We start from the raw sequence: 71,523 nt of genomic DNA, 5'->3' as shown, positions 1-71,523 counted from the left end.
GGTTTGCACAGTGGCTAATCAGCTACCTCTGGGAAACTTACAAGCAGGACACGAGCGCAACAGCACCCTCCCACCCATGTTCCCCAGCAACTGGTGTACATAGGCTCACTGCCTCTGATCCTGGAGGTAGCATATAGCCATCAGGACTAGTAGCCATTGATAGCCTTCTCCTCCAATCCCCTTTTTAAAGCCATCCAAATTAGTGGCCATCGCTACAGCTTCTGGTAGTGAATTCCACAGTTTGGCTGTGCACTTGATTGTCAGTGCATGAGGATGGCAAAAATGAATGTTTGTTAGGTTGGGAAATGGGTTGTTTTTGTCAGAAGCCATTTGATCTTATATGTGCAGAACCCAGTGCAAAATTGGCTATGAAGTGCAGGCATTTGGCTTTCATTAACTTTTCCACCCCTCCCCCTGCAAGATTCATGGTTCATCGTTTCGGAAAATACAGGTAATCACCCTGATCCAGTGAGGGTTGATCGTCCATGCGGGTTAAGAGCAGCTTTCTCTGACCTCATTTGCACAGCTTGTTGGGGGAAGGGGAATCCCAGTCTGGAGATCCAGGTGTGCATTGAGCATCCTGCTTCAAAGAGCTATGTGTTCAGCAGAAAGCTGTGCATCACCCAATTAAAGAAATCTTAATTGATCAATTGCAATACTTTTAATTGGTTAATGAATTGATTAATTTGCATATGAGTAAAAACAGCTATAAGTGTGATGCAAAAGGTGTTTTTAGGTTTTGTTTCTAGATTATGCATATGTGTGTAATAACAAATATGTCAGAAGAGGCATTCCCTCCTATGGGAAACAGAGACTAAGGTCTTCTTCACATCTAGCTTTTATCATGAGATCGAGATTGCTCACTCATGGAAGTTTGCAGGCCCTTTAGATGACATCATGAACCTCCAGGGTGTCTCCTGCCCTAAATGACCTTTATACTGTTTTTAAGTAGATCTGAGATAATGAGCTATCAAATTACCCTGCTTGCGTTTCTCTTGAGTTCCCTCCATGAAAAAGGAAAAGCCGCAAGAAGAGGAGCTGGACCAATGAAACGTATGGAAGACTCAGATAAAGGGAGAGAAGGAGGTGATCCTGCATTTAAAACAGAAGCAGAAAGCCCCGTTTTAAATGCGGGATTTTAGGCTGGTGTGGAGATGCTCCAAGGGGATGCCTCTTCTAAGATGGTGCTTGCCATCTGCAGTCTTTATAAGCCCTTGTATTTAAAATAATATCTGTTTTAATCTACTTTTAATCAAGGCACCTTTTTAGTTGATCAAGTTTTGACAGTTTATTAATTTGTCTGTTTAATCCATTTAAGTATGCAGCCCTAAGCAAGAGTATATGCAGGAAACTCCTTTTAAAATGAATTATTATTTCCATTTGTTGAAGTTTTGGGGAGGGGCCAAAGCTCAGTGGTTGGGCCCCTGCTTTGCACTCAGAAGGTCCCAGGTTCGATCCCCAGCTTCTCCAGGTAGAACTAGGGAAGAATCCTGCCTGAAACCCTGGAGAGCTGCTGCTGCCAGTCAGTGTCAACAGTACTGGGCTACATAGACTGATGGTCTGAGACAGTATAAGGCAGCTTTCTATGTTCCTATGATATTTTTCATTTGTACATTACTTTTGCATTTCTTGAAACTTATTATTCATTCTTACGTTACTTTGATCAAAGTATGATCTGTGCAGTTTGAATTGACTTTGGAACGTCCTTCATTTTCCAACCTGACCACACTCAGAGTGGCCTGTTTTTGAAGTCTCTAAATCTAACTGTGGGAAAACAAGGGCTCTTCCCTGGCAACCCTTTAGCTTGAAGCCAAGCCGGTGTGTGAGCCATGCCCTCAGACCTCCACTCAAGGGTCACGTCCAGATTCCCACAGCAATCAGCTGCCTGTAGCATATCTTTAGAGCTGGGATGTTTATGGAACTGGTTTTTCTGTCACCTTTGTGGGACAAAAGTTTGTTTGTGGAACTCTTACACAGAGTCATCATGCGCTGTTGCAAGGGTCACGAGCTCCCACGTTTCAGGGAATGTCCTTTCCCTTTGCTACTGTGGCATGTCACTCTTCCCTCTCCTTTCTAGTTTTACCACATTCCTTCAGCACACAAAGACTCTTGTTCTGGACACTGTCAGCTGAAAGGGCCTCCCCGCAAACCCAGCCCAGGTGCCATTGCTACCATACGCTTGTGCAGTTCCTGTTTATTCAGCAGGGACACCTTCCTGGCAGATTGCACCCCACAACTCGAATCTGTGTATCTCCCACTCTGCGACCCTTACTTCATTTATTTATGGTATGATTTGTGCCCCACTCCCTTTCAGACAGAGATGTCCAAAACAGCTAACATCAATTGAACACAAAACAAACAACAAACAATAAAATGTTAAGCAAATGTATTAAAACAGAAAGATCAGAGCAGCGGGTAGAAAACATAAGCAAACGAATACCCAACAGATTCAGACAGAAATAAACATCTAAAAACTATCCAAAAGAAATTGAAGCAGCAGAAATATCACAGAATCATAGAATCATAGAATAGTAGGGCTGGAAGGGGCCTTCAAGACCATCATGTCCACCCCCCTGCTCAATGCAGGAATGCAAGTCAGAGCATCCCTGACAGATGGCTGTCCAGCCTCGTCTTGAACGCCTCCAGCGTGGGAGAGCCCACCGCCTCCCCAGGTAATTGGTTCCATTGTCATATTGCTCTAACAGTCTGGAGGTTTTTCCTGAGGTTCAGCTGGAATCTGGCTTCCTGTCACTTGAGCCCGTGATTCCGTGTCTTGCATTCTGGGATGATCGAGAAGAGATCCTGGCCTTCCTCTCTGGGACAGCCTTTCAAGTACTTGAAGAGTGCTATCATATCTCCCCTCAGTCTTCTCTTCTCCAGGCTAAACGTGCCCAGTTCTTTCAGTCTCTCCTCCTTTGTTTCCAGTCCTCTGATCATCTTTGTTGCCCTCCTCTGAACCCTCTCCAGCTTGTCTGCATCCTTCTTAAAGTGTGGTGCCCAGAACTGGACACAGTACTCCAGCTGAGGCCTCACCAGTGCTGAGTAGAGTGGAACTAGTACATCCCAGGCTTTGGAAGCTATGCTTCTATTAATGCAGCCCAAAAGAGCATTTGCCTTTTTTGTAGCCACATCACATTGTTGGCTCATATTCAGCTTGAGATCAACAACAATTCCAAGATCCTTCTTGCTTGTAGTGTTGTTGAGCCATGTATTCCCCATCTTGTAACTGTGCATTTGGTTTCTTCTTCCTAGGTGCAGAACTTGGCATTTGTCCCTATTAAATGTCATTCTGTTGTTTTCTGCCCAGCGCTCCAGCCTATCCAGATCACTTTGAATTGTGTTTCTGTCTTCCAAAGTATTAGCTATCCCTCCCAATTTTGTGTCCTCTGCAAATTTGATCAGCATTCCCTGCACCTCCTCCTCCAAGTCATTAATAAAAGTGTCGAAGAGCACTGGGCCCAGGACTGAGCTCTGCAGTACCCCACTCGTTACCTCTCCCCAGTTTGAGAAGTTCCCATTGATAAGCACCCTTTGAGTCCGATTCTGTAGCCAACTGTGGATCCACCGGATCATTGTTCCATCTAGCCCACTTTGAGCTAGTTTGCTCACCAGGAGATCATGGGGCACTTTGTCGAAAGTTTTGCTGAAGTCAAGGTATATGATGTCTACAGCATTCCCGCAGTCCACAAGGGAGGTAGGTTACTTGAACAAAAAATGAGATGAAATTCGTCTGACAGGACTTGTTTTTGACAAATCCATGTTGGCTTCGAGTAATCACGGCATTGTTTTCAAGGTGCTTACAGATGGATTGCTTGATCATCTGCTCCAGAATTCTCCCAGGGATTGATGTCAGACTGACTGGTCTGTAGTTCCCAGATTCCCCCTTTTTACCCTTTTTGAAGATAGGGACCACATTAGCCCTCCTCCAGTCATCTGGCACTTCCCCCGTCCTCCATGATTTCTCAAAGAGAATAGACAGTGGTTCTGAGAGTTCTTCTGCCAGTTCCTTTATGACTCTAGGATGCAGTTCATCTGGCCCTGGAGATTTGAACTCATTCAAAGTAATTAGGTGTTCCTCGACCGTATGCCTATCGATCTCAAGCTGCAATCCTGCCCCTTCAGCCTGTACTTCGCCTTTGCCAGGGGGGTCATAGACCCTCTTTTGGGAGAAGACTGAGCCAAAGTAGGAATTGAGCACCTCTGCCTTTTCTTTGTCATCTGTTATCATTTTGCCATCCTTATTTAAGAGGTGAACCACCATTTCTTTCCTCTGTCTTTTACTATGCACGTATCTGAAGAAAGCCTTTTATTGCTTTTAGCATCCCTTGCTAACCTCAGCTCGTTCTCAGCTTTAGCCTTCCTGACGCCATCCCTGCAATTCTGTGCTACCTGCCTGGACTCTGCCTTTGTTGCTTGGCTTTCTTTCCACTTCCTATATGTGTGCTTTTTTGTTTTCAGGTCATCTCTAAGCTTTTTGTGGAGACACATTGGCTTTTTCTGTTGTCTTCCACCTTTTCTTCTTGTTGGAATTGTTTGTAATTGTGCCTTGAGAATTTCCTTTTTAAAATACTCCCACCCATCTTGGACTCCTGTTCTCGTTAGTGTCGCTTGCCATGGGACCTTACTGATCATTGTTCAGAGTTTATTAAAATCGGCTTTCCTAAAATCCAGGGTACACGTTTGGCTACAATTGGCTTTTGCTTCCCTTAGAACCAAGAACTCAAGTATAACATGGTCGTTTTCCCCCAGAGTTCCTGTATCTGCTACTTTATCCACTAAGTCATCTCTGTTGGTTAGGATCAAGTCAAGGATAGCCGATCCTCTAGTTCCTTCATCTACTTTCTGTAGGAGGAAGTTATCCGCCACACAAGTCAGGAATTTCCTGGAGGGGCCATATTTTGCAGAATTTGTCTCCCAGCAAATATTGGGGAAATTGAAGTCCCCCATTACTACTACATCAAGCTTCCTTAAAACTTTGGTGATTTGCTTTTCAAACGTTTCATCCTCGTCTTCTCCTTGACTGGGTGGCTGGTAGTAGACTCCGATCACCAGGCTCCTTTTATTCTTTGCCCCATTTATTTTGATCCAGATGCTCTCGGTGGGGCTACCAAGCTCCTCCTCCTGTATTTCTGTGCAGAGATATGTATTTTCCACATACAGTGCAACCCCACCTCCCTTTCTGTTCCTCCTGTTCTTTTTGAACAAGTAATATCCTTCAATTGCTATATTCCAGCCATGAGCTGGACGAATAACCAAACGAATAACCAACAGAGATCCAGACAGAAATAAACATCTAAAAACTATCCAAAAGAAATCGAAGCAGCAGAAATATCAATGGCACCCATCATCTGCCATATGAGGCAGGCATTCCTCTGGTAAGGTTGCTTCGGTGTAGCCCACAAACCGCCTAATGAGGAGCAAGGCCATAGGAGAGCTGCTGCCTCCATACTAGAAAGGTACAACTTTGGAGAGCCCCTTGAACGTTGTGTTTCTTCGTCCTTAAGCACATGAACTCTAGTGCCGTGGACAGAAGGAGAAATACACAAATTTGTAAGGCATTGTCACAAACTCTCCGTTTGTAGTATAATCTAAGGTGGAATTGCTGGTTGCCTTGCTTTTGGTAAACAACAACACTGTCTGATCCTTCGCATGGACGTGGCATAAGACTAGGATGGCACCGCCTGTGACTTCTTGGCTAAAAGACCTCTCTTTCCAACTAGCTTACTGGTGGATGCTGAGGTCACAGAGCACTCTCTTCATGGTGGGCCAGGCTCCTGACCCGCCGTCATCAGCAGGGAGGTTATTTAGATAAAGGGGGTAGGGTGTAGCAAGGGTGATATTATTTTTGTGCTACCTTTCAGTATAAATATTCTCAGAGTGTCTTCACGCCAAAAATAAAAACAAATCTCACAACAAGATAAGAAAATTAAAAACCATAAAATTGGGAGCAATAAAATAATAGTTTAACCATTAAAAGCCTGGGGGTTGGGGTGTGTCTTTTGCCCCAGGAAAAAAAAGTAGGCACCAGGCATGTCTCCCTGGAACAAGCATCCCATAAACAAGGTGCCGCCACTGAGAAGGCTCTGTTCCCAGTCACCACCTGCAGAACTTCTTTTACCGCGGAGGCACCTGGAGAGGGCCTCCAATTGTGATCTCACTCTCAACACACAGGCAGGCTGATGCGAAGGCAAGTCTCCTTCAAGTACTCTGGTCCGAACTTGCACAAGGCAAGGTAAAGGTAAGCACCAGCACATTGAATTTCCAGTGCTTATGACAATTGCAACCAGCCTCTCCCTGCCCCGTCCAGTCTGACCTCTCACTGCAGGAGCTCCTAGCAGTTTCTCGCTGCTGTATGTCTGAGGTTCACAGGTGGGCTTTATATGGAAAGCAAATCATAGGGATGCAATGGCAAAATCACTATATTTGCTCCGTCTGCGTGTGCTGGAAAGGCCTGTTGTCTAGTTAAAAAGAGAACAAGTGAGGTAAGACGAACGGGAGAGGCCCTGCTTGGATTTTTCACACACTGTGCTTGTCCTGAAGATAGATCCCACCAGAAATAGTCTCCACGGTAATAACAAGGCCACTTTGGCCTCTGTATTGCTTGAGCTCTTTTAGGCTGTTGTGATACGTTGCTCCCCTCGCCGCAGGGGTTGCCGGGACAAAATGCTTTATTTGTGTGGGGTGCATCTCTGAAGCCTGCATGCTGCTCATAGCGGCACGGGAGGCTGCTGCATACTGGGTCAGATCACTGGTCCACCTAGCCCAGCGTTGTTGATGCTGACAGCCATCATGGCTCTCCAGGGCTTCAGACTGGAGGTCTTTCCCAGCTGTGTTACCTTACCTGGAGATGCTGCTGGGGATTGAATCTGGGACCTTCTGCATACAAAGTATGTGGGCTGCCACAGAGCAGCATTCCAGCACTGCAGAACCAATACAGTCTGAAACTTGCCTTCAGTCATGAGCGCTAGTCGTGCTTTTTTAAAAACGATTAAAGGAAATCGGGGTTCTAAAGATGCTACATTTTTGTCAGATACCATGTCCTTTCATGTGATTTTGTCATTTGACAAAATGAGATGGAATGCTTATTTTTACAGCCCATTTTGGAAAAGAATTTTAATGCATTTTAAAGGACACAAGCCAGAAATGCTTAGGACGTTCCTTACACTGGCTGCTTTAAGATGTCTTGAGTGACTGTTGAATTTCCATCATGCACCGAAAAGTATGTTTTCAAAATAGAACCTGACAGCTGGCTACGTGCCCTGCCCTGCCCAACCCAACTTTAATTTTACGTATGGCATGGTGTCCTGCACGGAGAGATGGAACGGAAGCAATTTCAATGCCCTGGGGCCTGGACATTCAGGGACTGGCTGTAAGGTGATTAAAAGCACAATCCTATGCATATCCCCCTTATTCCAATGAGGCCTCCTCTCAGGTAAGTAGGCATAGGATTGTGGCCTAAAATAGATTGTTATGGCTGCAAACCAATACACACTTACCTGGGAGTAAATCCCACTGAACTCTATGCAACTTACTTCTGAGTAGACATGCATAGAGACGCTCAGTGTTAAAAACCCTCCATGCTTTCTTGTGGAACTAGTAGCTAGCATTACAGTCTGCTGGGATTTTGCGTTAGCCATGGGATAAGAAAGAAGCGGGGAAATGTTTGTATTTAGTTGGCCATTCTGTTAACAGAACGCCAGGGCCAGATTTGTTCCAAAAAGTGACCTGAATGGAGGTAGTGTAGGCATGCTGGCCTTGATGGGAACGAGTAGGTGGGAAGAAAACCAGGCTTGTACGGTTTGGCTTCGTGCTTTAGGAAGAACCAAGAGACAGGCGGCATTCTTGGTGTCTTGGAGCGACAGCGCTTTCCCATTGACTTAAATATAGCATGAGGCCCTTCTTTCTTAGACCTGAGAGGGGCTCCTCTGTTTCGGCAGCTCCTCCCTCCTCCCTCCATGCTAGCACATAGTGCATCTGTGTGCACATGAGCTGCAGCGGTGGTGTCTCTTTTTCAGTGTGGCTCAGCTGTTTGCAAGGGGAACATGACAACCATCCCCAGTCAGCAGTGGTGTAGTGTAGCCAGGACTTGCAGGTTTGACGTGCGGGAACTTTTGGACGAGCAGGGACGATTACGTCATCTGCCACTCCCTCTCAGGATTCCCTGTTCTCTCCGAACTAAGCTGCAAGCCTCACGGTAACTGGGGGTAAAATGGATTTTCCCAGCAACAACATACAGCTGTCAAACTAGAAGTGGTCACTGTGTTTGGGAGCGAAAAAGGGAGTGATGTCCACTTCTCTATGAAAACCAGGTGCTGCTGGCTCAGGGAGGGATGCAGTAGAAGGAGGGGATCCCAAAGGGTCAGGATAACACTTTAAATCCTGGGGACCACCTGGTTTAGGGGTGATACTGAGCACTTTGACAGGTGGGGAAAGTGCTCAAGACCACCCATTTACCTGAATGATCCTCAGGATTTAAAGTGTTCGCCTGACCCCTGGGGGTGCCCCCCTTCTAGTCCACCCCACCCCAAGTCAGCAGCACCCCCTTTTCATATAAAAGTGCATTCCACCCCTTTTTCGCTCATTTTCTCTTAGCTGCAGCTAAGTTTGACAGTTGTCAAAGGAGCTGTCAAAGGTTCCTGCCAGCTAATGGAAACAGGAGGGGGGGGGGGGAGAGATGTGTAGATCTGCTTGAAAAATACTAGCTATGACAAAGAGTGTCTTTTTCAAGAAGATCTACATGTCTCCCCCTTTTGTTTGTCAAATAACAGGTGATAAAAAGTTGAGAGGAACTGCAGAAAAAAACAAAGGACAGGATAAACATTCAACACAAGATCTACGTTGATGTACTGGATAGAAATGATAACATTACATTCAATGAAAACACAAGTAACATCTTTGAGGGACTGGGGTTTTTCTGGTCTATCTTTTGCTCTAGAAAGTATCCAACCTCTGTTGTCATCCTGGCTTATGCAGTGGACTGGTATGTCTGGATTTAAGAGGATTCTAATCTCTGTCCTCAGTACTAAATCTAGCTAAATGTGTACTAAATTTGATCCAAGGAGTATAGTAGGACCTGTCTTCAGATCTGATATATCTGACAGGGGACCCCAGTGGAATATCTCCATCTCTCATGTTCTTTTGCATAGCTTAACTGGTGCTAACAATTCCAGGCCAGGATAGAACTTGTTTTGTGTAGGCCTAGAATAGATAGCCATGAAGCTGATTGTGGTGGCAGTGGCTGGGAGGTGATGAGAAAGAGGAGGCAGCCAATGACATTCAGTCTGTTTCTCCCACAAGACCACTGATCATGTGGGTACAACCTTGGGAGATTAGTGGGATCATAACACTTCCTTGCCCAGGTTTCCACAATATCTGGCAGGTCCATTATTGCTTAGTATTAAGGAGAAGACAAGCAGTGTCTTCAAAATGTGCTCACCTGCTCTTTGGAGGTATTTTGACAAAAATCTACATCCAGAATGTATGCCTGCTTATTTATGAAGCTTTAGGACTGATCTGGGCAGAGGAAAAGATCTAAAGCAGATCGGAGAGCCAGTGTGGTGTAGTGGCAAGAGTGCTGGACTAGGAGCTGGGAGATCCGGGTTCTAGTCCCCACTTGGCCATGGAAGCTCACTGGGTGACTTTGGGCCAGTCACAGACTCTCAGCCCAACCCACCTCACAGGGTTGTTGTTGTGAGGATAAAATGGAGAGGAGGAGGATAATGTAAGCTGCCTTGGGTTCCTTGCAAGAGGAAAAAAGGCGGGGTATAAATGCAACAAACAAACAAACAAATAAATAAATAAAGGGGTTCTGTGAATGCATGGGCCCTTTACAAGTGTTGACCCAGAGCTTAATGTGGCTTTCACTGGACATCCCTGCAGCTTGAAGGAGTATCCAGAAGCGTTTCAAAAATAAGCAGAAAAGGGGGAAACCTAATTCTGAAGTCAACATGCCTTTGCCTTTTTATAGCCTGCAGCAAAATAAGGGCGGGTCTTGAAAGGCAGAACAAGTCATTCATTTAAGGTTTGGGGCTTCTGGCAACTGTCATTACTGAAGTGTTCTTTGGTTAAAAATGTGCTTCAATGACAGGCTTGTGTGGATCACCTGGAACTCTTGAGGCAAGGAGGGATTCTGGCACCTGATTGTGATGGGGCATTTTAGGTTGCCAGGAAGCATCCCAGGCTGGCCGACGTGCTCTTGAGCACAAATACAGATTCAAGTCTGTATTAGACTTGATACCATTCAAGAAACAACACTCCATGAATAGCACAGCCACATTCCGTATATTCCTGCAAGCAACATGAATGGTACTAACTGCTGGCCACAGCCTGAAGCAGAGTTAAGGACACCCATCTTTTCAAAATGAGCTTGTCTGCACTTAACAGTATCGCATTGTGCCATTGTGTCTATCTGATATCTTCTGCTGAGTCCATTGTCAGAAAAATGCTCCTTCATAGGCTCCAAATGGCCCTGTTTTTTGGGCCCTGTTCCTGGTAAATTACTTCTCTGATTTTGTCCCTGTATTTCCCTTATGAGAAATCCAGTTAAAAAACAACCACAACAACACACGATAGTGTGAGTTGCTAGAATTTTAATCCTTTGAGGTTCACCTCCATACCCCTGGTCTGTAGAAGTTAAACCACCACATGGGTGGGTGGATGCATCTTGTCTCCGGTGCATATCTATGTAAATGAATGCACATGAACACTGAGACATTGAGTGATGCGCAGCCTGCTATTTCACACGCTGCAACTGTGGAAGTATATTTTGAACTGTGGTCACATATTATCAGACAATTACTTTTTTTGTGGAATGTCTTTAACCAAAAGAACAAACACCCTCTTTTAAACTGGTGGAGGAGAAGCTACTGCAGAACAAATGAACACAGCATGCAACAGACAGAGTAGCACCTTCAGCCCTGCGGCATGGGGGTTTGTAGTCACGGACGCCAAACCTTTAAGTACGTAGCAATGCCCCTGAGAGGCAGGGAGAGGCAGGCAGCAACCCTTGGCATGACAATTGGGGTGGTACAAGTGCTTCCTTATTTGCATTTGCTAAAACGTTGTAGGGGATGCTCTTTTAGGACAGCCAAGTCTTTGGTACAAGTGTTCTGTGACAAAGCAAACTAAGGTGGATTCTTGCTCATAACGTCGAGGCTTGGAGAACTCCATGGCATCGACTCCAGGAGAGAGAGTCCCCATCCTCGTCTTCTCTTTCTGATGCATGCTGCTCCCACAGCCCACTGGTCTATCACATGGGTCACCAGAGATGCATCAGTGCATGAGAGGTAACTTCCATATCTGTTGCACATGCCCTTCTGGCATTTGGGCAAAAGGCTGGTGTGTCCTGGCCCAGCAAATGTGTTTCTAGCTGAGCACACCTGGGGAACTTTCAAACAAGGGTGCACACAACTCAAATCACTATGAAAAACATTTTGATATTTTTACTAACTGAAGGCGGCGCATTGCTGTATTAAGCACAGGGTAGCATTTCCACACTTTTCTGGAGAATTCTGGCCTCCAGCTAGCCCCCTCTTTCCATCCTCACCCCACAGGTCTTTTTGCATCCCATATTGCCTCTTTTTTCACTTTGCACCAAATGGCACTCTCTTCTCTCTGCACCTTCTGTGTTACTCCCCTCCTTCTCCATCTCTCAGGTCTTTCTGTATCCCTGTCTCTTATTCCCCCACTTTTGAACCCATCCATCTCTATTTTTGCTCTGCTTCCATCTCTCCACTTCCCACTGCCTGACCTCTACTCTGTCTCACTGAGCTCGGTGGCAACAGCACGCAAGGCTGTTGCTGTCCCAGCAACTCACACCAGCAAAGGTGTCTCAGACACAGGCGGGCCGTGCAGCATAGTGAGCTAGCTGCCAGAGGCAGGAAAAAGTGGTACCAACTTTATCATGCACCTCAGAATCCAAATAGAGGAGGAACAACACTGACATAGTCAGGCAGGCATCCTCCCATCCCACCCCCACTTTTGATGGGCTGGAGCAGGCCTCAGATGTTCCCTCAAAGATGTGGGAAAGGGCTGTAAATGACAGGCATTTGGGGCTGGGCTTGCAGTGGCCCGCAGACATTACGTTGAGCAGGCCAGCTTTAGAATTAGCGATGCCAAGTGTTTCCAGTACAATACAGGGAACAGCTGGCTGATGAGTTGGTTAAACAAAGGCTGCTGCAAAGGCAGCCCAGGCTGGCGGCCTCTGCGGTTTACAAGAAACACATGGCTGCAGAAATAGCACCGTCTGTATGATTATTTTGGCAACAGACAGCCCTGTTTAGGGTAGAGGAAAAGTGACAGTGTGTGTATACAGTTGCAACTCAGACAACCCGATGGCTGGTGTGTGTTTTTCAAGCCAAATGCAATGTAATTAAGTGCCAGAAATGCAAGCGACCTGCTGCTTGGGTCCGTTGGGCACTCGGTGATTCTGCCGGTGTCATCCTTGGCCCTTGAATACTTCAGCAGCCGCAAGGCAGGGATACGAGCGCAGCTGTCCCAGGGCATCTTTTGAGTGCCCTGTCTGGCAGCAAAGCAGGAGACAGACAGATTGGCACCCTTCACCGGGGCTTTCTCAGGTGTGAGCCGTGCCCAAATGAACCAGAGTGGGCAAAAGTGTGGCAGTCAGGGTCGTGCCTCCCGCCCCTTCCCTGGAGTGCTCCCATCCAATGAGGCTTGTGGGGCGAGGGGGAGGACCCTTGGGACTGTGCACCTCAGGCACCGAAATGTCTCGGGCTGGCCTTGCCAGGCCCGTCTCAGGCCTGCTGTCCTGCAAGGAGCCCAGTGCAGCCAGGAAGACCTGGCGTCAGCGAGGAGCTCTGTGCGGCCCGGGTCCTCATGAGTGCTCTGGAGCCTTCTCTGCCCCCTCTGATGGCTCGGACCATGCCACTGCAGCGTCAGCCACAGTCGCTAGTCCACTAGAGCCACTGTCCCCAACTTGGCGCCTGCATGGTGTGATGGACTGCAACTCCTATCATCCAGTGCAAGAGTGGCCATTGGTCATGCTGGCTGGGGATTATGGGAGTGTCAGCCAACACACCTGGAGGGTGCCAGGCTGAGGAAGGCTGCTCTGGACTGTGCCTCTCCCCCCCCACCCCAAAGCTGATTGTTCTTGGAACAGGGGTAGGCAACCTGGTGCCTTCCCGATGTTTTGGACTGCAACTCCCATCAGCCTTGGCCAGCATAGCCAATGAGGAGGGATTATGGGACTGAGCCATGGCTCAGTGGTAGAGCCCCTGCTTTGCATGCAGAAGGTTGCAGGTGCGATCCCCGGCATCTCCACGTAGGGCAGGAAAAACTGCTGCCTGGAGTCCTGGAGAGCTGTGGCCGCCAGTCAGCATCGACCATACTGGGCTAGATGGACCCAGGGTCTGACTCAGCATAAGGCACCTTCCTGTGTTCTTATCTAGTCCAAAGCCTCTAGAAGGCATCAGTGTGAGTCCCCACTGTGAATCTCACCTCTGTTGTGAGCTCATGAGTGGCCTTGGGCAAGCCATTCTCTCTCTCTCTCACTGCACCTTTCCCCCTACCAATTGGCAACATGGGAGATAATAAGACTGACTGGGGTTGTTGTAAGTATTATTATAGCTCAGTTGTGCAAGAGATGTGCTCTGGGCCATTGAAAGCATTATGCAAATGCACAGTATTCCAAAGCGACGACTCTCACTGTATGTATGTATGTATGTATGTATGTATTTAATTTCTACACCACCCAATAGCCGAAGCTCTCCGGACAGTTCACAGTGAAGAATATAATATCTACTTGTTGATGACACACAACTCTACTGAGTTGATATGAGTGATGCAGCATCACAGACCTGACACAACACAGGCAGAGCATTTTATATTACCACACAGGGCTCTTCGCTGGGATGAGTTCACACATTCAGTCATCATGTGTTGAGTGATCAGGTGTGGAGGAATCAGCTGAGGAGCAGGTAGGGCTGGAACAGCAAAATTACCAGCACTCCCACCTCCCTCCCAGGCATCTCCTCTCCTTCCGCAATAGCATGGCAGGATCATCTTCCTTGGCTGGATGCGCCCGATCTTGTCTGATCTCGGAAGCTAAGCAGGGTCAGCCCTGGCGAGTCCTTGGATGGGAGACCGCCTGGGAATCAGGCTTCCTGCATTGAGCAGGGGATGGACTGGATGGCCTTGTGGGTCCCCTCGAGCCCTATGATTCTATGAGGCCTCCATCCCTGCCCCCAAATGGCTTAGCACAGCCTTCCCCAGCCTGCCCATGGCTGTGCTGGTTGGGGAAGGGAAAGGCAGACTTAACATCATCACAACATGTGGAAATATCCTCCTGGTGTGTAACAGCTGATGATCAGAATAGGACACCTGTATGTGTTCTAGTCTTGGTATTCCAAAGCCAAAAATGCCAAAGTGAGAAATGACTTCCTAATCATTTCTTCAATGCTTGCCACAAAAACATGTAGAAATAACAATATAGATTTTATTATTGGCGAAGTACAGGCTGAAGGGGCAGGATTGCAGCTTGAGATCGACAGGCATATGGTCAAGGAACACCTCATTACTTTGAATGAGTTCAAATCTCCAGGGCCAGATGAACTGCATCCTAGAGTCATAAAGGAACTGGCAGAAGAGCTCTCAGAACCGCTGTCTATTCTCTTTGAGAAATCATGGAGGACCGGGGAAGTGCCAGATGACTGGAGGAGGGCTAACGTTGTCCCTATCTTCAAAAAGGGTAAAAAGGAGGAACCTGGGAACTACAGACCAGTCAGTCTGACATCAATCCCTGGGAAAATTCTGGAGCAGATCATAAAGCAATCCATCTGGAAGCACCTTGACAACAATGCAGTGATTACTCGAAGCCAACATGGATTTGTCAAAAACAAGTCCTGCCAGACAAATCTGATCTCATTTTTTGATCAAGTCACCTCCCTTGTAGACCGTGGGAATGCTGTAGACATCATATACCTCGACTTCAGCAAAGCTTTCGACAAAGTGCCCCATGATATCCTGATGAGCAAACTAGCTCGAAGTGGGCTAGATGAAACAACGATCATGTGGATCCACAGTTGGCTACAGAATCGGACCCAAAGAGTGCTTATCAATGGGACCTTCTCAAGCTGGGGAGAGGTAACGAGTGGGGTACCGCAGGGCTCAGTCCTGGGCCCAGTGCTCTTCAATATTTTTATTAATGACTTGGAGGAGGAGGTGCAGGGAATGCTGATCAAATTTGCAGATGACACAAAATTGGGAGGGATAGCTAATACTTTGGAAGACAGAAACAAAATTCAAAGTGATCTGGATAGACTGGAGTGCTGGGCAGAAAACAACAGAATGGCATTTAATAGGGACAAATGCCAAGTTCTGCACCTAGGAAAAAGAAACCAAATGCACAGTTACAAGATGGGGGATACGTGGCTCAACCACACTACGAGCGAGAAGGATCTTGGAATTGTCGTCGATCACAAGCTGAATATGAGCCAACAATGTGATGTGGCTGCAAAAAAGGCAAATGCTATTTTGGGCTGCATTCATAGAAGCATCGCTTCCAAATCCCGGGAAGTACTAGTTCCCCTCTACTCAGCACTGGTTAGGCCTCATCTGGAGTACTGTGTCCAGTTCTGGGCACCACACTTTAAGAAGGATGCAGACAAGCTGGAGAGGGTTCAAAGGAGGGCAACAAAGATGATCAGGGGACTGGAAACAAAGCCCTATGAAGAGAGACTGAAAGAACTGGGCATGTTTAGCCTTGAGAAGAGAAGACTGAGGGGAGATATGATAGCGCTCTTCAAGTACTTGAAAGGTTGTCACAGAGAAGAAGGCCAGGATCTCTTCTTGATCATCCCAGAGTGCAGGACACGGAATAATGGGCTCAAGTTACAGGAAGCCAGATTCCGACTGAACATCAGGAAAAACTTCCTGAGTGTCAGAGCAATACGGCAATGGAACCAATTACCTGGGGAGGTGGTGGGCTCTCCCACACTGGAGGCCTTCAAGACGAGGCTGGACAGCCATTTGTCAGGGATGCTCTGACTTGGATTCCTGCATTGAGCAGGGGGTTGGACTCGATGGCCTTGTAGGCCCCTTCCAACCCTACTATTCTATGATTCTATGATTCTATTATTATTATTATTATTATTATTATTATTATATTTATACCCTGCCTTTTCCCCAGTACTGGGACACAAGGCGGCTTACAAAAATTAAAGCATATGTAATTAAAACATATGAAAACATACAAAGGTTAAAATATAAATTAAACAACAATATAATTAAAATTATATTAAAACATTAAAACAACATTTTAAAACAGCATTTTAGCAGCTTACTCCCAGGTTCCAACTATGTCCCAAAGACCTGCTGGAACAAGAATGTTTTAGTCTGCCTCCAGAAACACATCAAGGAGGGAGCCATCCTAGCCTCCCTGGGAAGGGTGTTCCACAGCTGTGGGGCAGCCACCGAGAAGGCCTTCTCCCGGGTTCCCACCAAACATGCCAGTGACAGTGGTGGGACTGAGAGAAGGGCCTCCCCAGAAGATCTCAGGACACGGGCAGGTTCATAAGGGAGGATACAGTCTTTCAGATAACCTGGACCAGAGCCGTATAGGGCTTTATAGGTCATAGCCAGCACTTTGAATTGAGCCCGGAAACAGACTGGAAGCCAGTGAAGCTGTTTTAACAAGGGAGTGCTCCTTGTAACCAGCCCCAGTCAACAGCCTGGCAGCAGCTCTTTGGACCAGCTACAGTTTCCAAACACTCTTCATAGGCAGCCCCATGTAGAGTGCGTTGCTGTAATCCAACCGGGATGTAACTAAGGCATGTGTCACTGTGGCCAGATCAGACATCTCCAGGAACGGGCACAGTTGGCGCACTAGTTTTAACTGTGCAAAAGCACTCCTGGCCACCACTGAAACCTGAGCATCCAGGCTTAGGGCTGAATCCAGGAGCACCCCCAAACTGCAAACCTGAGTCTTCAGGGGGAATGTAACCCCATCCAACACAGGCTGAATCCCTACTCCCTGATCTGCCTTTTGCCTGACCAGGAGCACCTCTGTCTTGTCTGGATTAAGTTTCAATTTGTTCTCCCTCATCCAGTCCATTACTGATGCCAAACAATGGTTAAGGACAGAAACAGCTTCCTTGGAATCTGGTGGAAAGGAGTAGTAGAGCTGGGCGTCATCAGAGTATTGGTGGCACCGAACTCCAAAACTCCGGACAACCTCTCCCAGCGGTTTCATGTAGATATTAAATAGCATGGGGGACAGAACAGAACCCTGAGGGACCCCACAAGCTAATGGCCACAAAGTCGACCAGGCATCCCCCAACACCACCTTCTGAGTTCGCCCCCCTAGGAAGGAATGGAGCCACTATAAAACAGTACCTCCAAGTCCCATCCCAGCGAGGCGTCCCAGAAGAATACCATGGGCGAAGGTATCGAACACCACTGAGAGGTCCAGCAGAACTAACAGGGACACACTCCCCCTGACCAGTTCCTGGCATAGGTCATCCACCAAGGTGACCAAAGCTGTCTCCATCCCATACCTAGGCCTGAAACCAGATTGAAATGGATCAAGATAATCCGTTTCATCCAGGAACCCCTGGACCAAATTAATAATTACGCTCCATCATGAATGTTAAAAATGGGTGTGTAGTGTACATTTTGACCACTGGGTAGGGATGAAAGAATCCCTGGGTAGGGATGGAAGAATCCAGGGATATTCGAGCTCGCCAGACTTCTCTGAACTTCGCTTCAAAGATTGGTTCAACTCACTCCCATTTTCATTTGTGACCTGTTTTCGGTTTGAACAGGAAAATGCACAAATGTTCTGCATATTTTTCACCCCTAGCCCCATTGACTAATGCAATAAAAATCCGTATTTTTTGAAAAATGTAAATTTCAAAGTGCATGTTAAAAAAACACATTTTTCAAATGCAATCACAAGTTCAGAATGTGTGAACTTTAAAAAAAACAACAGTGCTTCTGTTCATTTGGGGTTGTGAATGGGGCAAGTTTGGATGAGTTGCGAACTGAAACAAAATTCTGGTACATCCTGACCACCAGCAGATGTCTGGAATAAGTTGTGTCCTGGTGCCCCCTGTTGTTCAGCAATTGAAATATCATGAGAAAAAGGGTTCTCTGGAGACCCCTGAATGCCCATAGCCACTACAACAGAGTTTGCTTGAAAGTGTTCCAAATTAAACTGCTGGAAGGAACAAAGCGCATCGTTGAACTATGGAATTCGCTACCACGAGACATAGTGATGGCCACCAATTTGGTTGGCTTTAAAAGGGGGTTAGACAAATTCCTGGAAAAAGCTACTAGTCCTGATGGTTCTATGCTACCTCCAGTACCAGAGGCAGTGAGCCTATGTACACCAGTTGCTGGGGAACATGGGCAGGAGGGTGCTGTTGCTCTCATGCCCTGCTTGTGGGTTCCTGGTCGACAGCTGGTTGGCCACTGTGTGAACAGAATGCGGGACTAGATGGGCCCTTGGCCTGATCCAGAAGGATCTCCTTATGTTCTGAAAGGCTCTTCTCAATGCTGTTACTTCACAAGGCCTCTTCCCTCACTGCAATTGTATTTGTTCTACACACACACACACACACACACACACACAGCACCTTTCAGTAAAAAGCTGCCCCAGGCAGTTAGCTGAAAAGGGCTAGAACCATGGCCCAGGGGCGGAGCGCCTGCTCTGCATGCAGAAGCTCCCAGGTTGAATCTCAGGCAGCAGCTCCAGCCAGGGCTGAGAAACCTTGGAGATCCACTGCCAGTCGGCGTGAACCAGCTTTCCCCAACCTGGTGCCCTCCAGATGTTTTGGATGACAACTCCCAGCATTCCTGACCATCAACCATGCTGGCTGGGGCTGACGGGAGTTGAGGTCCAAACCACCCAGAGGTCGCCTGGGTGGGGTAGGCTGGCATAGACGATATTGTGCTGGGCAGGCCAGTGGTTTGATTCAGCACAAGGCCGCTTCCTATGTTCCTGTGAAAGCCATCCAAGGCCAGCTTGACCACAGGAGCAGCCCAAATGGTTCTTCAGGGCAACAGTCACTGTAGCGCTGCCAAGGAAGTGGCAAGGCCACAACCCTCGGAGGCCCCCAGCTTCCTGGGTGACGTTGCCAGGCATTTTTGGTGGTGGAAATATACTGAGCCTGAGAAGCTGCTTTACGCTGAATAGGGCCCATTGGTCTCTCTAGCCCAGACATGTCTTTTCTGACTGGCTGCGACTTCCCAAGGCTTCCGGCTTGGCGGTTTGAGATCCTCTTTAACTGGAGGTGCCGGGGCCCTGTACCTGCAGCCTTCTATGTGCAAAGCAGGAGCTCTGCCACTGAGCTGTAGCCCCAAAGCTCAGGCCACACCAGCCTCGATGACATAGAAAGTCAAACCCCAGAAACCACTCTCAGCTCTGAACGTGTACTGCGGGAACGATGAACTAGTTCAGAGGGCAGATATCCCAAGTGGTAATGTAGCAATGGATGGATGTAATCACTTGCTAACTACGGTGATGTTTGCTGTGTTCCACCAAGTGGGCAGGAGAATTTTATTACTTCCCTGTTTCTTTAGATTTCCAATCAGCTGTGGAAGTGTGATGAAATTCTCAAGAAGCAGACAGAAATCTCAAAAGGAAAAGGTTATTAAGTTGCCCAATAAACTTTTGAGTACCTCAGTAAACTTTTTCTTGACACCTGTTTGAGGTTAATCTCTTCTTTGGGGTTATTTGGTGATACCCTATTTTCTCTCTCTTTCAGATAAAATTATCCTCAACAGCTTACCAAGGGCTTCTTCACACAGAGCTTTTATCTTGCTATTGGGATTGGTTACTCACGGAAGTTTGTGGGCCCTTTAGATGACGTTGTCAACCTCCAGGGCGTCTCCTGCACTAAATGACTTTTATTCCATTTTTTAAAAGATCTGAGTTAAAGAGCTATCAAATTACTGTGCTTGAATTCCACTTCAGTTCCCTTGTGAAAAAGGAAAAGCTGCAGTAAGAGGAGTTGGACCACAGCGCCATCGAGCAGCTGCATAATGAAACATATGGAAGACTCAGATAAGGGGGGAAAGGTGGGGGAAAACAGGGGCAGGGAAGGAGGCAAAAGGTGGCCATCGTGATCCTGCATTTAAAACAGGAGCAGAAAGCCCCATTTTAAATGCGGGATTTTAGGCTGGTGTAGAGATGCTCCAAGACACCCCAGGGCTGGTTCTGAGTATGAGAAATGTGTTGGCTGAATTAGTCCTTGGGTTTCTGACTGAGAGTTTGCCTTATCACAAGGGAGTGGATTTGGAGTACTATTAAGGACAGCAGAAGATCTGAGACATGGACACAATCCACTGGGAAGTTCTCCCATGCAAGCCCAAGTCATGTGAACAGCACAATAGTTATGGTAGCAAGTGCTGCCTTAAGGTGTTGTGATGTGCAGCAACTCAGATGGCTTGAAAAGGGGGTTAGACAAGGCTATCAATGGCTCCTTGTCATGGAGGTCCATGTGGGCCCTTCATGTTCAGCAGTAGTATGACACTGAGTACCAGTTGCTGGGAGCAACAACAGGAGAAGGCTGTTGCTTCTAATCCATTTGTACATTTTCAGATAGGTGTCCACAAGACCTAATTGTTCCCTAAAAAATCTGAGCCCGGGGACTTTGAAGGCCTGACTCCTCCGGTGGAATCCCGTCCCCCACCCATCTCCTCATCACAGTTCCTGGGGTTGGTCCCTCCTCCAGAGAGAGGTGTGGGTGGGGGGCTTTTCTGTCCTGAAACAGCATCTTTGGAATAACCTCCTAAGAACATTTGTTAACATTCAGATGCAGGCAAAAGCATTTGTTTGCAATTTAGGAACATTGATTGATTGAACATTTATGAATCTTTATGAATCAACAACACTACAAGCGAGAAGGATCGTAGAATTGCTGTAGATCACAAACTGAATATGAGCCAACAATGTGATATGGCTGCAAAAAGGCAAATGCTCTTTTGGGCTGCATTAACAGAAGCATAGCTTCCAAATCCTGGGAAGCACTAGTTCCCCTCTACTCAGCACTGGTTAGGCCTCATCTGGAGTACTGTGTCCAGTTCTGGGCACCACACTTGAAGAAGGATGCAGACAAACTGGAGAGGGTTCAGAGGAGGGCAACAAAGATGGTCAGGGGACTGGAAACAAAGTCCTATGAGGAGAGGCTGAAAGAACTGGGCCTGTTTAGCCTTGAGAAGAGAAGACTGAGGGGAGACAGGATGTTGTTGTTCAGTCGTGTCTGACTCTTCGTGACCCCATGGACCATAGCACGCCAGGCCTTCCTGTCCTGCGCTCTCTCCCGGAGCGTGCTCAAGTTCATATTCATTGCATCCGTGATGCTATCTAGCCATCTCATCCTCTGCCGTTCCCTTCTCCTTTTGCCTTCAGTCTTTCCCAGCATCAGGGTCTTTTCCAGGAAGTTTTCTCTTCGCATTAGGTGGCCAAAATATTGGAGCTTCAGCTTCATTATCTGTCCTTCCAATGAGAACTCAGGGTTGATTTCCTTTAGGATGGACTGATTTGACCTCCTTGCAGTCCAGGGGACTCGTAAGAGTCTTCTTGAAAGGCTGTCCCAGAGAGGAAGGCCAGGATCTCTTCTCGATCATCCCAGAGTGCAGGACACGGAATCATGGGCTCAAGTTACAGGAAGCCAGATTCCGGCTGAACCTCAGGAAAAACGTCCTGACTGTTAGAGCAATACGACAGTGGAACCAATTCCCTGGGGAGGCGGTGGGCTCTCCCACACTGGAGGCGTTCAAGAGGAGGCTGGACAGCCCCCTGTCAGGGATGCTCTGACTTGGATTCCTGCACTGAGCAGGGGGTTGGACTCGATGGTCTTGTTGGCCCCTTCCAACCCTACTATTCTATGATTCTTGTTATCACCCCTTCGCCCCCCCAGTAGGTATTGATTATTGTCGTATTTTTGTTTATTGTTTTGTTTATTGTGAGGACTTTGTCCTAAAAGGCAGAATATAAGTATCTAAAATAAATACATACATAAAATGTCATTGTTAGCCGCTTTGGGCTTCCTTTTGGAAGGGTACAGACATAAAATGAAATGTTTTGTGTCCTCCGCTGATTCCTCTTTAATCAGTTTGTTCTAGCTGATGTTTTTTTTCTACTGCATTTTTCTTATTCTGGTAATTTTAATGGTGATTTTAGAAAATGTGTTGCATTGGTTTTATGTTGGAATTTGTATAATGATTGTTTTGCTGTAAGTTGCTTTCTTCAGCGTTTTTGAGGAAATGTATTAATAATTGTAATATTTATAATAAATATTTTATTTAGAATTACTTTTAGGCCACCTTTAAGGCTAATACTTGTGCAAAGTCTGCTTGCAACGCCTTAAACAAGAAGCCACCCGGCACCTCAGGATTAGCATAGTTCATCTCGATGCGCATGCACGCCACCTAAGGTCCTGCAAAGGGGCCTTGCAGGGGAGGCCCTGCGAGCAAAGGGCCCGTTTCCTGCTCCGTCCGCCTAGCGGGCAAAGGAGGAACAATTGCCGGTGCCGCCGCCAGGCTGAACCAATCAAGCAGGGGAGGAAAACCCGGAGACTGGAAAAAAAAAGAGGAAGCGGGGCTGCCGCTCTGCCGCTCGCCCCGTTGGAACGCCCCCAGAGATAAGGGGTAAAAAGCCAAGTGTGGCGCGCCACCACATTTCCGGTTTCCTTTCAAACCATCTTATGCGGGGCGGCAGCAACACGCAACCCCCCCCCCCCAGCAAGCGCAGGGCCGCTCTACCCAGTCTCTTCCGCCCCCCACATACACTTCGATGCTTCCCTCATCTTTTCGCCGAGGCTTCCCCTTTCGACCCCCTCACGCTCCTCAACCGCGAGCCGGAAGTGCCTGGTTCGCCATGCGCTGTGACTCTTTCTCTCCGCAAACAGACTGAGGAGCGGGAGTTCGGAAAGCCCGGCCGCGTGGATCGCCAAGGCCGGGATTGGGAATGAGAAGAGGCGGGACGAGGAACTCCGCCCGTCTTGCGAGGAACAGGGGGGCGACGCGGGGCGGGGGGGGGGCTACTCCCTCGCGCGGACGCCGGCCGGCGCAGGCGTAGTAGCGCCGCCGCGCGCGCTCAGGAGGACGCGGGGCGCAGGCGCGCTTCTCTCGGCCGCGCTTCCTCAGTCGGCCCGGCCCGGCCCGGCCTCGCCTCGCGTCCCGCCTCCGCCATGGAGTGCCCTCACCTCGGCTCCAGCGTCTGCTTGGCGCCGGACTCGGCCAGGTTCCCTCCGGGCTCGCCCTCGTCGTGGTGCTGCAGCGGTGAGTGGGGCGGGGGGAGGAGGGCCCCCGCTTCACGCCCCCCCGCGCGGCTCCTTTGTTCCTGGGCCGGCCCGGGACCCTCCCCTGCCCCCTCCCACATGCGCTCTCGCGGCTTCCCCTCGCCCGCCTTTATTTAAGCCCCCGCCCCCGCCCTTATTGGCGCCGCGCTCTCCCCACTAGGCCTCCCGGCCGCCGCGCCATCTCCCGCAACGCAGCGTCTCCTTGTCGCGCTGCGCTCGCGCCCCCCCCCCCGCCCGCGGCTTCCCTTCCCCTTTATTGCTCTCCGCTGCGGCTGTACGGGCGGGGGGCTCCCTCGCCGTTTCCCCCCGTTTGACTCTCCCCCGGTCCTTACTGGGTTATGAGATTTATTGCCCGCTTTTCACTGCAGAATCCTAAAGAGGGGCTTTGCGCGGCCGTACAACATGCGCCTCGCGCCTCCCCCCTCTCTTTCTCCCTCCCCACGTTAGCTTTGCGCCCCCCCTTCTTGCCCGCGGAAAGCTACACTCGTTTCTCCTCCGTTGGGCCTGCGCCCCCCTCCTGCCGCTTACGCCCTCTCGCTGGCCCCCACTTGCTCCCCTCGCCCCCCCGCGGGGCTTGCTCCCCTGTTCTTGCACTTTACCAGCTAGCTCTGTTGCAGGGGGCTTGCTTCGCTGCTGCCCCCGCTAGCTCAGGGTTGCTTTTTGGCTCATCACATCACCTCCTTATGGGACAACCCCGCCACCCCCGTTTATAAGGTTTTCTTCCTCTGCTGCACACTCCCCCACTTCAGATGGGATGGGGGTGAGGTTGCTTTCAGTATAATTTTCTACTCCAAATTCTTCGCTAAGTTTCCATTTCTTTAGTGGCCTTTTCTTCCCCATGTTCCACTGAGGCCAGCTGTTGGGGGCAAGTGGAGTAGGGTGCAGAAAGGGGGGGCAAGTGGAGTAGGGTGCAGAAAGGGGGGGCAAGTGGAGTAGGGTGCAGAAAGGGGGGGCAAGTGGAGCGTGATGTCTTAGTATTTCTCTTCCCCAGAAAGATTTCAGCCCCTTCCTCACTGGGGACCTTGCCCCTAGCTGGAGGTGTTGCAGGGACCAAGTGTTCTGCTGTATTTCAAGGTGCGACATCCACAGCGCCTCCAAATTTCTGCATCGGATCTTCTTGCCTTCTTTCTCCCCTATGTTTTTTGCAGGGCCCATTCTCCCCCTCTTAGTCTGTGGACTTGGGAATGTTTGGCCTGTGCAGTTCTGCTGAGCTTTGTCTAGCTTTTGGGGAGAAGGGAGTCTAGCAGGCTTGATCCTGACCATGTGCCTGGCAGGCAAGACATTGTCTCTCTCAAGGGCTCAGAGAAGGGGTGGGGTGGGGGTGAGGTTGCTTTCATCTTGGAAAGAATGTAGGAATCTCTTACTAGCTGCTTTGTTCCAGTGAGAGAGCAGCAATGAAGGAAAGGGAACCTTTCTAAAGAGGCTATGCGTGTTTAATATGCTGGAAGGCGCTGCTTGTATTTTTGAGTTTAGGCCATGTCTGTGTGCTGGGCCAGAACATGCTGGAGGGTAGATACAGTGCAATAAAACGTGTGTGTGGGGGGGTCCCCAGCAGGAAATGCTGGGTAATGTCAATCCTCTGTGTGTACACAGGGCCTCAATCAATATTTACATAATTAAGATGTATGTTAAGGTGCAAAACGTAAGACTTTCCATGTCAGGCCCTTCGTTGATGTAATGCTAGGAATAAACATGAGATACTTGCATTAAGTTTTTAGTGCACTTGTGGAAGTGGAACAGCTCGCTCAGATGTCTTCCCTCGAAGGCTTGCACATTTTCAAGGGGAAGTAAATTTGTAATAGAATATTTTTGCTGCGTTTATGTTTAATTTGATAGTGGCTGCACCTTGTTGTTTCCTCTGTTTCTCTAAGGAGCCTCACTTAGAGGTCTAATGAAAAGCACCTCTTTAGAATTTGCAAGGTTAATAAGGGTTAACCCTCACTCATAACTCATTGGGAGTTTTGCAGTTCAATGAGATGTGGATTACATCCATTGTGACTTCACCCAGAGAGAGAACCTTGCTAATGATGGTGTTTTCTGATGTTTCCTTCTGTGAAGGAAAAATGGTTGCTCTTAAGTGTGGTGTGTGTGCGTGTTGAGGGCTGTTAGCTTTCTTGAATCTCCTTTGTAACTCCCTCCTGGAGCTAAGGTGTGGTGGGTGTTGCTGTTGCTGCTTTTGGTAAAACCAGTTATTTTAGTCTGTAAAATATGCAGCATTGATGGAGAATTTATTTTACGGTATGATATTATAAGATAATTAATAGTCATGTCAATGCAAACACTCTTTAAAAAATCTGCTTGAAGAAATATGTTTACAAACTTGGCCATAAGGGGTGGATCTGCTGGCTCGGGGTTATCAAACGGAAAGTAAAGCTGTCAGGCGAGATCATATGTCACGAAGGTTCCTTCTCCTCAAGGAAGGCCAGGAAGATAAAATTACCAAAGTTGAAATGTAATAAAGTATTAGTGTAGCTTTGCAGATAATAAATACATACTGTGAGCTGTCCATATTAGAGTGGTGGAGAAGCTACTTGCCCATGTGGAGTTGTTACCTGTCCTGTACAAGTGCCTCTCTACAAGGCTGATATCCAAATAAACTTTCTTACTGGGAAGTTTGAGGGAGTCTGCCACACAATTGGATTAATTAGGAAGAAATTGTAATTGCATGCCCAGGGACTGGCTTTTGAGTTACATTTTTGCTGCACCAGAGACAGTGACTAGCAATTTTCTTTGTCTGTTGAATATGTGGAAACCATAGGTGTTCTTAGATGAACAAAGGATTTCTTGCTGCGTTCAGAGTTTTCCCATAATCTTCTTATTTTTGGTAAAGCTCTCCTTCAGATGTTTAAGCTTTCCTTCTCACTGCCACCTTCCCCTCCTCCCAGAATCCTCCTCCTCCATCCCCAGTCTGTAATTTTCAGCTTTCCCACTGTCTTTCCTGTCCTATAAAATGTCAGCCATGATTGTAATGTTGTGGAAAGGCCAGGAGGTTGTAATGTTCTGCAATATGTTCTGATTTCCCATAAACTCCTGTGTGTGTGTGTGTGTGTGTGTGCGCGCGCGCGCGCGCGCCTCTTGTAGTCCTTTGGGAATACCCTACTGAATAGAGTTCAAGAGAGGAGAGTGGAAGTTCTTGTTCTTTGTTTAATATACTACAGACTTGCAAAGGTAAGAAGTGTGGGAATTTTGTTCCTGGCTTTTCGTATTTAAAGTTTCATATTGCATATTTAAAGTTTACAAGACACAAGTGATAAATAATGTATTATTCTGGACATGTCTGTAAACAAATTTCAATAAAACAAGATTTCTGTCTCTGTGGGATTGTGAGACTCATGTGGACACTGGCCTCAGTACTGCCTGCTGGGCATGCAGTTTATCTGCTTCAGCAACTCTGTCATAATGACCTGGCTCGAACCTCACAATAATAGTGTACAAGTGACGTGATTTGTTGTTGGGTTATTTCTCGGGCTTGTCTGTCTCGGTTCACACGTGGTTTGTTTTGCCACTCTTGCTTGCAGCAACACACTGCTTGTAAACAGTAAGCATGGCGTGTGAACCCTTCCAATGAGTAGACAAATGTGCCTTCGTTCCTGGGGACTCTGGTGATGCTGCACTTTGTGCTCATCGTTGTGTTTAGACTAAAGCCGTTATTAAACCATTGGTCTCTGAATTCTCTCCACTAATGGAGAGCACATCAGCACTGTCATGCTTATTGGGGATCCAGGTTTTAACTCCACTCTTTAACCTAGATGTCACCCCTCTCAGCCCCTTCTACTTTTTTCAGCACCTGTTCCTTTAAATTATGACAGTTTATACTTCGAATATCTTTGTTTAACCAAGGTGGTCCATTAGCATAGCTAGGAAATTGGACTTGGATCTGGGTTCAAATGTCACCTTCTGCCATTGGCTTGTTGTGTGATATTTCTTCACCATTTCAACTTAAGTTTCCCAATTATTTCTTATGTATTAATACTTATATACCACTTAATATAATAGAGTCTGTATTGCAGTCTTCTGTTTTGCATTTCTATTTTAATTATTTTATTCTTTTTGGCAGTCACTCTTGGAGTTGAAGGGCAGGATAAAATACTTAAAATGAATTAAATTAAATTAAATTAATAATATGGAAATAATAGTAACCTGCCGCATAATATGATTGTGAAGGTAAATCCAATTGAGAGTAAAGCACTAAAACATACTTGGAGTACGCAAACTCACTGATTTCTCCTTAATCAGACTTCGTCTTTGTACCTTTCAAAATCAACAAGGGGACATTCAGATTTGTTCATATCATCATGAACTGTGTTGAGGCACAGCTAATCTGGACTTCAGCACTATATTGATAGGTTTTGTGACACAGAAGAGTAAACAGTAACTATGGAGTTATAGGAGCAATTACTGTTTGTTCTTATATTTTTATCAGCTATTCTTATTAAACATATTTTAGAATGGCACAATGTCTTAGGTGACTTTCTTTTGATTTATGCCATGTTGCATTAAGATGGTGGGAAATGTATTAGAGAACCAAAACCAGTTAGTTATTCAGCTGTTCCAGTTAACAGTTAAGAAAACAGCATTTTACTAGGGCCTCAAATAATGAGCACATTTCTAAGTGTTACACTGTAAGGAAAGGAAAGGAAAGGTTCCTCCTGTGCAAGCGCCGGGTCATTACTGACCCCTAGAGGGACGCCGCTTGCGCTGGGGTTTCTTGACAGACTATAGCGGGGTGGTTTGCCATTGCCTTCCCCAGTCGTGACCACCTTTCCCCCAGCAAGCTGGGTACTCATTTTACCGACCTCGGAAGGATGGAAGGCGTAGTCGACCTGAGCCAGCTACCCGAGACCCGGCTTCTGCTGGGATCGAACTCAGGTCATGGGGAGAGTTTCATTTGCAATACTGCCGCCTCCCACTCTGCGCCACACGAGGCTCTGTATAACATGTTTAATATTTCAATTAATTTTATAAGATACTTCATAAAAAATCTTACGTAAGAATCCCAGTTTGAATAAAATATGTGGTTTGGTAGTCCCCCCCCCCCAGCATGCAACTTATTTGGGTTCATCTGACCTAAATCATAATTTCAGAGACTGTAATAATTTTATATTACCAGCAGCCAGCAGATTGCAGTGGGTAGTGTTAGATCCCCCCCAAAAAAAGTATGTTTGAAGATTTGAAGATACTGTTAACTGAGTACAGGATAGAAATTGTATGCAATCCTCATGTTCATCTTTACAAGGAATGCTGCGAGATGAAATGTGCTCTCATGTGCATTGAGATTGTGGGTGCTCAGCAGATGCAAGGCTGTTTTCTGAAAGCCCTTCACTCTCCCATAATGCTTAGGATATTTACCATGTGATGCATGTGACACCATGGTGTGAGCCTCTCCCTCCTCACCTGTTGCCACTTGTGGTTCAGAGAAATGCACAGCATATCATCACATCACTGCTGAAAGTCCCTGAACACTAACGGGGGAAGGAAAAGACACGGGGCTGTGTTCCATCGGTAGCCCACCTTTAAGTCATGCAAGCGTCTTGGTGAGGAAAGGAACCTCTTGCAAAAACTATACCAGTCTCCTGTAGATTGGTCTATGCCCCCCTGGATGGTATCCTACTATGTGGTGACCAAGCTATGTAAAACTACCGAAGAAATTGGTTGGCGATTTGTTCACTTCTTGCAGCAACTCATAGTCTTGCAATGTGGCATTAAGGAGACTAGCTGGGCCAAAACAAATGAACTCCACATTTTCCCTGGGTAGGATTTTTAGAGTGAAATTTCACAACTCTTAATGAAATCTCCTTTCTTTGTTTCTTAAGAAAAGGAATTTTCTTTCTCAAAGATTTTCTCTGTTGTGTTGAGAAGTTACATCATATTCCTCACAATTTGTGTGGATTTTTTTTTAACCATCTCTTTTTACTGTTATATAAATGTCAAGGTCTTGAGTTGTTTTGTTTTTGCCAAGCTGGGAAAATGTTTAACAGATGGTTTTAATTTGTCTTTTGCTGGCTGTGATGTCCATTCATATGGCCTAGGAATTATCTGTCTTGCAATGTGATCTGCCTCATTCTGAGCTGCCTAGCTGGCCTTTGTCAAGTGACAAACCTTTCACAAGTGAAAACATGACCCAGAGTTTGTCAGAGGACCATTGTGAAATATTTCAGAGGGGGTCTTTAATGAAGTAAGTAGTTTCAGACAGTTTGAATTCCTAAACCTCCCTTACTGGCTGAAGGACATTTAATGCTTCAATTTTTATCTTCCCAGACTTGTTTCTTGGTGGCAGTCACAGCTTTATAAATGCAGAACAGTAGTAATGGAATCATGCCATCTTTTGTATCCAGTTGGCAACTGAAAAGCTAGAATCATCAGCTGAAAGTGGTCTTCTATCTTGGAGTGTGTTGGCCTTTATTGGATGCAAAAAAAATCAAGTCAATACGTGAGTGCAAAGAAATCTTACTGTGGAAACTAGTACTAAAAAGCCCAAAGTATGTTGAGCTGAATCCATCTCCTTATCAGTGGAAGATTTTTGAAATCAATTCCTTCAATGTAAGCTCTCAATAAACAAAAAAAAAGTCTGAACCTTTTCAGTGATATGTATTTTATTCAGTGTGAACTGTGGTGGTTCAATGCAGCCTGCTTGTTCTGGCTGCATGTTGGCCTTAATTGGTCAGCTCAACACCCATCAACATTTCTTTAGGGTACAATTTATGTTCAGCATCACAACAGTCTTACTTGATCAAGAATAAAACTTAGGGCATCTTCAGATATAGCTAAAGATAGATAGCATGCCAGTAAGACATCGGCCTATCCCAGCTCAGGGTCAGGTAGGCAGTTGGGGCACACAGACCCCTGATGTGTGCTTTAAGATCCCACAAAGAAAGGACTACAGAGGAGAGAGAAACACATGGGAAATAATGGTTTGTTCTCTTTTTGCTCAGGATTATCTGCTCAAAAGATAGTGGGCATAGTCACTGGGAGGAGGACTGACCCGTTTAGTGAATACACCAAAACCTGGGCGAGTCCTGGAGAAGTACCTTTGGGACATCTTTAGGGCATGTCTCATTGACTTTAGATGCTGCTGCCTCACGTTATGCATCCCATTGTGGTACCTAAGTTTTTTAGGGACTGTGCCACCCAAATGCTGTTACTTGTCCAGTCCGTCAGGGGAATTAGAAATCTCAACAAAAGTTGGGGTCAGTGGTGATTAAGTAACTGTTGGGAGCATGCACAGTTGGAAGTGAATGTAAAGGTGAAGTATTCTATCGAGGTAGGGGCACCGGTAGGCCTGGTCAGTGGGCTGTAGGCTTTGGGGACAAGGAGTCATTGCAGCGCCCAGATGTTTAAAAATCAAGACTCGGGGGAGTGAAGTACTCCTTGCCTAGAGCCCCCTCAAACCTGGTGGGGCCTCTCTATCAAGGACAAAGGCCCTTCATTTACTTGCAAAGTCCTCTGAAGTATATTTCAGATGTTACTGCCATTTTGTTTGATGAAGGGGAGGCCTTATATTTAAGGACTAGCTAGGTAGCTGTAGGCGACCAGCAATTGCATGCAGGCAAGTGCATAGAATTCCTTGCAGGCAAGTGAGTAGGCTAGCAGAGGAGAGGTTGAGTGCTTCGCCCCTTTCCGCACATAGAAACCAAGCAGGCTGCCAGAGGAGGGAAGCCCCCTCCTCCATGCCCAGCATAGAAATGCAGTTCTCCATCTCTCCTCTGCCAGCCCCTAGCAGGCCAGGTCAGTAAAAATGTTCTAGTCTACTCTTTGGGGGTTATTTACAAGGCTGGGGAAGGTTTTTGATCCTGTGGAGGCCTCTGTTAATGGAAGGGCTGGGGAGTGATTTTCAGCAATTTCCCCCTGTGCCCTCTGAAAATCTCCAGAGAGTGGAGGGATCCTCCTGAACAGTGTGGGAGGTGGGATCCTCCTGAACAGTGTGGGAGGTGGCACGGGGCCGATAGGAGGAAGGGGGAATCAGTAAAAAATGCCTTCTGTTAGCAGAGACCTATACTAGATCAAAGACTCTTCTGTGAACAGAAGGGCACCGTTGGATACAATCCATAAAGAAGCCAGGGGTTCAAGCCCTGCTGCTTCTATTTAGTCTGTGTGTGCTTTCTTTTTGCCAGAATATGACCATGGTTTTCTATACCATTTTAAGTGCTGAATAAGTCATAATTCTGCTTATTTTTAAGTTAATCACATAGTAACATGCGATACCATGAAAAGCTCTTTCATTGCCCCTGTTGTAATGTATGTTGCCATGTGAAAAGGGCATACCGTTTGCAGGTCTCTGTTTTCTGTAGTCATTCCTATTTGCTTGCTGCATTGGCTGGACCAGCCTGATGCAATTGAACTCATACAACATATTGCACCTGTACTGCTTATTGTTCAAGTTGTGTAACTAAAACTCCCTAGACATTTTAGGTGTGGTGTTTTTGCAACACCTTGATAGTATTACACAACCACAGAGAGGAATAAATTGACTCTATAACATAGCAGACTTCTAAATTCACTTGTACTACTCTTGCCAACATACTTTTTGACATAGCGATAGGATAAATTCAGGGTGAGATTAATGTTTTTGTTTTTAAGATTGTATTTTGCTAAATAGGGAATTGTGTGTAAGAGCCAGTGGAGATGTATGCTTAACTTCTGTTAAGAGATCAACAGCAGATTGTATGACTGTGTGCTCCCTGCCTTCTCAGGAGCAAATTACCTCTTACCACCATAACAGTTGTTAAGTGTTCATTTGTCAGCAGCAGTATTGACTGCAGAAAAACTAATCAAGGTTCACATAGCCTGGATTTGAGAATTATCAGCTACTATATTCTAGAAATCCACTTTATCTTTGCTCGTAACTGAAACATTAAAAATGACAAAGCCTGTGTATGGCCGTTCATCAAAATGTTACAGATGACATTGGGGCTGTGAAACATAGCTTGAGAAAAAGCTTTGTTTTATGCTTAAGGATCTAGAGTGCAGAACGAGTTTATAATACAATAACATCTATTGTACTGAGTCTGAATCCTGACAAGACAGAGCACTTTTCTAGATGAGGTTTTTATTGTGCATTTGCCATTCCTCACTCACGGTTGTTTACAGGTGCATTAGATAACTATGTTTTCCTCCAGTTTCACTCCTGTGTTTTCCAAGTACTGTGGCAGTTTTGGGGGGAGCGGGGGGAAATCTGGTATTTTTTGGCATCGCAAAACAAAGTGCAGTTCATCACCAGTGTAATTGCCTTATTCTGCTAAACCACAGTGCCACCTAGAGATTATGCAGTGGAAAGGCAGGAAAGGAAAAAAACCTTGTGTAGAGATCTGATCTTAATCCTGCAAACAGTCCAGAAGTAATAGCAGTGGCTAAACAGCCTTATTCAGAAAAACTTGGAGACTCTATGGGTGAGTGGTTCCTGGGTATGGAAACTGGGGAGTTTGGCCATTCTAGATGAGGTTGCATTCCCTCAGAAAAAACAGGTATGTAGTCTGGGGTTCGCTCCTGGAGACATCATTGTCATTAGAAGCCCAAACAACCCCTGTGGCAAGGGGTGCTTGTTGCCTGCTTTGATTGGTATGCCAGCTACGCTCTTTCCTGAAAAGGGACAGCCTGGCCACTGTAGTCTATGTATTGGGGACCTCACATTTAGACTACTGTAATACGCTTTTGTGGGGCTACCCTTATGCTTGGCCTGGAAGCTGCAGCTGGTACAGAATGCGGCCAGCAGGACGCTGAGTGGTGTGTCTGGCCGCACACATATTACACTGGTGCTCAGTAGCTAATAGCCCGTGGCTGTCTGTTAGCTACTGAGCCAGGTTCAGCCTTTTGTTACTGGCATATAAACCGCTGAACAACTCAGGACCAGGTTACCTGGAGGATTGGCTTCCCTGATGTAGACTCGTTAGATGACTAAGATAATTGGAGGAGGCCTTGCTGGTTGAATTGCAACCTGCAGCTTGCCATCTGGTGGCAGCCTGGAAGTAGCCTTTCTCTGTGGTGGCCCCAAGTTTGTGGAATCCCCTCCTTCTTGGGTATGTGAGAGGCACCAACTGTGGCATGTTTTAGGTGCCAGTTGAAGACCTCCCTTTTCACCCAAGCCTTACCTGACTGATTGTGCTGCCCAGTTTGTTGATTGTTAGTTATCTAGTTTTAACTGAGGGTGTTTCTTTTTATTCTAAATGTTTTTAACTGAGATGTTTTATATTTTATTTTTTATGTTATAAACCACTTGAGATGTCTTGTTAGATATAGTCAAGCAGCATTGATTAAATAAATAAATAAATAAATATTCCAATTATTTACAGTTTTACAGCTTATATTTAGACTGTTATGATATTACTGAATTTACCAGTGCAGAAAATTTTAGTAATAAAGGATTAACTCCAGGAGCCGTTTTTGTTCTTAAATCTGTCATGGTATATTTAGCTTTCTTTTGGCAGCCAGCTTACCACTGTGTACTGTGTAAAAGTGGTACACATACAGGTACACAGGCTTGGATGATCTGATCTTTTTTCCTCCTCTCCTATTTCCCATTGTTCATTGACAGGTAGTGATGAACTTAACTCTTCACTATCCTTACCAAAAAAAATTCATAGCAAATAGACTGAACAACATACTGAAATTGCTAAGTGCAGAAGGAGCAGCGTGTTTCGATCTAACGCAAAAACATAGTTTGGCTTGACAAGAACAAGCTTGTCAGGGTGGAAACTGAGCCCATAGAACCCCAGAGCAGTTCTGATTCCGAGGAGGAACAGCAATCTGTGGGAGAGGAGCCCACTCATCCCTCACAGGCACAGCAGCTGACAGAGATTCCTCACTGCCAGCATTCCTGGCAGCGAGGGAGTGCGGGAGGGGGGCTTGCTAGACGCTCGACGCAGATGCAGGGAGTGACAAGCGATGGAGGGCGTGGAAAAGAGGCGTAGCGCCCGTTTGGCACGCAAGCAGTGGTCGCATCCCGTGGACCCAAGGGAAAGAGGGAGGAACTCTCCCTAGCCCGTAAGTTCAGGGTCTGCAAGTGACTCTCCTTCAAACGGGGACCAACTGCCTAACCCAGAGCATAGGCTACTCTGCTGTTCATTGCTTAGTTGCTGGTGATTAGCATCTGAAAGTCATTAAGTTGTAAAAGGATTAAAGCCTTGAAAAGAATCCTTTTGTCTGTGTCTTGAGTTGGCTATTGGAGTAGACTGAAAGAGGCTGCTAGGGCACTCCTGAGAAAGCTATAGAGAGCCTTAAGCTTACATGTTCCCCTCCCCCAAACTGGCAAACAGTTGTTAATGTTAACTGTGGTTTGCTTGAAACAAGCCAGCATTAAACCACAAAGAGATCATATCAGGGTCATTAGGAGAGATTAGATAATCTGTAAGCATTACTGAGGATGCACTCTTGCTTTATTTATTTTATCTGTTTAAAATATATCAGTGGGCCACATGGATTCTTGTAAAAAAAGAAAGAAAGGAATGGAAAAAATGGCCACGCTAGACCATATTAACGTGTACTTTTCAGCACACTGTAACTTTTGTCTCAAGTTAGGCATTTGACTGGTCAGATAATGGTCACATATTTTATAGCATTAATATTATGAGAACAACAAAGAAGTGAATCCTCAACACTTTTGATACTTATGCTAATTTCAAAAAAATTAGATAGCTATTGTGAAATGTGTCATTTAAAAAAATTATTGGATTATTTATATTTTTATTCTGCCCTTCCAAGGGGTTCAGAGTAGTTTACATAGCAAAATCCCTCCCATTTTAGCTCCACAACAACCTCTTGATTATAGGCACATTGTGTGGCTCAGGTTTCTGCAAGGCTTATGGCATATCTAAGAGTAGCCTGGGAGACCTGCCCCATCCAGAGCAGGAACAGTCATTGTGAGGCAACTACTAAAGAGTGGATTCTTGGTATGCTTTCTTCGTATCGACTCAGTGTATAGATCACAGGACTGGAAAGTTGTTAAACACTAAGGTTGCCATGGCAATTAAAATTTGGTTCTTGTGCTTAGAAAATGAATCACCATCAGCTTGTTAGAATTCTTGCACATGCATACATCATAGGCAAAATCTTGATTAGAAATGGGGATACCATGGAAGAGGATACAGTGTACAGGATGGTGGTACATTTGTTTGTGGGTTTCATTGTCCTCTGATGGCAGCAGTTGGGCACTTGAAGAAATTGTGTTGCTTCTCCCCTCTGATAACAATTGCAGTGATCAGCTCTGGTGTTGTCTGCCCGCAGCACCATTTAGGCATAATAAGTCCAATTTGAGATGTTGCGGCCAAACCATGCCTTAGCCTTCAGGGTCATGTGCTACCCTTCTTCCCTCATCTGCTCCAGTTCTTTTCTGGGTTTGCAGTAGCCTTACTTTGCTATGTTATCCAAATTGGATAAATTATGATTATTATATTGCAAGTGTGGTTATTGTAGTGGAATTAGAAACCACAACTTGAAGTGGGCTTCCAGTTCTGGTTTGGGGTCAAGCTATGGTTTTCCTGATTTGAATATGATGGCGAACTAAGGTTACTTCAAATTGGGATGTGAGGAATTAAATGGAAGTGCACGGAGGAGGACATGCGTGAGTGTGAAGCTCATTCCTATCAGCAAACCATGGTTTGGTCATAATGTCTGAGGTGAGCTGCAGAAGTGTTTTGCAGGTTCAGCATCACACATTGTGCTGTAAGGACATTGTGCCGTGCAGTGTGGTCATCAGCACAACATTGAAGGCAGATGAAGCTTCTCCATAATAAAATTTCAGCACTGAAAGACAGGTGTTGGCCTCCTTCCCCAGTTAAGACTTCATAGGCTTCAGATTCTCCTCACAGCTGATCTGTGTTTACTAGCAGTGATTCATGCTGCATTTTGTTCATTAGGATTTTAAATGTCAGATGTGATTTTCAGTTTGCTGAATTAAAGGTAATTGCTTCAAAATATGAGACCCTTGAATTCTGTGATATTCAGTGTTAATTAAGAGCTGGAAAATAAGCATCCAAGTACATTTTCCAGGTGAGGGATTGTTGCATCAAGGAAATTTGTAATACACAGTGTTGCTTCACCACCTCTTGGGTATTTAGGTTGGCAACATGCTTCGAGGCTGATTAGGAGGTGGTTGTGGCTGCAATCCAAGTTTGTACTTTCTTGCTCCTTCCCCACAAGTGCAAAACAACTTTCTATGCTCTTGCTCAGCCAGTGCTGATAACATCTTGATTGCTGAATGAAAACCAAATCTCCAATTGGGCATGTGCATACGTAGTGGACGACATTGGACTTCAATCTGGTGTGGCTGAGAGCTATTCATTCTTTTAAGGAAGCACATTAAATAAAATTATAAACAACCACGCTATTGAATTGGCTTGTTTTCCCCCCCTATATCTCCTTGGTTGTGTTCTGTAAATATTCCTACTCTTTCCAGCATTGCTGGTTCCCTGGAAATGTAGTCATCATCATTTCTCTGTCAACAGATCTTATTAGTCTCTACAGTTACAGAAGATAGCCTTGTTTTTCTTAGTATATAGGCCGGGTTTGGGGGAGGCAGAACTATATTTTCCACTTCAATTAGTAATGTTATATAGTCTTAAAACCTGGCTGCCATCAGCTTGTCTGTGTGCTTGTACCTCATAACTATTACCATAACTGCAGTGGCATCATGTAGGCCAGCCTTCCCCATACTGGTGCCTTCCAGATGTTTGGATGTCAACTCCCATCAACGCCAGCCAGCATGGCCAATGGCCAAGAATTCTGGGAGTTGTAGTCCAAAACATCTGGAGGGCATTAGGTTGAGTAAGAGTGATGTAGGCTAATTGCTTTGGGTGACTGTGACAGCAATGGAATATTGAACGTTTCCTGAAGGCATAGGCAGCAGCGAAGGCATACAGTTTAGGGGAAAAGGGGTGAATGAGAGAGAAAATCCAGAGGAAGAAATAATCTTGCACAGGGCCAAGGAACTGCACTGTAGGAAGGGAGTAGTGAGATTGGAAGACAGGAAGCCAAGACACCAGTGAGGTCAGAGTTGGAGGAAGGGCAAAATTGCTCATTTATGTGAACTGACCAGTTGTATTTTTAGCTACGGGTCCTTAATTGTCTCCCAGAAAGTCTAATACATATTCAAACAGTGATGATTTGCAAGGGAGACACCAGGTTTTATTAGATGCCCTTTAGAAGTGTGCTTTTTAAAGTTGCCTTCAGCATTGCCTCAAGGCTCCTGACTCAGCTCCTTTATAAGGCCTGTTTCGTGTTTGTCTGCTGTTTTATCCTGCTTCACTTTCCTTCTCCTTTTCCCCCTCCCATGTCTAGGTGTGGAACCCACAGAGAACTCATCTACCGAAAACCCTTTTTGATCATACAAGAGACTAGGTGTGTTTCTACATTAAGCAAACCCCCCGCAAAAACCCACATCCTTTCCGGAGCTTCCTGCTTTCGGTTTCTTTGTGGGATTAGGAAGCCTTCTTTACACGGCAGCCACCAGCCACGTGGTTTGAACGGAGGGAGTGCCTTCCTCCTTCCCTGGCATGTGTGCAAAGGGTGGTGGGGGAGTCTTGTTTTTGTAGCTTAACTTCTACTGTACTTTTTTCTCACAGCCCGCAGGAAACCTCTGACTTACTTCTGAGTAGACATAAAATGTAAGATTGTGGTGTAAGTCTGCAGCCCATGGCACACTGTTGTGGGAGTAAGCTGCATTGAACTCAGTGAGGCTTACTTCTGAGTAGACATAAGATCACCCTGTAAGTCTTCAACCCTCAGCACACATACTTGGGAGTAAGCCCCACTGAACTTAATAGGGTGCTCTGAAGCAACAGAGGACATTGCTTCTGAGCTTGGTGGGGTGGGGGATCAGATGTGTCTCCCTTCAATACAGGGAGGCATTTTACCCTCTTCTCCCTCCAAATGAGAAACGCAGAGGCAGGGGACACATTCCGCAGGCGATTCTTGCCCTTGCTCCTGTCAAATCTCATCCTGACCGCTCCCCCAACAACGGAAAACAAACACACACAGCGGTTTCTTCCGCTTTTGGAGAATTTCACAGGGAGGTGCTCCTGTTCCATGGGCTGGAAAAAATACCTTTTTTTTTGCGTTTCAGGCACGAGATAGGCTGGAGGAGATGGTGGGAGACACCCTGGAGGGTAATGGTGTCTTGGAAGTTTGCAGGTAAAGAGCCTGCAAACTTCCAAGAGAGAGTCATCTCAATAGCAGGAGAAAAGCTCTGTTTGATGAACCCCTAGGGTTTGTGCTAATCTGATTGGATTGGAGTTTTGAGAGCTGAGGTAGCTAGGAATAGTGAGGGCAAACCAAAAATTATCTGGTTTAATTCTCATCGCAAGTGAGCTCAATAGGTGTCCTTAGGAAAACCTCCACATCAGGGTGGGGAATATATGGCCCTCTAGATGTTGTTGGACCGCAGCTCCCATCAGCCCTAGCCAGCCTAAGCCATGATGACGGATGATTGGAGTTGCAGTCCAGCAGTGTCTGGCGGGCCACATATTCCCCATTCCTCCTCTATATCTTTGCTTCACCCTCCCCACCGCAGCAATATGCAGCTAATAGTGGCCTACCTTAGCAGGGTTTTGTAAGGGTTACTGGGGCGATATATGTGAAGTGCCGAACTAACAGCTAGGCAAAATAAGCTGTTAAGACCCCGTTAAGCCATTGTCTAAAGTTTAAAAGGCCATCTGAATTGTCATGCTTGAAAGCTAAATATTGTTTCTATGTTTCTGTGTTTTGCTCTTAGAAATAGTGTAAATTATTTGCAAGGATAGCTTTGGCTGGTGTGTAAATAACCAACAAGCATAGCAGATTCCCAAGTTATTAAGTTGTAAACAGCGGTACACTCTCTCTCCTCTGTTATGCAATGGAAAACGTTAACAGGATGTTGATGAAAAGAGACATATGACTCAATTCAGGCTGCCTTACGGCATCACAGATACTTTTTGGCTAGCTGGACTAAATAGTAGGCAGTTGTTGTTGAAGACATTTTAGTTAAAGCTTGCAGAACAACTGCATTCTGTTTTCCCTTGACTGTTGCTGTGTAAAGGAATTTAATGGTAAACTCAAATTTCACACCTAGAAGAGCTTTGTTGTTCTTGCAAGTCTGGTTATATATATTTTCAGCATTTATATAATTGCTCAATTCAGGCACACCGAGTTAAGGAAATGTAACTACTGTTCGGTATGATGTATGAATTCACAAAAGGAGAAGGGGATGGCAGAAGATGAGATGGCTAGACAGCATCACCGATGCAATGAATATGAACTTGAGCACACTCCAGGAGAGAGTGGAGGACAGGAAGGCCTGCCGTGCTCTGGTCCATGGGGTCACGAAGAGTCGGACATGACTTAACGACTGAACAACAAATGAATTCACAAACCATAGTTAACCTCTAGAGGCTTCTGCATCTAGAGCAAGGGTGGGCAGAAAGTAGATCTCCAGGTGTTTTGGACTTCAGGTCCCAGTATTCCTGAACATTAGCCAAGCTGGCAGTAGCTTCTGGGAGTTGAAGTCTCAAACATCTGGAGAACTACCGTCTGCCCACTGCTGAACTGCAAAGCAGACAAGTATAAGGGTAAATCATGGTTTGCCCCTTTGTCCAGAAGCTCAAGTCTCATGGTTTGAGTTAAAGCTATGGTTAGTGCAAACAGTGGTTTGACATGATGTCTGAGTTGAGCTATTAACTCCCATGGTGCTCTGTGGCATCTCACTGCTGTTAAAGAAGTTTTGGTTTTTCTGGAACTATAGTTGCGTGCAGCTGTGTCTTCTGGTATGCCTGCCTTCAAACATGCTGGCTCAGCTGTCAAAGTTTGTAGAGACAGATAGTTGTGTTTTGTAGCTTGTATGGAACTGAACCTATGTGACTTTATAGATGTAGTACTTAAAATTTCTCCAAATATGCATACTGCTATAGCTAGCAATGAAGAGGATACTTGTGACTGCACTGTGGCCCAGAAAGAGCAATGTTTCAGCAGTGTGCGATTATTACTGGGCTTAGTGGAGTAGTTTGATTCCCTAGGGTGTTGGAAGTGGTGCCCTCCAGATGTGTAGGGGTACATATCCCACCATCACCAGCTGGGCCATTGGCCATGCTGGCTGGGGGTGATGGGAGTTGTAGTTTGGGGGCACCAGGTTGGGGAAATCATAAAGGATAAATTGAGCAGTCTTTGACCTTTCAGAAGTAAAGTGTCTCAGTATAGACTTCTGTTCGTAGTTACGGTAATGGAGTAGAGCATATCATTAAGGAATAACTGATCTGTGAAGTGATTCCAAATATGCAGTCTTCCTTAAGAATCTAAGAAATGACTTTCTGCTAGTCAAGCATTCTTTCTATGATTTCAACAGCCAGCAGGTATTAAGAGGTCCACTAAAAATTGACCACATGTCCATTCATGGACCATGGTCTACCTTCTGAGCAAGTTGAAATAGGTAGATAGGAACAGTTGCATTATTGGAGAAGGATGGAACTGAGCTTGTCCTTTGACTTGAAATAGTAATTCACAATGTCAGAATTGGCCACTGTATTGTATTCCTCATGACCTCACTTTGGAGAATATTTGGATGTTGTGGCTGGTGTTAAGAATTTGTATAAAATGGAGAAACATTCTCAGTACATCAAGAAAGCATTTCAGATCCTCAAGTCAATCATTAATGAGAGCAAGAAAAGAAATCCCTACTTACTATTTACTAATCCTCATCCCAATCATTACAAAACAGACTGCCCTCCGTAGAAGTGTCTGGTATCTGATTGTTACAATGTAGCTTATGGGTTTTCATTTTCTTTCTAATATCTCAGATGTCTGTTTTAATCACAGTTATAAGTGGAGTGCATTGATACTTGGACATGAGTTTATTCATGCTTCAATATGAGAGTGTTATATCATAAACAGTGTGTCAGACCTTTCCATTTTTTATTTAGTTCTGGTTCAGTTGTGACTTTGGTTCTGATTTAGGACAGTAAAGTTTCAGTAATCAGTTTGACTCACTTAAATTTGATCAATATAGTTTCATCTACGAAAATCAAAGTATTTATATTAAGATTCTGATTATGTGTTTGCTTTTTGTGGTATTCTTGAACTATAACCCTAGATCATTAAATATACTAAGCAGGAAAGCATACAACATAGTGAGGAAGGAGTGTGTGAAACCGGGAACATTTTATAGTGAAAATACCATATGTAAAATGTAATGTTCTAATCTTAAAACATATATCCATTCCCTAGTTAATGTTTGCATACCATCCACCCTCATTCTGCCAGATTTCTCCTCTAGTTTGCTGGAGCTGTCTATTTTGGAACTATTGATACTGTAGAAATATCTTTGAGAAAATGTTTTACTTTATATAACTATTGAAAAAGAGAGATTACATAGCTCAAAAATCAGCTTACACGACCACATCGCAGCCTGTGTTTCTCATCTGTGTTTTTTCTGCCCAACAGTGTGCCGATCTAACAAAAGTCCGTGGATCTGCCTGACCTGCTCAAGTGTCCACTGTGGAAGGTGGGTGTAGAACCGACACTGGGATTACTGCAGGAGAGTTGGCGTTTCTTTCATAGTCTCTCCACGTTGATGTTAAAATATGTGTGGCCTACTTGCTGCATGGTGTGATGAAAAAGCATAAGCAGCAGAGGTTTGTGGCATGTTTGGACAGGAGCAGAAGAGTTGGTTAGCCTAGCTTTGGCATAGACTTGGGCCTGCACTCCTTCAGTGTTTTTAAGTGAGTAGAGGTAAAACCGCAGCAAGGCGTGACCTTGTGCTTTGTGACTGATGTGGCCAAAAAGGTTGGCCACTGCTGGTTTTAAGCAGTCATCGTCCCAGAAAAATGTTGAAAGTTCACAGTTCTGGTGCCAGTATTTTGGGGGCCTTGGCCAAGGAAATGGAGATTCCCTCAATTAAATGGCAGTCATGCACATATTCCCCATGAGAAGGTATTCCTTCTTCCAGCTGCTACTCTCTGCTTCTGCTGCCATGTTCTGCCACTTAAAAACAGAAATCCATTTGACTCCTGAATACATATTAAGGTGAAAAATATTTTACAATTAGAAGATTTAAGAATAAGAGTGCTGCCCTTTACTTAAAATGATAGATAATCTGGGAAAGATAAATTTGCCTTTTTTCAGAAGTTTTGTGGTGTCTTTTATTGGACCAGCAACAACAAATCCTTAATTGAGCAAAAATGTCAAAAGCTGAAGTTGAGTTTAATTCTCCTGAAGTGCTTCCAAAGCATGCTGCATGTTAGCATGTCAAATCTGAGAGAAATTGGGCAGTGGTAGAAAGAAGGAGCTAATGCTACTGCACTTAGAGTTAATTTGCTCCTTATAGATACATACGGCAGTATGAGAAGAAGGCTCCTGAAATCTTGCTGCTTTTTGTTCTTCCTTTAAGATATGTAAATGGCCATGCAAAGAAGCATTTTGAAGATGCCCAAGTTTCTTTAATTAACCACAAGAAAACAGAAAAGCCAGAGAAGGTTCAACATACAGTGTGCATGGACTGCAGTAGTTACAGTACATACTGGTAAGTTAATTTTTTCAAGATTTCAGTTAGTTGTAATAGCATTTATATAATGTAGATGGTGGGTGGAGGCTGAGATGGTGGTTTATTGAAGGCCATCTAGTAGTAAAAGTTGAACTGGGGACTTCTGGACTCTAAGCCACCACACTGCAAACAGTTTGCTTGCTTTTATTTATATGTCTACCCCACTCTATCTTGAAGGCCCAAGGTAAGCAATGAAAGCAACTACTGTCATTGAACTGAATAACATTTTTGTCCAGTACATTGAAATTTCTTCAGTCTTTTGTAAGAGTATTCCAAGTTTGTTTGTTTTTCCCCTGAAACCCAAAGGCCAGCCCAGAGAAGTAAGTCTACATACAGTTAATTTAACAGAGAGAGACTTTAAGAGATCAGTGGCTTAGTTCAAACCAGTGTTTGATCCTGGTTTGCCATCCTGGCTTGCAGAACAAGTACCAGCCATAGTTTGCCAAAAAACAGGAAGTAACTAATTAGCCTGAATGTGCGAGGGGAAGTAGGGATGTACAAAAGTCACTTACCTGGTCCCGCAGCTTGTTTCGCGGTGGGGGGGAGGCGCTTCGGTTCTCCCCCCGAAGTTCAGGCCGGTGGGGGGGAGGCGCCCCACCTCACCCGGCCGAAATTCAGGCCAGGGGGGGAGGCGCCCTGCCTCGCCCGGCCGAAATTCAGGTTGGGGAGAAGCGCCCCATCTCCCCGGGCGCGAAATAAAAAAGTGAATTAAAAAAACAACAACACACACCCGTGATAGGCTACGTAATGATTTACGTAGCCTATCACGGCTAGATTTCCAAAGTCAGCCGTGATAGGCTACGTAAATCGTTACGTAGCCTATCACGGGTGACTTTAAAAAAAAAAAAAAGCACGTACGCAAATGGCGGTGCCCATGGGCGCTGCCATTTGCATACTTGTTTTTTTTTTTTCATTGTCACCCGTGATAGGCTACGTAACAATTTACGTAGCCTATCACGGCTGACTTTGGAAATCTAGCCATGATAGGCTATGTAAATCGTTACGTAGGTGGTTTTTTTTAATTCACTTTGTAATGGCAGTAGCGGCAGCTGGTCGGAAGACCGGCCACCGCCCCCGCTGAACCGCCACCAGGACCCGCCGCTGAGAGGGACATTCGAGGGAGTAAGTCCCATCCCGGGGGGGTGTCAGGGGGGTGGCGGAGAATTTCACCGCCAATTTTGGGGGGCCGAATGTGTTGGCATTCGGCCTCCCCGAGATTCGTGGAGAAATTCTCCGCCATCCCTAAGGGGAAGAGAAGGAGGGAGGACATGAGTGAGAAACTCCTTCCAGGTATGTAGTTCAGTATTATGTTTGAATCAAGCCTCAGTTCTGTAACCTCTCAATAAAGTATTCATTAAATTAACTCCTATAAAGCTGGTTTAAATATGGCCTTTCTTTGAGGTCTCTCATGTGTGCATCTCTCTCTCTCTCTCTCTCTCTCTCTCTCTCTCGCTCCCCCCCCCTTTCATATCTTTGATTTGCATCTTCACATATCCAGACCACAGCATTATGGCATTGTGCAAGCCATCACCATGTCCCCCCTCCCCATCTTTTGTCAAAGGCTTAATTTGCATGGGACCAGTGGTCATTGATACCTGCTATCTCTTTGGCTGCTTCTGGCCTCTCTGGATAATGTGTATATTGTCCACCCACATGGTTAGGGCAGACTGGTTACAGAAAGATCACTCTAGTGGAAGCCACTCCCTTGGGGGTAAGGGGCATTGTTAGCCTGCTAGGTAACCATGTGATTTGCCTTGGCTACATGAGCAAAAATTGCACACCTTGCTTGGTGCAGCCATTCTCAGGCATTTCCCTGTTGTGTTGTCAGTGGGACAGCAGGGATGTGTTATAAGCTTAGCTTGTGAGTTTAAAGCAGCTGTTCCCATCCCGCTTGCCTCCCTTGAGGCGCCCTGTGTCCCACTTACTAAACTAAACAAACCTATCTAGTTCAGTCTGGCCTCAGATGGCCTGCTTGGTAGACTCTCTAGGAAAGCATTTTACTGGATTAAAATATATCTGTTTAACCTTGGCCATTAAAAGCTCACCGAAACAAAAGGATTTATCATGCCTTGGAAGATCTCAGGCTCAGAGTTTGGGGGAAGTATGTAGGGGAAAGAGTTCTATAGTTCAGCAGTCATAGAGAGCTCCTTTCTCTTATCATGCTTTTGCTATGTTACCTCAATGTTCCAACCCTCTAGTGTCCATTTTTGCTTCAGTTCTCCAGCTCACAATACCTTTCCAATCTTGACCTTCAGTGCTGAACAAACTGCCTGTTCCTGATGTGGATGGAGAGGGTATGGGGAACTAGGCAGAATGTGAATACATGTTGTTTTAAAGCAGAAGTATTACTTGACTTTGTGAAGAAAAAATTAGAAATATCAGCTGTGCTGTGCATTCACCTCACAACTTGACTTAAGCTATTTTTGGCAATTAGGGGACCATGAGGTGCAAGGTCTTAGAACCAAAGGTGCTAAAAATATAATAAAGTGTTAAGTAGAATGCTTGACAAACTTTAAAAGGGATGCTTACTATATCTGTAGAGCACATTTAAAAACATCTTGGCACATGATATATTATTTGTTAATTGCAAGAAGGAAAGTATTTTAGATGTCTATACATCATGCTTTATCATTGAGTATGGCTTGGTTGTTGAATCATAGCTGGTCAGTTGATGCTTTCCTGCTTCTGTGGTATGTAGCATGGTACTAAAATTTGAGCATTTCACTAATATTACTCAATATGGCTTTTTTGTTTTCAGAGTTCCGTTGGGGTCTCGTAACGAGGTTTTGACTTTTCGTGCATTGACCTTTGGCAGGAGGCCATGTAGCTTTCCATTTCGTAGTTGCTTTATAGTATCGACATCTGCTGTGATTTGTCTTGCAGTCACTTCCTGACATCTTCAAAGGCTTCCAGCCCACAATACAGTTGTGGCAATTGCATTTCCAAGCAGGAAAGGTGTTACTGACTTGTCTAGTCCTTCCTGTTTTTAACCACTCCTTCAGCTGCTGTGACGCTGAGGTTGTGCCATGTGTGGGGTGCTGGTAGTAGTGTAATTATGAGGAAGTGAATACTGTAACCAGAAACAAAAGCAGAATTACTGTTAGAACATTACTCATGGGCCAAATAGCTATTGTACTGTGGCAAAAATGTTAAACTAATAAGTTTAGTAAGTTTACATTTTAAATAAATACCTATTATGATTTTAAAGATCTGTTTCTGGATCCACATGTGCTAGAAACAGTTTTAGTAAACCATGCCATGATAGTGTACTGTGTAACAAATTGTGTCCACAATTGCTACCCCAGTTCATCGGTGTGCTATCACTTAAGGTAGTGCGAATTTAGAAGAAACCTATTAAATTACTGAAAGTCCCTGTTGTAAAGAAATAGGTTAAAGTGCTAGCATACGGAGCAGCGTGTGCTGGTGTTAGCAGCAGTAATATCTGCTCTCTCGGTGTCTCAGGCAGGGCATGCCTTGCTCCACAATGCTTGTGTGTCCGTGCCGACTGCTCACTGCGGTATCTCTTGCTTAGGAATGTGACATCTATAGAGGATTCTTTGGTGGGCAGAATGTCATCAGCTACAGAAATGTTCTGTAGGAGTAGCCTCTGAAAGCAATGTGACTATTTTTAGTTAAGTGGAAATACACATCTTGAGCTTGTATCACTTGAGAGCTGAAAGCACTGGAGCCAAAACAGGCCACTCGGTAATGAGAAGGGTATTGACATGCTTGCGGGAACCATGTGGTTTGCAGAAGTACAACCCCCTCCCCCCAGCCCAGTGAGGATTAAGCATGCTCGGTAGCCATGGAATGTTGAATGTCAGTAGCAAAAGGAAAATTGGGTGGGTGGTAGAATGCCCTGCTTGAGCTCCTTACAGCTTGTAGTGTCTTGGAGGAGGTTATTGTGCTAGCTGGCAGGAACCCTGAACAGGAACACTCCTACGAGGAGGTGAGGATATACTGCAACATTTTGTTGCAGGTCTCACTTGTTTCCTTCTATTGTACTGTGTGGAGCTTCTTAAAGGTGCTACCTATTCAGATATTAAGGGCGGGAACATTTCTGTGGCTCGACATTTACTTATTTATTTATTACATTTCTGTACAGCCAAAGCTCTCTGGGCAGTTAACAAAGATTAAAACAATTAAAAATACAATATAAAAATACAATATCTGAAAGGAGGCCGTGCATGCTATTTGCCTTTTAGTTCTTGTAACATCCACTTCTTAATATATTTGCTGTATAGTTCAACAAGCCCAGGTTAGGTGAGCATAAGCGTCATGATGATCCAAGCTGTGCTGAAACCTATCTGTTTGCTGATCTATGTGTATCCTCTCCACAGTTATCGCTGTGATGACTTTGTAGTCAATGACACCAAGCTTGGCCTGGTACAGAAAGTCCGAGAGCACCTTCAAAATTTGGAAAAGTAAGTTATATGCGCCTAGCTTTGTCTGAAAGTAATGTACCATTGTGATGGCATTCCTTTTTAGCAGTTTGTCCTTATACATACATACTCAAAATCCAGCTGTGCCCTGCCTTCCGCTAGCTAACGCAGAATACAATCCACTGGAAATTCTCTGGTGCAGACCTCATTGGAATGAATGGGATCTGCGCAAGAGCACACCATGGTCATGTGCAGATCCTATGGGAACTGCACCACCAAAGTTTCTGGTGCCATGTACCCACTTGTGATATTGGCCTTCCACTATGACACCTGAATGGTGCTTGAAGACCTGTCACCTTAGGTAGGCTTAGACACCAGAATGTCTTGGGCTGACCTGGAATCCAAAACCAAAAGTCGGTTAGGAAGTTCCAGATGTTGCGTATTTTCAATTGGCTGGCTTTGGCGAACTTAAGTGTCATGTTTAGAACAACAGTTGTATGAGCAAAGATGGACTCCTGTGGGAATTCTCTGCCAAGGGGCCTTTGATCGAGAAAGCAGTTTGTTATTTTAGATTGGAAGTTAATTAGGTCATGCTTGCGGGTGCCTGCTGTAGTATAACCTAATCAGATTAATTTGGGTATTGTATGATTACATGCTATTGAAAACAGAACTGGGTTTAAGCCTATGCTCTAGGGGAATATGGAAATTTTATTTTAAGATAGCTCTTAATTTTGTACTGTAGTTTCCGTAACCAATGATAGGTCTCTGTTGCATGTAAAGGAAACATTGGAGATGGGACTATGCAGTTTTTAAGACATCATGGCCAAGTTTATCTTTAGTGTGTTCTCTCTGAGTCCTTTAACATGTCTTAACAAGTAATTTATTCCTTTACTACAGTTCAGCTTTTACAGCAGACCGACATAGGAAAAGAAGACTTCTGGAAAACTCCTCCTTAAACAGCAAATTGTTAAAAATAAATGTAGGTACAGCATAATTGTTTATAGGCTCACTGAGCCTGCAATCCTAGCTTGATAGCTTTGGAGCAAATCTCATTAATCAATGGAGCTCATTTCCAAGTAAATGTCATGGGCTCTTAGTGTAGCTTTCTAATGTGTTCTTGCCTGAAGGTCCTTGGATGACATTTTCAATGTTGATGGTGCACATGCTTCTAACTCTGGTTTGGAATAAGCTAGTCATTGTATATCTAGTTTTGAATACTAAAGCCTCTGCCAAATAGGTGACTATTTCAGCTGGCAAAAATGTTTTGAACTTGTATTATGTCTTATTGTCCAGGGAACCTTGATATCTAGCTACTTTCTTTGTTCTGCCTCAAAGAAAGAAGGGTTCAAATCTCTGCTTTGCATAAGACTCCTTGTGAGACCTTGAACCAATTAACGGGCCAGATTCACACACAACAATCTTCCAAGTAATATACACTGCCTGTTAGCTCCTGCTTGGCTCCTCCTGCCAGTGGGAGTGGCTGTTGTAACCAGGAACTCACCAGGAAGAAAAAGCTAGGCAGTGCATCTGGATTGGGACTCCTAGTTTGACGCTCCCTTAACAAGCCAGCGTCTGAAGCCAGGGTTTGAAGTTGGTATCTGATTCCTGGCTCTTTAGGGGAGTGTTCAGATGCAATGCTAAGCTTTTTCTTCCTGGTGTGTTGCTGGGTACTGTGGCCATTCCTGTTGGTGGGAGGAGCCAAGTGGGAGCGATGTAAACTAGCATGCTGCTCGTGAACAATAAACTAGAATTCTCTGCAATTCTGACATTCTGCGCGAAAGTGGCCACTATCTCCTTGCCTAACCTACCTTACAGGCAGGATGTAAATATAACAAATAATAAATACTGTTTTATTTACTCAAATTGGCCTAATAAGAGAAGTTGGCTTTACCTATCTGTATTACTTATTTATTCATTCTGTATTTGCCCATGAGAGTGTGATGGGCCACCAGTGGTCTCAACCCAGCTGGAATCACATGAACACATTCATTGTATGATCTCGTGTTTCCTGTGGGCACTGGGCGGCCTCAGTTTGTGACAGCCCTTTTATGAGCAGTCTGAAGCCCGATGTGTCTGAATCAAGTCTTTGACTTCCTGTGTTCTAAATTCTCTGCAGCTTATCAACATTGGCTGAACATTTAATACTTTAAAACTTGGTATAGGTGTCTGCTTTTGTGTAACCCTCCCTCAAAGTGGATTAATTTTTTTAATTGCTCTGGTTCACAGGGGAGCACCACAGCCCTGTGTGCTACAGGCCTTCGGAATCTGGGGAACACGTGTTTTATGAATGCAATTCTTCAGTCACTCAGGTACTCTTGTTTGTTCGGATAAAATGCCATTTCCTTAACTGGTTTCTTGGGCTGTTATCTGCATACCCTGTGATGTGTTATGAGTCTTGTCATCTCAGCTAGACTGCTAAGTACTGTGCATCTGAACTGAGCACACAAGAGTGTCTGCATCTTATACCCATATTACCCAGTTTTGTACCTCTACTCATTTGTCAGTTTGTATTCCCACCAGTGGCATATGTTTACCTGGCATAATTCTAGAATATATTTTGCAAATTGTATCACTCGTGGTGTTGAAAAAGAGAATCCATAATGCAGATATGTTCTGTGCATGTTCATTTCAAGTGCGTTAACATGCAGGAATGCCAGATACAATTCTAGAAGGTTCACATCATGTGGTGTATTTTTTTTTAAAAAGCTGTTCTACAGCTATTCATTGCTGAGTTACTCACAAAGGAAACAGTTGTCCTTCACTTTCTTTCCTGCCCTTCATGCTACATGCTTCTGGTTCACATTTCCTTCTTTCAACAGTAACATTCAGCAGTTCTGTCGCTACTTCAAAGAATTGCCTGCTGTGGAGCTTCGGAATGGAAAGACTGCAGGTCGGCGAACTTACCACACCCGGAGCCAAGGGGATAACAGCGTGTAAGTCAGTGGAGTTTCAAGGAGCAGGGAAATGGGACACGCAGCATCTGATAGTAGAAGAAGTGGGGAAGCTTCAGTATGTTTTTATGTTGATTCAAGAAGAAGTAGACAAGCAAAAATCTGAGTGGTGAAAGATGTCTTAAACACTTGATTTTTAATCGAGTTGACACCAATTCCAAATACTGATTCATGACATGGAGTGGTTCTTAATATTGCATGCTAAAAACCCTCAGCTGTTACTAGGAATTAAAACTTGACAGGCAGACCTGACACAATAGTAATAATAATCTGTTGAACTTGGTGGAAGGAATCTGTCTAGTAGCAGCAGACATAAACTGAATTGCAGTTTATCCCATTGGTTATTTGCACACTTGGTTATTCATATTTTCTGGTGTCTAGCATGCAATTTGTGGTGCTGCTGCCCAGTGAAATTGGCACTCCTAGTTTATTCTGCTACCCATAGGTTAGGCATGCATAGGGGAATCCTTCATGACTAAAGGATCAGTAAGAACAATGATCAGTAAGGTCCCATGGCAAGCGACGCTAATGAGAAAAGGAGTCCAAGATGGGTGGGAGCTTTTAAAAAAGGAAATTCTCAAGGCACAATCACAAACAATTCCAACAAGAAGAAAAGGTGGAAGACAACAGAAGAAGCCAAGGTGGCTTCACAAAAAGCTTAGGGATGACGTGAAAACAAAAAAGGACACATATAGGAAGTGGAAAGAAGGCCACACAACAAAGGAAGAGTCCAGGCTGGTAGCACAGAATTGCAGGGATGGCGTCAGGAAGGCTAAAGTTGAGAATGAACTGAGGTTAGCAAGGGATGCTAAAAACAACAAACAGGCTTTCTTCAGCTACGTGCATAGTAAAAGGCAGAGGAAAGAAATGGTGGTTCAGCTATTAAATAAGGATGGCAAAACGATAACAGAGGACAAAGAAAAGGCAGAGGTGCTCAATTCCTACTTTGGCTCAGTCTTCTCCCAAAAGAGGGTCTATGACCCCCCCTGGCAAAGGCGAAGTACAGGCTGAAGGGGCAGGATTGCAGCTTGAGATCGATAGGCATATGGTCAAGGAACACCTCATTACTTTGAATGAGTTCAAATCTCCAGGGCCAGATGAACTGCATCCTAGAGTCATAAAGGAACTGGCAGAAGAACTCTCAGAACCGCTGTCTATTCTCTTTGAGAAATCATGGAGGACGGATGAAGTGCCAGATGACTGGAGGAGGGCTAACATTGTCCCTATCTTCAAAAAGGGTAAAAAGGAGGAACCTGGGAACTACAGACCAGTCAGTCTGACATCAATCCCTGGGAAAATTCTGGAGTAGATGATAAAGGAATCCATCTGGAAGCACCTTGACAACAATGCCGTGATTACTCGAAGCCAACATGGATTTGTCAAAAACAAGTCCTGCCAGACGAATCTGATCTCATTTTTTGATCAAGTAACCTCCCTTGTAGACTGTGGGAATGCTGTAGACATAATATACCTCGGCTTCAGCAAAGCTTTCGACAAAGTGCCCCATGATCTCCTGATGAGCAAACTAGCTCAAAGTGGGCTAGATGAAACAACTATCCGGTGGCTCCACAGTTGGCTACAGAATCAGACTCAAAGAGTGCTTATCAATGGGACCTTTTCAAACTGGGGAGAGGTAACGAGTGGGGTACCGCAGGGCTCAGTCCTGGGCCCAGTGCTCTTCAACCTTTTTATTAATGACTTGGAGGAGGAGGTGCAGGGAATGCTGATCAGATTTGCAGATGACACAAAATTGGGCGGGATAGCTAATACTTTGGAAGACAGAAACAAAATTCAAAGTGATCTGGATAGACTGGAGCGCTGCGCAGAAAACAACAGAATGACATTTAATAGGGACAAATGCCAAATTCTGCATCTAGGAAAAAGAAACCAAATGCACAGTTAGAAGATGGGGGATACGTGGCTCAACCACACTACAAGCAAGAAGGATCTTGGAATTGTTGTCAATCACAAGCTGAATATGAGCCAACAGTGTGATGTGGCTGCAAAAAAGGCCAATGCTATTTTGGGCTGCATTCATAGAAGCATCGCTTCCAAATCCCAGGAAGTACTAGTTCCCCTCTACTCAGCACTGGTGAGGCCTCATCTGGAGTACTGTGTCCAGTTCTGGGCACCACACTTTAAGAAGGATGCAGACAAACTGGAGAGGGTTCAGAGGAGGGCAACAAAGATGATCAGGGGACTGGAAACAAAGCCCTATGAAGAGAGACTGGAACGACTGGGCATGTTTAGCCTTGAGAAGAGAAGACTGAGGGGAGATATGATAGCGCTCTTCAAGTACTTGAAAGGCTGTCCCAGAGAGGAAGGCCAGGATCTCTTCTTGATCATCCCAGAGTGCAGGACACGGAATCATGGGCTCAAGTGACAGGAAGCCAGATTCCAGCTGAACATCAGGAAAAACTTCCCGAGTGTCAGAGCAATACGACTATAGAACCAATTACCTGGGGAGGTGGTGGGCTCTCCCACACTTGACTGGAGGCCTTCAAGACGAGGCTGGACAGCCATCTGTCAGGGATGCTCTGACTTGGATTCCTGCATTGAGCAGGGGGTTGGGCTCGATGGCCTTGTAGGACCCTTCCAACCCTACTATACTATTCTACTACTATTCTAAAAGTAAGCTTAATATAGTATTTCACTGAAGAGCCAAAAACTTCGAGATGCAGCAGTGTCTACTTTGAAATTTGGTCACGTAACAGCCCCCGGCTTGTGGTTAGCCATTTGTCTGCAGTATCTAAGAGGAATGTGGCACTGTTCAAGATGACTGGGGCACATAACATGTTGTAATGGGGAGATAGATCATCCTTAACAATACAAATGGAATCCAGCAAACATGTAGCTTAGCAAAAAGAGAAGACTAGCACAGCCATGGTATAACAACTTAAGGACAAATATGACTGTAAAGTTTATGTAAACCAGAGGTATTCATTAATAGGCTTTGTTTATTGACATAAAAGGTGTCCAACCAACAAGGGACCAACATTTTGTTATAATCCTATTAGACAACTGTGCTAGATAAAAATAGAAGGGTGGTCTGTCTGTGGGACCAGGAAGATTAACTACAGCAGCAAAGTGAAGACCAGAAGCTTGAAGAGCGACAGCAAGCTGAGGCAGAAGTGGGAAATGCTGAGGTGAGGAAAAATGCAATAGGGGATACTCCTTGGAAAAGGGTGACAGGAGAAGAAGAACTAGATGCCAGTGGAAGCAATGGAGCTGTGGAACTGATTCCAGGTACTTGAGGATGAGACTGGAGGACAGCCTGCAGAGGAAGAATTACAGGGGAACCTGCATGAGAGTGAGCAAGAGGCTGAAGGTCAGTCAAGCAGAGGCGATGAAACCCAGGCCTACAACAAGAAGAAGAGAAGAGTGGTAGTAGTGGGAGACTCCTTGCTGCATGGGATCAAGACCCAAGTATGTTGCAAAGACCCGTGGACTCGCCAGGTATGTTGTCTCCTGGGAGGACGGATTAGAGACGTGACTGAAAGGTTGCCTGCACTCATAAAGCCCGCTGACAGGTATCCCTTTCTTCTCATCCATGTGGGAACAAATGATACCGCCAAGTGGAGCGACGAAGAAATCACGTCAGACTTTGAAGCTTTGGGAAGGAAACTCAAGAACTTTGGGGCCCAGGTAGTTTTCTCATCCATACTTGCAGTAGTTAGAAGAGGGATAGAAAGGGAACGAAAAATACTCCGGGTGAATGACTGGCTACGAAGGTGGTGCCAGTGCAAGAGACTTGGATTCTGGGACCACTGGCTATACTTCCTGGAAGATGGGCTGTTGGCAAGGGATGGGTTGCACCTCACAAAGGCTGGGAAGAATGTGTTTGGCCACAGCATGAAGAACATCATCAGGAGGGCTTTAAAGTGAATCCTACGGGGAAGGGAGATGTAAAGTTGGGGACGAAGTTGGGGACATTCAGTGGACGAAGGCTCATGCACCGCAACAGAGAGAACAGCTCTAACAGTGCCCAGCAGTAGTCTTCAGACACATGTAGGAAGAGAGCCAGACTATGATGCACATGGTCTTCGATGTCTATATACTAATGCCCAGAGTATGGGAAACAAACAGAACGAACTTGAACTCTTAATACAAGAGGGAAAATATGACTTGATAGGTATAACTGAGACTTCGTGGGATGACCTTCATGGCTGGAATACCGCAATTGAAGGGTATAACTTGTTCAAAAAGAACAGGAGGAACAGAAAGGGAGGTGGGGTTGCACTGTATGTGGAAAATACGTACCTCTGCACAGAAATACAGGAGGATGAGCTTGGTAGCCCCAACGAGAGCATCTGGATCAAAATAAATGGAGCAAAGAATAAAAGGAACCTGGTGGTCGGAGTCTACTACCGGCCACGCAATTCTATGATTATATGAAGATTCCCTCTATGGTGCAAGGAATTATGGTCTGCTGCCCTTGCTACTGAGGAGCATAATTTTAAAAAAACTCTTATTTGGATGTTGTCTCTTTGGCCATCTGATGAAAACAAACCTCACATTCTACCCAGTGGCACAAGGTGATCAGGGAGATCCTGTGTTCAAATAAATGTGGTGCAGCCAACTTCACTAGTTAACTTTCTCCCCAGGAGAGATTCAAAGCCCTGAACAGCCCTGGGCAAATAGGGTACTTGAAGAGTACTTGAAGGGACTTGATAGCACTCTTCAAGTACTTGAAAGGTTGTCACAGAGAGGAAGGCCAGGATCTCTTGATCGTCCCAGAGTGCAGTACACGGAATCATGGGCTCAAGTGACCAGAAGCCAGATTCTGGCTGAACATCAGGAAAAACGTCCTGTTAGAGCAATACGACAATGGAACCAATGACCTAGGGAGGTGGTGGGCTCTCCCACACTGGAGGCATTCAAGCTGAGGCTGGACAGCCATCTGTCAGGGATGCTCTGACTTGGATTCCTGCACTGAGCAGGGGGTTGGACTCGATGGCCTTGTAGGCCCCTTCCAACCCTACTATTCTATGATTCTATGAATATCGCTTTGAATTTTGTTTCTGTCTTCCAAAGTATTAGCTATCCCACCCAGTTTTATGTCATCTGCAAATTTGATCAGCATTCCCTGCACCTCCTCGTCCAAGTCATTAATAAAAATGTTGAAGAGCACTGGGTCCAGGACTGAGCCCTGCGGTACCCCGCCCGTTACCTCTCCCCAATTTGAGAAGATCCATTGATCAGCACTCTTTGAGTCTGATTCTGTAGCCAACTGTGGAGCCACCGGATCGTTGTTTCATCTAGCCCACTTTGAGCTAGTTTGCTCATCAGGAGATCATGGGGCACTTTGTCGAAAGCTTTGCTGAAGTCGAGGTATATGATGTCTACAGCATTCCCATGGTCCACAAGGGAGGTTACTTGATCAAAAAATGAGATCAGATTTGTCTGGCAGGACTTGTTCTTGACAAATCCATGCTGGCTTCGAGTAATGACTGCATTGTTGTCAAGGTGCTTCCAGATGGATTCCTTTATCATCTACTCCAGAATTTTCCCAGGGATTGATGTCAGACTGACTGGTCTGTAGTTCCCAGGTTCCTCCTTTTTACCCTTTTTGAATATAGGGACCACATTAGCCCTCCTCCAGTCGTCTGGCACTTCACCCGTCCTCCATGTTTTCTCCAGGAGAATGGACAGTGGTTCTAAGAGTTCTTCTGCCAGCTCCTTTATTACTCTAGGATGCAGTTCATCTGGCCCTGGAGATTTGAATTCATTCGAAGTAATGAGGTGTTCCTTGACAATATGCCTATCGATCTCAAGCTGCAATCCTGCCCCTTCAGCCTGTACTTTGCCCTTGCCAGGGGGGTCATAGACCCTCTTTTGGGAGAAGACTGAGCCAAAGTAGGAATTGAGCACCTCTGCCTTTTCTTTGTCCTCTGTTATCGTTTTGCCATCCTTATTTAATAGCTGAACCACCATTTCTTTCCTCTGCCTTTTACTATGCACGTAGCTGAAGAAAGCCTTTTTGTTGCTTTTAGCATCCCTCGCTAACCTCAGGTCGTTCTCAGCTTTAGCCTTCCTGACGCCATCCCTGCAATTCTGTGCTACCTGCCTGGACTCTTCCTTTGTTGTGTGGCCTTCTTTCCACTTCCTATATGTGTCCTTTTTTGTTTTCAGGTCATCTTTAAACTTTTTGTGAAGCCACATTGGCTTCTTCTGTTGTCTTCCACCTTTTCTTCTTGTTGGAATTGTTTGTAATTGTGCCTTGAGAATTTCCTTTTTTAAAAGCTCCCACGCATCTTGGACTCCTGTTCTCGTTAGAGTCGCTTACCATGGGACCTTACTTATCATTGTTCTGAGTTTATTTAAATCAGCTTTCCTAAAATCCAGGATACACGTTTGACTACAATCAGCTTTTGCTTTCCTTAGAACCAAGAACTGAAGTATAACGTGGTCACTTTCCCCCAGAGTTCCTGTAACTGCTACTTTATCCACCAAGTCATCTCTGTTAGTTAGGATCAAGTCAAGGATAGCCAATCCTCTAGTTCCTTCCTCTATTTTCTGTAGGAGGAAGTTATCCACCACACAAGTCAGGAATTTCCTGGAGGGACCATGTTTTGCAGAATTTGTCTCCCAGCAAATATCGGGGAAATTGAAGTCCCCCTTACTACTACATCATGCTTCCTTGAAACATTGGCTATTTGCTTTTCAAAAGTTTCATCCTCGTTTCTCCTTGAAATCACTCTCTTGGCCTTGGTTTCCATCTGTAAAATGCAAATAATACTGCTTTAGCACCACCCCCCCCTTTTTTATATACTGTTCTTCCTCATAAGGATATGGGGAGAGTGAATGAGATCAGGGCATGCTAGTGTGCCTGAACCTAAAAGCAGGATATACTGTATGTCTAAATAGCTTCTGAGACTGAAAAAATGCAAAATAATTTATTGGTCAAAACAGCCTCTTCACCAAGTTTTAAGAAGTGAACATGGTACTGTTTAACCTTTAATCCACTACTACCCACGAAGTATGCACCATTGTCATCCATTGCCGCTCAGGCCACAAGTAAACAATTAGGGCATAAAAACAGCACTCCAGACCAGGCAACTTTATTGTGATGTATAAGTACATTTATAATATTTGCATATGATACGCAGATCTCAGCCATACATTCTGTGGCTGTGTTCAGATGTCATCTTAAGCCAGGAATCCTGACTTAATAAACTACACTGTGAATGAGAAGCTTGCTGTTGTAAGCAGTCTGTTCGCTTCTGCTTTATTCTTCCCTTTGTGTGTGCATGTAGTCCTGGAAAGGATAGCTTTGAGTTAAGTCTGAACCCAGGATTATGGCTAAGTATTTTACTGGCTGTGCTCTTTTCCATCCAATGCAAGTAGACTTAGCAGGTAAATATTTTCCTGGCATAGAAATAAGTGGATGGGAATAGTTTTACCTACTAGATTTCTAGACTGCAAAAGCTTGTGCCGTAATAAATTGATTACCATTTATAGTGCCACATAACTCTTTGTTTTCAATGAGTCTTGCTCTCCAGTAAGTGTACATAGGATTCTAACATACTTCAGACAGTCACAAGCACAAAGCAAGAACTATATAACACAAAACAGGTGAGCTCAGCCACAGGGCAATTAATACATTTAATACATGGACAGGATTCAAAATCCACACAAAACAGATCACTCTGGGTCACAGAGCAAGCCAAGTCCCAGATCAAATGAATGCATGGTAGTCAAGCCAGTTCCCACTCCAACCAACCCCATAGCCTGCCTACCTTGCTTGCTTTTATTCTCCTCTATGCATGCACACTCTCTCACCTATACCATTCATCTATAAATACACACACACACACACACTCTCTCTCTCTCTCTCTCTCTCTCTCTCTCTCTCTCGTTGCTGGCTCCAGTGCGTAAATGTCTTTAATGTTAGAATTAAGCATGCTGTATGCATGTCTGAAGAATCTTGACTAGATTGTTTATGGCTCATAAAAACACTGCACTTCACACATTAGCGTTTGGTTCAGTTGTAATTGCAAAATCATACTTATTCATATGTTCTCATGTTTCCTAAGCTTGCCTTGGAAATTGCTAGAATTCCTAGAAGTTGATTACAATGCCTAGGTTGATAGTGTAATACAGTTTTCACTTATATAGCATATACACTATGCAGGTTGCTTACAAACATAGTGGGAATCTTAGTTACTGCATGTATAGATTTTCATCCTAACAATAAGCTTTCAATTTTCTTCCCCAGTTCATTGGTGGAAGAGTTTCGGAAGACGTTGTGTGCTCTGTGGCAAGGAAGTCAAACGGCATTCAGCCCCGAATCTTTATTTTATGTAGTTTGGAAAATCATGCCAAACTTTAGGTAAGTCCTGTTTTAAAAAAAAGCTTCTTTGTGAATCTGACTTTATCTGGAAGGAAAGCCTTTTTGTTGACTATGAATGCCATTTTACCTTACTGTGAGAGCTGCTTGCTCTTCAGGATTGTGCCCACTGTTTGTCAGAGGGTTCTCTTATTCTTCCAATATACAGACAGAGCAGTGATAAAAATAAGAGTGTTTTTGTTTGTTTTGTTAAGTCTAGCAGTGCTCAGACATACTAAGTTCTTATTCTGTGCAATACGAATTAAGGGCCTGACAGATCCCAAACCTTTGCTTTTGGCAGGAACTGTGCTTACAAATACACAGCTCCAGCAGGCCTGAGCAAAACATACTGGGCAAAACTTCCTTGATTCTCTCGATATTGAACTAGTTTCTTTCATTGTAGTTGTAAATAAGTGCTGCAAAGAGAATAAATCTATGTGCAATAGCATTTTGCACCCAGGCTGTCAAAGAGCATAGTTCACACAAGTAAATCCAAGTGTCATTCCTCTCCAAGGTCTCCCTGTCCCGGCCCCTGAACCTCTTTCAAAGGAGCACTGAACCCTATTAGGATTAATTGTGCAGAAGGTAAGTTGCTCCACATTTTCAGGTAGTAAAGATGTTCTGTTAATGTGTTAATGCCTGTAGCAGTGCTGAAAAGATGCTCTGAACACATCCCCAGAGCCTGTGAAGTGAGAAACCCAGGCAATGAAAAGGCCACCTGTTCTCTTCTAGTTGCCTTGTGTGCCCTGGCTAATGAGAATCAAGGAAGTTTAGCATCAGTGGTTTCAAGCAATGGGCAAAAGTCCTCATCAGTTTCTCATAATATTTTGGCCATTTTTCCTCCTCCTCGCCTGAAGTCAAAGCAAGAGCTCTGCCCCCTAAGTTGCTCTAGCAGATTTTCAGCACTGTGGGTTCATTTGCTTTTAATAGAAAGGGCTGCCCTTTGGGGTGGGAAGGGACTTATTCCAGTGACAAGAAAGTTTGCTTATCCCCTCAGGATGTGAGGTAACATGCCAACATCTCATTGGAGACAAGCTTAATTCTGCCTCTCTCTGGCCCTGGTGGTGGTGAGTTGGCAAGGGTGGCGCTCCGAAACTGAGCGTGATAGAAGGAGGCGGAGAGAGAACTAATAAACCAAAGTGTGCTTTGGGCCATGCTTGACCCTTCATAAGATCAACATTATACAAAGGTTCAGTCTCAAACACCACAAACAGTCAAGACACCCGCTCTCCCCTAGAGCCAGAGGAGCTACGTGGATATGAGAATTGGGTGTTGTGCTGTGTTCCAGTGTGTGGCTTAGAATGAAAGGGCTGAGATGGGTGGGGAGCATGGGAACTGTATGCCAGATTCCATGGTGTCTCAGCTGTATGCTCCAAATGAAATCCTGACCCATCTGTCTCATGGAGACAGTTGCATCAAAGTCTGGCTGGGCAGAGACTAGGCAGTTTTGGGATTAGCTCTGTGAGCAGGGAACTGGCTCATCTGTTCGGTTAGAATTACTGCTTATTTTTGATGAAAAGTCTTGCGCTTGTCACTTTAATCAACCCTGACTATACCTCTGTTTTCTTCACTCACAAGTGTGCCCTTTGTGTTTCTCGAGGTAACTGCTCTGTCCTTTTCCCTTGCTTGTTCCATTATAAAGGACAAAACTGTGTCCATCCCATACTCTTGGGAGAGAGCAGAGCAATGAACATATTCTTTGAGCATCCAGTGATTCAGCAATTACACATTGCAGTGCACCACTTGGAGACGCAGTTGCTGGAGGGCCTCACCAGCTGTGACGGTTCAGCACCTGATGAGCTGAGTCTCAGACCAGCTACTTCATTGTACATGTCTGCTTGACTTGTTTGGTGCATGCAGAGGATGGTGTGAACTGGCCCCTCTGTATCATTGTCAGCTCCATCAAGGTTTGGTGTACCTTAAAACACCAGTGCACTTGGAATCTTTATAGCCACATTAAGGATCCACCTTAAGGATTTGGTCCTGACAACTGTACCACCTTGGATTTGCACATAAGATACAGCATTTTTAGTAGCATCTGTTCATCAAAATCTCCCTGCATGTGAAAAATGGCATGTCGGCAAGAAGGCCTCTCACTTGACTTTTTCACAGACATGCTAGCTTCGTACAAGCAGGGAGGTTTTAATGTGGGAACTCATTCAAATATGTGGTACAGTTTCCTTTAATTGAATTTGCCTGTCTGCTGTTGCAGACTTGGTGTCAGTTATAGAAACATGCGGCCTGAAATTGTCTGCGTACTTAGTGTTGGCAATTCTTGTAATGACCAAGGAACTGTGGATTTGGGTAGCCTGTACCAAATGTCTGCTGACAAACCAGTATGTGTTGTTGGCTGAACAGTCTCCAAAACAGTGTAAAACAGGTAGGTTTTGTGGCACCTTAAAGACTAATACACTTATTAAACCATAAGCCTTCGTAGACTAGAATCCACTTGATGCATGGAATGTCATCCTTGGGTGTGCACACACATGCACGTGCGCGCACGCACTCACACACACACACGGTTATAGAGAAAACATAAGCGGTAATGTCAGAACAAAATGAAATGCAAGACATGGACAATTATGTTAAAACATAAATGTACATAAAATAAGTGGAACTGACGGTTAACAAAGTAGTGTGGAAAACAAACATCCTAGCCTTGACAAGTTAATTAACAACTGTAGTGGGATAAAAAACCACTGTCAGTCTGTATTTTTCACATTTCATTTTCCCTCTGATCTCAACTCTTTACATTTTTCTCTCTCTGTATCCTTAGGTCTATATTCTTGCCTGCTGAGGATAACACTTCATGCATCTGATGAAGTGGACTCTAGTTAAGCCATAACACATTGGTCTCTAAGGCGCCATAGGACTTCTTGCATGTGCTGCAATGGGCCACGCTGGTGCTCCGTAGTGAAAGGCAGTGCATTGCTGTTGCTTCAGCTGTATGCTGATCCATGCATGTGCATACATAATTTGATAACTCACAGGAGTATTGAGGAGTATTGTGTCTGAGGCAAGATCAAGTGATTATGGGAGCTCTGCCTGAAGTATTGGATCTGTGATCTCCCTGCTTGCCCACCCTCCCAAAGCATGCAAGTCATCACTTGATGCTGTTTGCTTGAACTAGCAGGAGTTGGGCAGATAGAAGGTAGCTCTTGAAAGAAGGTGAAGGATAGGGATGAAACCATTTCAAGTCGCTTAATTTGGCATACCCCATTTTGCTGATAGTAATTTGAGAAAATGTGCTTGGAGGATTTCTCGTAAGCAGTCTGCAGCTTGTTTCCTATTTTTCAAACACACTTGATGTAAAAAATGTTAGCGTATCAAAATTATATTTATAGCTGGCGATTTAAAACATGTCTTTAAGAGCTGCATTATAAAAGTGTGGACGGGGGAATGTAATGATTAGATAGACAGTTGGGCTTGGATCTAACTCAGGCACAGTTTTAATGGGTGGTCCTGGCAAGCTTGGCTTCTGGCCTTAGTTTCTGAGAAGAAAAATAACGAATTCCTGTATCAAGATTATCTTGATTTGGGCTGTAAGGGATCACAATCTAAGAATTGTGCACACCTAACAGCACAAATTGAATACTTGCTTTACCAGGAACAAAATTATAAAGGGTAGAATCCAGTGGGGTACTTATGCCTGCACTGATTCTCTTGTGCCCCACAGATTCGGTTGCGTAAGCAGTGGGTCCTGCCGATTCCGTTGCACGAGCAGACCCACCACTTGCACAGCAGAGATTACGGACTTCCCAGAGGAAGCCCTGGAACGAGTGGAAACACTCATTTGTCGATGGGGCAGGTTGGTGGAGCTCCCTTATGTGAGCTCCACTGACCTACCCCATTCCAGAAATGAGCTTTTTTGCTCGTTTCCAGTTGCCCCAGAAGTATTAAATAATCACGCTGCAGACATAAGAGAATTGGTGGGGGTGTAAGCGCCCCATTGGATTCTGCCCAGTAACTCCTGTGCAGTATTGTTTGGAGGCTTTAGTTTATTACAAATCCCAGAAAGCCAAACCACTCTTTTAGCGGGTTTGAGCACTGTAACTTTTCAGTCTATGCGGTGCAGCAACCTTAAATACAAGGTCGACTAGTAGTGGGGTTGATGAGGAGAGATACGGGATTCCGTCTGGGATGTGGTCAACACACAGTACTTGGGACTGCCATTCAAGGGAAGTAGAGGGGCTGAAAGTTGAGTAGAGGAGAGAGGTTGGTCAGCTTGACCACTAAAAGATAGCTGAGGAGTCCTTCAGTAAAAGCGACCATTAGATTTCTAATTTAGCTGGAAAGGCGCTGTTCATAAATACCTACATATATACATGCATACACAAAATGTCTCTTAATGGTCCTGCCCCACATTTAGAAAAATATCAGTGAGCATATTAGAGAACTCTTTGCAATGGACATTAAATGACACTCACCGAATGGGGCTCACTAAATCAAGAGTTCATTCCTCCTGTTCTGGTGGTTTAAGAAACTGTTTTTAATTCAGGCACTGTACTTGATATTGGCTGGGTAAACACACACCTTGTCATATAATGTTAATTCTCCACCAGTGTAAGTAAGCAATCTATATATTCATTGATGTGTTTACGTTAAGGGGGTACCAGCAGCAAGATGCCCATGAATTCATGCGTTACCTTTTGGACCATCTGCACTTGGAACTCCAAGGAGGCTTCAACGGTGTTTCCCGCTCAGTCATCTTGCAAGAGAATTCTGGTCTCTCTGCTGGCAGTAGATGTTGCATGTAAGAAGATAGTTTTAACTCCTCCTACAACTTTGTTTCATGCTGTCCTGTTAAAGAGCATTTTATAAAATGCGTTGTTAGATCCTGTGAATTGCATGAAAAAGCTTCCTGAGATGACAGTTTCCTAGCTGTAGAACAAAAAAATGCTAATTGTGTAGGCAACAAGAATTGAGAAGGCCCTGGCAGGAATTTGTCAGGAAAAGTCTTATACAGGTTACGCAGCATGGCAGCTGCTGACGGCGGCCTATAACCTCTGAGAGACAGACTCCTGGCAGTTGGCATGTTGTTATGGTCAATGGACAATTCATGTGCACCTCAGCTGATGTACTTCACTGCTGGCAGAAGTACAGGTGGAAGCACACGGAAGGCAGCCTGGTGCCAGGAACTCCTCTTTTCCATTTGCTTCCTTCTCCATAGCCCTGAGCAATTTGCTGGGATTCAGTGTGCTGTGGTGGATCGTGTCAGGTTTCCACACGTTTCCTTTTATGTGCCAGGAGGTGAGGTGAGGGTGAGCAGCAGATGCACTAGAGTGTGCTCGTTAGGAGCATGGGACTTTTGCAGTCCGCCTGCCACTAAGTGAATTGAGAGTGTACCTCTCTCAAGCGAAGTGCATTCATCTGCAGGAGTGGTTACTGCTGCTTCTATGCCGTGGCAATCTGCCTGTCTTTTGGAGTGGGGGTGTAGGAAATGATCAGGTACCGAGTATGAGGACTGAGCCCTTTGGAGTGTTCAGGCATTTGGGGTGGGTTAGGGTATTTTAGAAAATGTTTTTATTGTAGAATTTTATTGATTTAAACTGTTTTATTATACGCTTGTACATTGCCCAGAGTGGCTGGGTGACCAGCCAGATGCACGATTAATACAATCAGTCGATCGATCGATCGATAGATAGGAATTCAGTTACATTTTCAATGTACTAATCAGTATTGGAGAAAGATGAAACATAGTATTGGTTTTCCTTCACAAAAATACAGAACCACCTCAGCCAGAGTCCTTTGGCTTAGGGGAAAGGAGAAGCAACAGAAGGGAATGAAGGAAAGGGCAGCACATTGCACAGGCCATTTCTACCCCCCCACCCCACCCCACCCCACACACAATATAATAATGTGCCCATCGTTTTCTTTTCCATTTTGAAGCCTCTTTTATCCATTTCCAAAACATTGATTGCCTTGAAACTGGTGTTTCCTCGCCAGTTTATCTCGGGATACTTTTTTGCCATTTGGACAGAGCTGGTACAGCGATGTTGCATTGGGGCAATATTAGTAGCTCGGTGCCTTTAAACAAAGTGCATCTCCAGTTCTTTTCTGAGAATTGAAAGGACCTGGAGAAGTCAGGTGAATCGCCTTTCAGTTTTACATAGAATCAACCAGGAAGGAGAGTGAGGATAGGCACCCTCCCTCTGCTCTCCCCCCATATCACTGTCCCCTCCAGCATAGGAAATCAGGGGTTCTACATCATGTGGGGAGCCTATGTGAGTGGAAAAGACTCCCTGCTGCAGAATGATGCTGAAACTGAGTACTAGTTACACAAAAGTGGAATTCCCGAATATAGCTGAATGAGGTTCCTGATGCTCTTTAAAGGAATTTATTGAATCGCAGCGACAGAAGTGAGCTGCGCTGATGTTCTTCTCCTCGTGCTTTGTCTAGAAACGGCACCTCTACAGTTGTCACAGCCGTCTTCGGAGGCATTCTTCAGAATGAAGTCAACTGCTTGATATGTGGGACCGAATCCAGAAAGTTTGACCCATTCCTAGGTAAAATATATCAAGTACATATCTTGAAAGGTTTTATAAGGAGCTCTTATATTTTTGACATTCGAAACTAATGTTGAATTCACCTGTTGTTGTTTGTCAGACCTTTCGCTAGATATTCCAAGCCAGTTCCGAAATAAACGTAGTAAGATCCAAGAAAACGGACCAATGTGTACGTTACGGGGTAAGTCTGTGTGCCGCTCTTTTTGTCTTTGTAATCAGTCTTTTTCATTGGATTATTAGAGGACTTCGTTACTAAGCAGGGAAAATGTGTTTAACCATCTCAGCTGCATTCTGTTGTATCGCAGATTGCCTCCGCAGTTTTACAGACCTGGAAGAACTTGACGAAACGGAGCTCTACATGTGCCACAAATGTAAAAAGAAGCAGAAGTCCACCAAGAAATTCTGGATTCAGAAACTACCAAAGGTGAGAACCAGGAGTTGAAAGTTGTGAAATATGATGTAATGAACTAGGCACTTCCAGTAACTTCTCTCAACAATATTCAGTGGGTGCGACCCAGGGCTTAAAACAGTTTCTTCAGATTCCTCTTGCTTCTTAAACAACCTGTGTGTGACTATTTCCATCTCCAAAATCCATGCTAGGAGGCGGCGGCTGCTGCTGCTGCTGCTAAAATGTTCATTGTGCATTGCATTGTTTGTCTCCAGTCAGCGTCAGAGGCAGGCCTGGTTGGCCCCTACCAAGGGCCCTCGCTCCAGCAAGGGCGACTGACAGGAGCCCCCTGGACTTGCTCCTCCTCTTCCCCATGTTCACCTGCCTCTCACTTTGGCCCAGATAACAGCGGTGGTGGGAAGGAGGAGCAGGAGATGCCGCAGCCTACATGCTTACGGGCTCTCTGCCTGTCAAGCAAGCGAGTGGGAGCAAAGATGAGAAAGTGGGGGACGGGCAAGAGCAGCTGGTGACCATTGGTGGAGCCCTGCTTTGTGTGCAGAAGGTCCCGGGTTTGATCCCCGGCATCTTCAGGTAGGGCTGGGAAAACCCCTGCCTGAGTCCCTGGGGAGTCGTGGCTGCCGGTCAGTGTCAGCAGTACAGGGCTAGATGGGCCAGTGGTCTGGCTCAGTACAAGGCAGTTTCCCATGTTTCCTAAGGTAGATTCATTGAGGGAGGTAGCCTACTGAGGGAGTCTTGCCCAAGGCCCCTCAAACACCTGGAGCCTGCACTGGGCCCAGTGCAACCATGCCCTGGCCCTTTTGCTGCTGCATTTGAGTGCTTGTTTTTATTGTGCAGTTATGTTTTATACATTGATTTTTATCTTTTGAGCCAGGAATTCAGAACTGTTTGCGGGGGGTGGGGGGGCTGGATTGCCCACCACCAGACCTACCGCAGGGCGGTCAACATCAAGGGTGTGTGACCCCACCCCTGAAGTCACACTTTCCCCCCTGCTCTCCCGCTGCCTGCATCCCCACTGTTCTCTCTGATCTCAGATCGGAGCGAGCAGTGCGGATTTCAGGGGAGGGGGCGAGCGGGACACGCCTGTGCTGTAAGTCTCACCGCCTTGCATCAGATCGGAGATAATAGCAGGCATTCTGCTGCTGTTACCTCCAGTCTCATATTGGAGATGACCACAGGGGTGCCCTCCGAGGGGATTCCTCAAGGGGCTGAGGTTGGAACCTAAGCCCCGCCCCATGGAGGAACCCCAAGGGGTGCAGAACCTCTGGCTCCATTGGCCGGAAGTTCTGCACCCTGTTTTAAGAGCTTTGACAGAATCACAAGGCAGGGTATGCATTTAAGAAAGATCTGCTTGTCTGCAGTATTTTTCTGTGTTCTGACATCCAAAGGAGGTGACAGATCTGTGATTTTAGGGTACTTACCCATTAAAGAATTCTTGCTGTGACCTTTTGGCTTGGGTGTCTACTTTAATGCTGCAGGTGCTATGTTTACATCTGAAACGCTTTCACTGGACTGCATATTTGAGGAACAAAGTGGACACCTATGTCGAGTTTCCCCTGAGAGGCCTAGACATGAAGTGTTACTTGCTAGAGGTACAGTGTCTCTCTTGGGGAGTAGCTTGTGATGGAGTCTGGAATTCTGGTGAATTCTCAGTTTCTTTGGTCTTTGTCTCTTCCCCACTCCCTCTCCCTCTCCCAATTGCAGCCTGAAAACAGTGGCCCAGAAAGTTGTCTATATGACCTTGCAGCGGTGGTTGTGCACCATGGTTCAGGGTGAGTATGACAAAGGTCTTGATTGGATGCTGGAGGGCTGCTTCACCTCCCAGGTTAATCATTCAAAGGTTCCTCTGCTCTAAAAACCCACATCGCTCCACTAGACACCTGACATTAAATGAAAACAGATTTATGGCTAGTGCTGAGCTTAAGCATCTCTTTCTAATTTGAAAGTGGCGAGCAGAGAGAGCCTTAAATTGGAACCTTACTGCGTCAAACAGTCTCTCTTTATTTTCTCTTGCAAAAAAGGATGTTTCTTGCTGTGAATTCTTGTTCCCTGTGTCTTCCAGGGGCCCTACCAGAACCTTCAGGATAGCACTTCCCACTGGAGTAGCAGGCAGGGTCCAGCCATTTATTTATTACATTTTTATACTGCCCAATAACTGAAGCTCCCTGGGTGGGCCATGTAGATCTCTTCCAGAGGGGAGGGGCTACCCTGTCCTCCCAGACAGGACTGGAAGAGCAGAAGCAACCCCTTAATTCACTCCCCCCCCACACGTCCGTGCATGCACGCGCACGCACACACACACACACTCAGAGCATGCGCGCACGTACACAGCGCAACAGGCACCAACCTATGCTAATAATCTTCTATAAGTAGAAAACAGTAGCTAATGAGAGGAAATTAAAATGCAAGAGAGGGCAGACTGAGGGAACCATCCCAGGAGTCCTTGCCTGCCTGCCTCCCCCAAGCTTACTGCAAGGCAGAAGCCTGTTGAGTGTGCCCTGGTCTGTTGGAAGACACAGCGGTGGGTGGAATGGGAATGTCTCCCACTGGGAGACAGAGAACAGGAATTCACGGCAAGAAACTTCCCTTTCTCTGTTGGCTCCCAGAAGGCATTCCAGAACTGTTGGGATGTAGAGACCAGCACCACGGTAGCCCTCTAAGCAGACCTGGAGTCCCGGATGTAACCCTCTGCAGGACCTTTCTGCTGAATGAGAACATACCAATCTTGTCATGCTTAGCAGAGGTATGGAGAGAAGCCCACATGGCTGCCCTGTAGATTCCTCCCTTGGAAGCACTCCCCCATAGGGCTGCTGAGGCAGGTTTTCCTCTGCGTGTGTCACGTCATAGGAGAACATCAGGAAAAATCTCCCTTTTTTAATGAGAAAGAAGGTGCTCTGGAGAGCCCACCAAAAAACCTGCTTCACTGCCACTGGGCCGAGTCATTCTGGGAGGGCTGGGTAACTCTTCTCCCTAAAGATCTTCATGATTGGGCTCTGCCTGCTGCTTCTGTGGGAGTTGGTATCCTGAAGATTCTAGAATGGCTTCTGGAAGACACAGGATAATAGACATGCCAAGTGATTTAAGGGAGCTATGGCAAGAAGTTGACTTTGACGTATTTTGAATCAGTTATGAATCTAAGAGTAATTTTATAAATGTTTAGCTCTGTTTCTCCAGAACTCTAGTATAATTCCCCTTCTACATTTAAAACCAAGAATGAGATGCAAAGCTTTGTCTGAAGGCTTTATCTGGATTGTTAGCTGAAATTTTGGATTTGAGTACCTCATTCAAATCTCTTAAGAGGAAGTGCGGTGTTTGGAAATGGTCTAGTTCTTATGCTAGAGGCAGCTGGCCACGCTTGATTTTTTTAAACAAGATCAGTCATCTGGGTGTGAAGAACCTGTTACATCCTGTGCTTTTTTAAAGGGCAATTCCTATAAACATGTGGGCCTCAGAGAGAGGGTTGTGTCTAAAAGAGACACTTTTAGCCATATGATAGTTGCAGGTGTGTGTGTGTGTGTGTGTGTGTGAGAGAGAGAGAGAGACACGCCAGAGTCAAAATGAATGAAATAGAAGAGCCGAACATGTTCCACAGAACAAGAGCTAATGCAATGTGGGATAGGGGGTTTTCAGTTTAGTCCTCAGCACTTGGATGGGTGGGAAGCCAGCCTCAAATGATGTGGTCCGTGGGCATTGCTGACCTGACCCGATCAGACTCTCAAAATCAGCATGACTGGTGGCTGCTCACTTGGACTTGAGTGATGTAGGTTTTCAGCTCTTCCACGTGCTGTGTGGCCCTGGGCAAGCCCCAGATGCCAGAAGGGTTCCTCTCTGCATTAGGAGAAGAAGAAGAAATGCTGAAGGTGCTGAATGGCTTCTGGCGAAACAGTGCTTTGCACGCTCTGAATAATCCAATCATTCTGGGTGATCTAGTATTTCATCATATTTCTTCCTCCTGTACAAAATGGGGATAGGTGGTCACTCATCATTGGGCACTTCGTACACCACGCATAAGGTTTATAGCTGGCAAATTTAAATGCCAGGTGCCTTCTTGCCCTGGTAAACTACTTGCTGGGACTGGAGGGAGAGAGGTATTCTGGTCAAAAAATAAGTCGGCAATGACCAGAGTATTGGAGAGTGGGTGCGATGAATGCCCTGCCCCTTGAGCAGGCAGGACTGGAGCTGAGCAGCCCTTCCCAGTGGATGATTTTGACTTTCCCACTTTGCATGAGCCCTGCTTGCCCTGGGAATAAATGGGAGGAGACAATCTGCTCTGGCAGAGTCCATTTATCAGTCACAAGAGTGTTAGGCAGAATGGATCAAAAAACATTAGAAGGCGCCATAGAAAGGGTTCCCAACAAGGAATATGTTGCATATATCCAGTCACGGAAAAGGCAGTTTGGGCTTGGCAAGCCTTTAAAGCAGGGATGGGGAACAGGTGGCCTTCCAGGTTCAGTCAGACTGCAACTCCCCTCACCATTGACTACACTGACTGGGGCTGATGGGAGTTGCCTTCTGAGCACATCTGGAGAGCCACGCGTTCCCCACACCTGATTTCAAGGGAGGGAATAGCTGCACCGAAGAAGCCTTTATGTGACCAGTATCTTGCTTATAAAAATAGACAGCAGTGGGTCTGTCTCTTTTTAGTGGAAATAGGACATGAGCTTACAATAAAACATGATAGCCACCAACTATACGGCTTTAAAAGGGCATTGGAGAAATGGGGTCATGAAGAGTCGGACATGACTGAACAACAACAAAAGCTGTCGATGGCTACTGCTCCTGATGGCTCTATGTACTTCTGGTATTGAAGGCAGCATGCCTCTCCATGCCAGCTGCTGGGGAACACGAGCGGGAGGGTGCTGTTGCATTCGCATGGGCTTCCCATTGGGGCAGCTGGCTGGCCGGCCCCCGCGTGAGCAGAATGCTGGGCTGGAGATGCCCTTGGTCTGTTCCCGCAGGGCAGTTCCTACATTCTCATGTTGTGTGTGTTAACATTCACAGGGTTGGCTCTGGACATTATACAGCATACGCGACTCACGAAGGCCGCTGGTTCCATTTCAATGACAGCACCGTAATGCTGACGGATGAGGAGACTGTGGTGAAAGCCAAGGCCTATATCCTCTTCTACGCAGATCGGCAGGCCAAATCTGGATCTGACAAACTTTAATACCTCTTCCTGCCCTTTGCATATCAGGTCCATCGGACAAAACATTTCCAATCCTCCACAGATACTTGATCCAAGACTCTTGATTTCATTGTGCACTTTTCAAATTTTTCTTGTGGGTTCCAGTTTTACTTTTTCAGTAGTAGCATTTGATTTGTTAAAACATGGACGCAAGCTAACTTTGTTGTTAGTGATACCAGAAAAAGAAACCTTGGCAGATACTGATTTGCTGCTTTAACTCAGTTTTTATATATAGTTTCAAGAGCTACTTTAGTTGTTTGACTTTTGTATATGAATATTCCAGTTGGCTTTCTAAAGGCACATCTACATCAGAGAAACTTGAATCCTTTTAATAAGCACGATTGTGTACTCAATTATGAAACAGCTTTCTTAGCTATTATGCAAGATTTCTTTCTCTTAAGATCAAGGACTTGTACCTACAGATTGTGTCATGAACACATTACATGTGGACAGACTTTTGGCTGCCTGTTTAAAAAAAAAAGGGACGAAACGTGGCCTTGTTAAGTGGGCCATATCATTGCTGCTACTTTTGTCTATGGAGGCTGCTTTCTTTCAATATTCCCTTTATGTTAGTAGCTGGCTGTGTTAGTAATGAGAGCGATTTCAAAATTTTAGTTTTTCCTTTAACAGACAACCTTGCCGAGGGTTAGATCCAATGTCACACTAGCAGAAGTGCATTAGCCAGGCAGGACTCCCTCTTTCCTCCTGGCTGCAGTCCTGTGTGCCATTTGAAGGTCTCCTAGCCCTCCAGAGCAGATTTTGAGGGCACATGGGGGGGCTTCACGGGGAGGGGGAGTTACCCCTCCCATTTCAGCTGATGGAAATGATCCCATCAGCGGAATTGTAGTGTTAGATCCAACCCCATACTACAGCAACTAAGCTACCAGAAAGTCAGAGGAAACTCTGGATTTGCTAGTCTTTTCTCTAGAATAGTGTGTAGAACCCTTGAATGTCCTCGTGCCCCCTTCGGTCGTTATGCCTTTGGGGTAGAGTGGAATGTCTAAAAAT

General features: G+C 45.3%; 1 protein-coding gene across 3 annotated transcripts; it reads left to right on the top strand.

The window, feature by feature from the left end:
- Window positions 1-23,066: 23,066 nt before the first annotated feature.
- Window positions 23,067-71,014, top strand: USP3 (ubiquitin specific peptidase 3). Of its 3 annotated transcripts, none has more exons than XM_084816660.1 (16): window positions 23,067-23,241; window positions 37,530-37,589; window positions 41,658-41,718; window positions 42,604-42,735; window positions 47,097-47,180; window positions 48,036-48,117; window positions 49,365-49,447; window positions 49,958-50,071; window positions 58,308-58,421; window positions 63,025-63,171; window positions 64,818-64,924; window positions 65,025-65,105; window positions 65,230-65,348; window positions 66,809-66,922; window positions 67,035-67,102; window positions 70,332-71,014. In XM_084816660.1, exons 4-16 carry the CDS (start codon window positions 42,707-42,709, stop codon window positions 70,495-70,497), a joined length of 1,308 nt encoding a protein of 435 aa, XP_084672786.1. In that variant the 5' UTR covers window positions 23,067-23,241; window positions 37,530-37,589; window positions 41,658-41,718; window positions 42,604-42,706; the 3' UTR covers window positions 70,498-71,014. The 3 variants fall into 3 exon arrangements, with proteins under 3 accessions (XP_084672786.1, XP_084672785.1, XP_084672784.1); XM_084816659.1 differs by lacking the exon at window positions 37,530-37,589 and adding an exon at window positions 29,520-29,691; XM_084816658.1 differs by lacking the exon at window positions 37,530-37,589.
- The last annotated feature ends 509 nt before the right edge of the window (window positions 71,015-71,523 follow it).

The sequence above is a fragment of the Heloderma suspectum genome, chromosome 11 (genome assembly GCF_057233095.1).
Source record: "Heloderma suspectum isolate Gila_16-S chromosome 11, 16-S_ref, whole genome shotgun sequence".
Lineage (NCBI taxonomy): Eukaryota > Metazoa > Chordata > Lepidosauria > Squamata > Helodermatidae > Heloderma > Heloderma suspectum.
Note: the sequence above shows the minus strand (reverse complement) of the source record. Positions and strands in the feature narration are given on the sequence as shown.

Coding starts and splice junctions, on each gene's coding strand:
- USP3 (XM_084816658.1), top strand. CDS start 23,151: ATGGAGTGCCCTCACCTCGGCTCCAGCGTCTGCTTGGCGCCGGACTCG. Junction 47,181..48,035: donor CACCTTCAAAATTTGGAAAA/GTAAGTTATATG, acceptor CCTTTACTACAG/TTCAGCTTTTACAGCAGACC. Junction 58,422..63,024: donor AAAATCATGCCAAACTTTAG/GTAAGTCCTGTT, acceptor GTTTACGTTAAG/GGGGTACCAGCAGCAAGATG.